This window comes from Protobothrops mucrosquamatus, unplaced genomic scaffold, assembly GCF_001527695.2.
Source record: "Protobothrops mucrosquamatus isolate PMUCROS unplaced genomic scaffold, P.Mucros_1.0 scaffold368, whole genome shotgun sequence".
NCBI classification, from domain to species: domain Eukaryota; kingdom Metazoa; phylum Chordata; class Lepidosauria; order Squamata; family Viperidae; genus Protobothrops; species Protobothrops mucrosquamatus.
The window spans coordinates 54,546-126,634 of NW_015386702.1; the positions used below are offsets into that span (position 1 = coordinate 54,546).

General features: G+C 36.1%; 2 protein-coding genes across 2 annotated transcripts; one reads left to right on the forward strand and one right to left on the reverse strand.

Moving 5' to 3' along the window:
- Positions 1-4,186: 4,186 nt before the first annotated feature.
- Positions 4,187-32,454, forward strand: ASB2 (ankyrin repeat and SOCS box containing 2). Its single transcript, XM_015815698.2, has 10 exons — positions 4,187-4,369; positions 10,926-11,186; positions 16,205-16,297; positions 17,706-17,872; positions 18,822-18,977; positions 19,378-19,623; positions 22,962-23,133; positions 24,307-24,721; positions 28,393-28,546; positions 29,228-32,454. The coding sequence occupies exons 2-10, from the start codon at positions 10,969-10,971 to the stop codon at positions 29,362-29,364; spliced, it is 1,758 nt and encodes a 585-aa protein (XP_015671184.1). The 5' UTR covers positions 4,187-4,369; positions 10,926-10,968; the 3' UTR covers positions 29,365-32,454.
- A 3,800-nt stretch (positions 32,455-36,254) lies between these two features.
- Positions 36,255-37,184, reverse strand: FAM181A (family with sequence similarity 181 member A). Its single transcript, XM_029284089.1, has one exon. It carries the CDS (start codon positions 37,182-37,184, stop codon positions 36,255-36,257), a length of 930 nt encoding a protein of 309 aa, XP_029139922.1.
- Positions 37,185-72,089: the final 34,905 nt, after the last annotated feature.

Here is a 72,089-nt window from a genome sequence, read left to right on the forward strand (position 1 = left end):
TATAAGGGTTTCTCCCAGACTGCTGTTTTAACGCCCTGATGATGTCAGACGGGTTCTGACGAAAGCTTGGCTCAGTAAATTTTTAAACTTTTATACTTTACTTCTCTTGGTGCTCGGTTTTATTTGTTTAATATATATATATATATATATATATATATATATATATATATATATATATATATATATATATATATATATATATATATATATATATATATATATATATATATATATATATATATATATATATATATATATATATATATATATATATATATATATATATATATATATGAAATAATGTTTAACTTCATGTTCTGAAATAAGCATGCAGTTCTATAATTGCTTATATGAGAGTGAGTGTCAAACCTAATGGGATTTATTGTAAATAGATATAAATAGATTAACATTGTGAGATTTTCAATAAAAGTACAAGCACATTTACTTTAAAGGCAAATTTATCAACTGATTGGTGAATTTTAGATGATTAATAATTAAGTTATAATTGATTTACTAATTCCATAACTTTGCTTATTGCTAAAGCCTCAAGGTTTTCAGTAATGGTGAAAGAACTGTTTGATTATTTAAAAAACAAACGCTACCCTAGTGTTGGAAAAGAAAGTCATATTTAATATTTTCCTAGACTTGCATCTAGTCAAGTTGTAAACTCAAGCAACAGAGATCAAGGGATGAAATTTTTCAGATCAAGAGGAAAATCACCCCCATTCTGCAATTATAAAATGGACAATGATAAACTGCTTGGTCACAGAAATAAATGGAATGCCCTCTCAATTCTTGGTCTAGGGGTGTGAATAGGTACAAGCACGTGTACTACCTTCATGGTGTGAAGGGATTCATCTTCTCAGTAAAATTTCTTAATGACTATTCAAACTGGCCACTGACCACTCATGGACAGAAAAGTGTATAAGAGGGTTTGTGTTTCTGCGTCCTTTTTCTCATCCATATGAACTTTTGGCTTGTTTCTGAGTGCCACTTCCTGTTTTGTCTTTTGTTTTCAGTTCTGCTTTGCTTTTGGCTCACCTCAGACTGTTGTCTGTTGTGCAGCCTTGAGGCGCAGGAACCAAGGGCAGATTTTTTTAATGCTTAGTGATCTAGTACAATCTTAAGAATGTCCTTTATCGTTTTTGGAAGGTCTTGCCTTAGCACAAATAAATACTTCCCATAGTCTGACGTTTCACCACTGATGGTCAGCTGGATTTGATATATCCAAGGAAAATAATGCCTCTGAGTTCCCCTATACAACCAATGATGTCTGCGCAGCCAGCAGATTTCAAAGACTAGCAGATGCATTCCTTGATAGATGCATGCCTTGAATTCAGGAATGATGGCCTACATTTTGTTCTAGTAACAGTATGAAATATCATATCTAAGACATTGCATTGCACAAGGTTTTCAGAAAACAAACAAGAAAGAATGTTAATTCAAAGAAGAATATTAATAAAGTCTATGTTTCCATCATTAACATACTCCAAATGTTACTGAATTCTGTTAACAAAACAGAATAACTTTGTAGAGCTTTTTTTTATCAAGCTGAATTTTAAGAAAATAGGAATAAATATAGATGATTGAGACAGAGAAAAAGCAAAGCAAAGAAATATTAGCGTAGGATTTATACTGTAATACAGAAAATTCTTAAAGTGATGAGATAGATTTGTTGTTATAGAAATGGCTAGTTTATACTATTATGTTAAAGTGAAAATTTGAGGTTTGATGCTACTGTTTTATTCTATTGTACTCGAGGGATTCGGGAGTCAATGCCTTTTTTTCCCTCTTCTCCCTTCTTTTCTACACTTCTCCTTTCCCCTTTCCCTCCCTTATTTTTCCTACTATTTGATTTTGCATTTTTGTATTTTATATTATAAATTAATAAAACTATAAAATTTGAGACAGAGAAGCTGTCTATTTAAAGGAAAGCCATATTGTTTGATCAGGCTTATTCTGAAGAAACGTCAAAATCTTGTGGCACCAGGTAAAGAACATATTACATACAATATCTCTCCCAGGGCCCAGTGATTAATATTTATATGTTACTTATATGTAAGAGTGTAGGTCTATACATATGTTGTATATAGTATGTTTACATGTGTGTTATGTATGTATACACTTTGAGAGCAAGCAACTAAATTTCATTTTTAATCTGTGCCATTGTGCCCACAGTAAAAAAATGACAATAAAGGTTATCTATCTATCTCATTTCGTCATGGCATTATTTTTTTTATTAATTTTATTATATATTTTTTGTTGCTTGTTCTGAGACACCCAGAATACTAGTAGTAGTAATTTTTAAGCTGGAATATGGTGGTGTCAGTTTTGTTACATCAAAATAACACGATTATCCCTCTAAAGATGTATTTTATTTATTTATTAAAGTAAAGCCCTCTTTTCATTAAAATAATCCTATAGAGCAGGGCTTTTCAACCAGTGGTACAGGTACCACCTGTGGTACATTGGCACCTGGCAGGTGGTACGCGACCATCCTAGAAAAGTGGTAGCGGGGGAGGGGAATGAGCTGAACCGGTGGCGGCACCACACAAGCCTGAGTGAGAGATGGCTGGAGCTGCAGGGCTGTCAGGGCTCAGTGGAAGCACCAGGATCAGTGCCGCTTTCCAGCTGATCGGCGCTTCTTCGGGACTGTCAGGGCTCAGCGGAAGCATCAGGATCAATGACAGGCTCCAGCTGGAGCTCAGCGCTGATCCTGGCGCTTCTGCTGAGCCCAGAAGACGCACCAATCAGCTGGAATGTTGCAGCATCTCCAGGGTCTTTTGATTTACATTCAGATGCTTGGCAACTGATTCATATTTATGATGGTCACAGTGTCCCTGAGTTATCTGAAGTGACCAAAACCTGCTGCAACCACCCAGCAGATGGGGGGAATAAAAACCAAATACCCCACCCCACCCCCGCTGCCAATCCTCAACAGAAATGCTCACAACAATGAAAACCTCGGACAGGAGGAAGAGCATGGCCGGGCAGGCAGGCAGGTGTCTTGGGGGGCACTTTTTTCAGTGCCACTGTAACTTCGAACAGTCACTAAGTGAACTGTTGTAAGTTGAAGACTACCTGTACTTTATCACTTTTTCCCTTTTTTTTTTGTCATCAAGTTTTTGACACTTTGTTAGGCGACTGGTGGTACTCGGATGTTGCCATATCCTAAAAGTGGTACAATGGATGAAAAGGTTGAAAAGTCCTGCTATAGAGCAGGGGTCTTCAAACTTGGCCCTTTTATGACTTGTGGACTTCAACTCCCAGAATTCTTCAGCCAGCATGCCTGTTTTAGAGGATTGTTACAACTGAGTCCCTGGGAATTGGGTAGATGATAACAGCTTTTACCTACAATCTTTTCCTATTTTCATTTTAAGTCTGTGATTTTTTTAAAAACAACGGTTGGTTTACACATCAAACTAAACTGTATTTTGTTTATTTTTAGCTTGGGGCATTGTGAATTAAAGACCATGGTTGTGCCTTAACTAATTGTGGATAACTAATAAATCTTGCTTAGCCCAACATGTGAACAAAATCTTCAACACTATCCATTTTTTATATCCAATTGGATTAAAAGTCTTACCTAAAATGCAAACACTTAAATATTTTTTAAAATTTGAAGAGTTCAAATGCAAAATTGCTAATTTTCTAGGTACTTTGCTCTTACGATGAAAAATGGTGAGTAACACCTGTTGTTGTTATAGAATTCAGAGTTTGTTCATTCAGATGTAGGGATCTGTCCTACATCTTATCTAGTGAACTGTCCCAAGCTGAGACAGCATTTTTTTTCCATTCTTTAAAACCTTTCAGCCAATTTTTAGTCCTCCCATTATCTATTACCTCTTTGCTCTCATTGATGGAATTTGGAGTCTTAAAAATATCAGGAAACAATCTTAGAGAAAGCCAGGGATATAAATGAAACAGATGAGAATCACAGGCAATTTTTCCTCCTTTCACCATCAGCAGCATGGCCATATATGGCCTACTTGTCCGGGATAGCAAATAAATAATGACATAATAAAAAGGCTGGCTTTGTAGGATTTAGTGAAAGGAAGTTGGGCAAAGTGAAGTTCCACAAATTATAATGCTACAGAAAGAAGTCTAAAGAGAAGTAACAAGTCATTTTGTTTCAAACTTCAGACAGGAAATTTGATATGCAGAACAACTTACATTTTGGCTTGCAAATGTTGATCATGGGGTGATCCAGAAATAAACTCCAGACTTCAAAGCAGGAGAAAGTTCAAAGCTGCTCTGCATTTTATCAACACAGAGAGACAGGAGAGCAATGCTTCCAAAAGGGAATATTCTGATTTAATAGTCCATGAAAAAACAAGTCTGCAGTAAACAATTTTCTACAAATTACAAGGTAATCATGCATGGTTTAAGATTATTATTTAAGTCCAGGATTAATATTGTATGCAATATGCCTAATTTTTCTTCTCTCCAAATGCTGAAGTGTAATGAATTAGCTAGAAGAAAGAATTTACATATGCAGTAGCAGGACAAATGTCATACTTTTGAAATATATATTATTTTGAATTTAGATTACTTTCCATAATGTACATATCTATGTGCATTTCTCTAGGAGCTACTTCTGTAATATATTATGGGGAATATGAACGTCTTCCAGTTACTAAATCCATTTCGCAGACAAGAGGAAAAGTCATTTTAAGTTGCAATTTATTTTATTCAGATAGTTTTAGCTCTTTACATCAATGGTGTAGGTGAATGGATGTAGTGATAAGTGGTATAATAGAGCAAAAAACCTGTTGCACCAAGTGATGTGCCAACTTTACTTCATAAACAGCTGTTTAGGCAGCTGAGGATGGATGGAGTTTATTTACTCAGAAATGTTTCATCATCAGGAACTGCCCTACTTGTGCTGACCCAACTTGTAAATATATTTGGCAGTTCTTGATCTACAAGTTATTCAGTTCATCTGAAGACATTGGATTGAGAAATCTGCAAATTAATATCTGTGTTTGGAAATCAAATGCTTGGAAAATTATGGCTTATGCAGTGTGTAGTCTTGGACAATAAACAACAGCTTACATACTGTTGTATGTCCATGCTTCATATAGTACACTAAATCAAATTTGGTTTATTCGGTTTGGTTTAGTATATGTAATCCCAAACATTGTGGTTTACAAACCTCTGCTGTGTCTTTATATATCATGAAAACCTAGTCAATTATAAATTAGAGTTAAGTAATGCATGGCTTTGCGCCATGTATAAAGCAAAGCTATACCAGCAACAACAATAAGCTGGCTCAGGGGGAATGTAAGAAAAGATAGGAAAACAGAATTGAGGGCCAATTTTACTATGCTGATTTTAGAGCAATATAAGAAATTACATCTAAGTAAAGAAATGAGTGAGATAGAAATGCACAAATCTTATGCTTATGGAATGATTTCCAATCCTTCCTTGTCCAATCTGCAGTCAAAAAGTAATGCATTTCATTCTGATGTACATGCAGTCACAGTGAATCCCTCTAAAATAGACACAGAAGTTAATTCAATGGTTGTAGCTCTTTGGGTGCATTACAGTTCCCACCACATAAAGAAATTGTTCAGTATATATCAAGGTGGAATCCTATATTCAAGTGAGCAGAAGAAGTTCCATTGTTATTAAAGAGAGATGTGAGTATTTCATAGAAAGCAGGATTGCAAGTTAAGCTGTTGCAGAAAAAGAGAAAGGGGAGAAGGATATTAAATGCACAGCATGCTGGCTGGAGAATTCTAGGAGTTGAAGTCCACACATCTTAAAGTAGTTTCATACCAGCTGTGAAACTTTAAGGTCGTAGTATCATTGTTGTCCTGAAGGCAGGACAAAAGCAATGGGTGGAAACTAATCAAAGAAAGAACCAACCTAGAACTAAGGAGAAATTTCCTGACAGAATAATTAATCAGTGGAACGATTTGCCTTCAGCAGTTGTGGGTGCTCCAAAACTGGAGGTTTTAAGAAGAAATTGGATGACCATTTGTCTGAAATAGTATAGGGTTTCCTGCTTGGGCAAGGGATTGGACTAGAAGACCTCCAAGGTCCCTTCCAACTCTATTATTTCATTATTCTTTATTCTGTAATATTTTGCTATCTCAAAAGGTAGATGACTTCACCGTCATTGAAAAATATGTATCAAAGAATTCTAAGAACAATGTCAGCCCATTTCTGTTGGCTGAAGCTGAAGTGTTAAGCGGGCCATGCAGCAAGTCAACATACAAGCAAGTCTACAAGAGAATAGAGGAAGAAGAAAGAATTCAGGATTTTTGAAGGACCTTGTCAAAGTTTAGATCTAAACCCCATAGACATCTTTGTCCAAAACAGAAACAGTTATTGAGTTGATGGAGCTTGCCACAAAGGGATGAGTCAAAATTCTAACATAATGATATGACAGCTCCCATTATCCTTTTTTGCAGCTTCCATTACCCTTTTTTTACTAGCAAAATCAGCTATGGATGCTGGGAATTTTAGTTCAGTGGCATCTAGGGGCTATGCTACTCCTCCAAAGTTTAGTTTTTATGCCAAACTCAGCTTTGTCTCCAAATCATGTTATTTGGATTTGGATACATTTAAAGCCACTATGCTGTTTAGTGTGCAACTTTTCCAGGGTATCCAGATAATTGTTTTATTGCTGTTACAAAACAGCAAGCAACACTGTACCTACTAAAAGGAAAGTTTTGCTATGCAATGCTTTTCACACAGTGACCTGCTGCAAGCTGTTTATTTTGTTTTGTGTGTCATATGAAATACTTGGCAAATGCCAGTTGCAACCTGACCCAAGCAGAATATTTTTAAAAGTGACACAACCCTAGAGACGATGAGTGGGAAGGAAAGAGGGAAAGTTGATTTGTGATAGCACTAATAAGAGGCCCCTTCTGATTCTGTAGAAAGCATACAATCCTCTGAAAATATCAACTAATGGGAATAATCTGTTTTTATATTTTATTTTTTAAAAAAATCTGCCAATCTTTTAATATTTATTTCTTCATCAAAGTGCATTTTCCTAAGTTTATAGTAGTCATTTTTCTCTCTATTTCTGTGCCTTGGGAAGAAAGCTTGTGTGATGACATCAGTGGTGGGATTCAAATATGTGAACAACCAGTTCTCTGTGTGGATGCCGCTTCCGGAGGTCCATTCTGGGCCTGGGCAACAAAAAATTAGCTACCAGTTCTGCCCAAGTGGTGCGAACTGGCTGAATCCCACCACTGGATGACATCCTCCAAGAATCTTCCTTTCAGGTTCCCAGAAACTTTTCAACATTTGAGAGAAACATCCATCTAATTTACAGAGTTTATAACAAAACATGTATGATGGTAAAACTGACCGTATGCCTGTGCCCTTTGCATAAAAAGCAGTGAATGATGAAAGAAAATAGATAAATCCCTTCCCTGATTTACTTTTTACATACTGAAACAGGGTTGTGAATGCAGAAAATAGTGCAAAGCATCAGAATCCAGTGCAAGGGAGCAGGGGATTATTCTCCCTAGTAATATACACACGGTCATACACAAACACTCTGAATAGGAAAACTGTGTTATATGTAACTGGGACAATGAATGCATAAAATACATATGGCTATCATGTTGCTTCTAATTTGGCACTATGGGTTTATCCTTGCTGATTTATTTATTTAACAAATTTATCTGATTGCCCATCTATCAAAGTACTATCCAACAGTCTAGAAAATCATACCAGTGCAATATTTGCTACTTCCATTGCCAATCCTTGTCTTGCTTCTGCAGCCACTAGTGACATCATATATATATTTCAAAATTTGGATTGCTAACCAAGAATTAAGGGAGTACTGGGATAGCTATTTCGAACTTTATTTAGTTCTCATCAGCCAGACATACCCTTCTGAGATTCGAACCTGGGCTGTCTGCATGTTAAGCAGATGTGTTAGCCCCTATGCCACAGGCTCTTTCTCACTTTGTTAGCTACAAGACACAGGGGAAGAGGATGAATGCTTTTTCTTTAGTGCACCCTGTCGGCCCCAAAATATGGGAGAGAGAAGTCTTTTGCCTGTATCAGCTCAACCTAGAGCCATCCACAGGCAGCAGTCGCTTAACTGCGACATCATATGTGTTTTTCAAAATTTGGATTGCTAACAAAGAATTAAGGGAGTACTGGGATAGCTATTTCGAACTTTATTTAGTTCTCATCAGCCAGACATACCCTTCTGAGATTCGAACCTGGGCTGTCTGCATGTTAAGCAGATGTGTTAGCCCCTAGGCCACAGGCTCTTTCTCACTTTGTTAGCTACAAGACACAGGGGAAGAGGATGAATGCTTTTTCTTTAGTGCACCCTGTCGGCCCCCAAAGACTTCTCTCTCCCATATTTGGGGGCCAACAGGGTGCACTAAAGAAAAAGCATTCATATATATATATATATCTCTCAAAACCAAAAACCAATATATACACATATTGTTCAGAGTAGATTCTCCTGATTTTGTTTCACTTCCTTCCCAGCAAATGCCACCATCAACCATTTCTATAATATGAAATGGGAGGTGGGCCAGTGAGGAGGCAAGTTTTGATAGTTAGCTAGATTAGCAAAATGTGTTCCCAGTTTGTATGAATAGGTTAAAAAAACACCTGCCTAACAGCTGGCTAGAAACAGAGTGGCTGTGCAGCAAATCAGAATGGCAAAGAAAGACAGCTAAGCCCACATGCAAAAGAAACCCATCTAATAGCTGACTGGTGTAGTGCCAGCCATCTTGACCTGATTAGAAAATAGCAATTCTACCCCTTCACTTGCAACTTTTCCCTGCCTGGGAAACAGCTGCCAGTGTTGAGAAAGGAGGCAGTTGAAGAAAGGGAACCAACTTCTACTGTCTGGGCTCCAATCCTATGGACATCTGGGTGCTTTAAAGATCTGGCTTTCCTCCCTTACCTTCCACCTCTTCCAGCAGGAGAATCAGTTGCCTGGGTTGGGGGGAAAGGCAAGTAAATGGGGAGAGTCAGTTTTTAATCCAGAAACTGGCTGATTTATGAGTTACGAGAAACATAACTGGTTTGAAAACACCTGAATTTCCCTTTGCCCAAACCAGAAATGTCCTGAAGGGTTAGGGTTAGGGCTAGGGTTGTAGTACCAGAAGTAGGGAGAATGGTATGCATATCAGATTATACCCACAATAAAATTGCCATGGGGAAAAACATTGCTTTAGCACTGGAACAGTTAAGGACAATTCAGAAGGGTCCCAGATATAGGATGGGGCTAAGATGAAGGCATAGATAAATGAGGTTTCCAGGACATATTTGGGGAAAGCCCTCAATCAAGAATGAACTTGCCCCAAATCTCAAATGCTAGTTTCATATCGATCAGGCCCCCAAATCCAAGAACAATATATAGTGATTCTCCCAAGCAGATTTCTTTATTATTCCATACCTATAGACAGAATCTTGCCAAATTACTCTATTTACACAAGACTATACTTTAGGACAGTAGGGCCTGTCTTTAGCCTCTTTGTCTCACACAAACTATCTGAACTGAGCTGTCTCTTAGTCTGAAAAGCATCCTCTCCCTCTTGGAAAACCAGACCAATACAATTCACCACAGGCACACTCATTATGAACAGGAAGACTACCAATCTGATTTGAGACTCAGCATTCTGTTTCTAGTTATTTCCAGTCAGACCATATGCATGAAAAACTCAGAAGAAACTGCTCTGAATACATTGCTTCCATTAAGAATACTTCCATATCCTCAAGACATATTGGGGTAAATTTTGAACTGGAAATGTAGAGTAGAATTATCACTTACTATATGACTCATCTAGGCAACAGAGTCATTTATTTGGTCTAACCCAATGATTTTCGTCCACACGCCTTCTGTTTTTCCTCAGGTTAAGTTCAGGCATTCAAAACACAAGAGCTTGAGAATGCAAAAGTATCTGCCAGAGAAAGATATCATTTGAGTGATGTCAGTGGGGATTAACGTTTTACCAGAACCATCACATGGCTTGAATGCCTGAACAACAATTTGGACAACAACAAAACTGATATGAAGGCACTGGGAGAACAAACTAAATAATAGTCCAAGTTTTGAAAATACATTTATTCATGTTACTTTTTAATTATTCCAAGAAATGTTTTGATAAACCCAGTCATTTAATGAATTTTTATGGCCAATTATAGAGTTGAAACAGGGTTTCCCCTAACATAATCAAACATTCTATCTGTTAGATCAGACTAACGAGAAGCTTTTAGATCAGTAATGTAATTATCCCAATAACATCCTTTTTTAGACTTGAAATTAGAAGCAGATAATATATATTGCATTGAGCTGAAAAAAGGTGGGCTATAAATCAAATGAATAAGAAAATTAACAACAGCAATAATAATAAAAAAAAACCATGAATCAATCAGATAGTCATTTCAACTACTTATAAGTTGTACAAGTTTAATTTAAAAATTAAAAGAATAAAAGAGAAAACCATATTTATTCCAAAGAAGATAATTGTAAATTTAAGATGATCCATGAGGAGCATATAGAAAAATCCTGTGTCACTTGTTTTTTAAATGATATGTCAAGAAACCATTTCCACAAGTAAAAATGTTTGATCACGATAAAAGATGGGAAGAAGATTGAAATTAAATGCATTTAAATTACATTAAATTGTCTTTAAACTAATTAAATATAATTACTATGATGAGATAAAGTTTTAAATCATGTAATAATTTCTCCCCTTTTTTATATCAAAAGTTACCATTCAGTGGTAATTATTTTTTTTGGGGGGAAGGGTCACAGATGATGTTCTCCCTGAGATGCCCACAAGTTTTAGGTTCAAAATCAGGCGTGAAGTCAGCCTTCATCTGTTATCACATTTTCAGTGCCTGGAAACTGGGGAGTGAAGTATTGCTTGTGAGTCCATGTAATTCACCATGATAAGATATGTGACTTGTATTTATATGCATTGCAGGGTTATTTTTAACCAGCCCTTCTGACTGACAAGAAAGTGGAAAATGACAACGCAAGTTACCGTAGCAAGAGCAGGTACGATTGGACATGAGGAATATAGCCTGTACAGCAGCATGAGTGAGGATGAACTTATTCAGATGGCCATTGAACAGAGTTTGACAGAGGATCATGCTGAGCAAATAGCTGCACAGAAGACAGTTACTGCAGCTCCACCTCCCAGTGAACCTTACTGTCAGAATTTCTACCTTTATCCTTGGGAAAGGTAAGCAAGCCAGGGAGAAAGCAGAAATGACAGAAAACTCAGAACAGAATGCTGCACTGTGTCTACACCTCAGTGTTACATCTTTTTCTGATACTGTTTTCTTGAAGCTTTGTGGAACTTCCCCAATAAATATTAAGCCGAATAAAGCAATTGCTCCAGGCAACAGTTATGGAGGGGGTGGCAGCAAGATAGAGGAAAAACTTGTGTGCCATGCTTCTTCTAAAATGGCCATTTTCTGGTATGATGGAGGCCACTGGTCCTTTGTGACACTTGCTCATTCTGCTTTAAGGCATGTCTTCCTGCGCCACCTTTGATTTCAAATATAAAATTTTCTCCAGCCAGTTCTATACAGGTAGTCCTCGGCTTACAACAGTTCGTTTAGAGACCGTTCAAGGTTACAATGGCACTGAAAAAAATGGCATGCCTGTTTTTCACACTTATGACCATTGTAGCATCCCCAAAGTCACTTGAACAAAATTCAGACCCTTAGCAACTGACTCATATTTATGACGGTTGCAGTGTCCCAGGATCATGTGATCCCATTTTGCAACTTTCTGACAAGCAAAGTCAATGGGGAAGCCAGATTCACTTAACAACCGTGTTACTAACTTAACAACTGCAGTGATTAACTTAACAACTGTGGCAAGAAAGATTGTAAAATGGGGCAAAATTCACTTAACAAATGTTTCACTTCGCAGCACAAACTTTAGGCTCAATTGTGGTCATAAGTTGAGGACTACCTGTACTGACCGGAACATTTTCAGAGATGTTCCAAGGATGTTCAATATAATGTGCAGCTTGGCCCTGAGTTAGGTTCCAGATGACAAAAGGCATGGCTCTTTCTCATGCAAGTATTCTCCCTCACTCCCCTAATTATAATCTGGGGATTCTTCCATAGTCACTCTATCTGAATCTGGATTTCCTTTGTAATAAGAAAAGCTAAATTATTCTTCTTCTCACTCAGGTATGAGGGCTTACAACCTTCCAAGTTCTGTTGAATTACAACACCCAGTATACCCCCTATTAGTCATACCGACTGGAACTGCTGATAGGTATACATCAGCACATATTATGGATCACACTTTCCTTATCTCTAAAACCTTTACTTGCCAGGTTTGCATTCATAATTAATCTTAAATCATCCATTTTCAGTATAATTCTTCCATATTCTGTCTTCCCCCCAAACATCATACTATAGATTTCTAGAAATAAAAAAGTATGATCTTGCATTCAAATACAACTAAAACACAACTTTAAAAAAAAACAAAAACAAAACCCTAAGCCATCAGTTTAAATCTAATTCAGCAGCAAATGAGTAGCCTTCTTTCTATTAGTTGATGGAGGAAGAGATAAGATTAATTTAGTCTCTCTTGACCAGACATGTCAAACTCGCGACGTCACGTGATGTCACGCAACGAATCAGAACAGTTTTGCCATTGCCGGCAATGGGGTGGGTGCGGCTTCCGGATGACGCATCTGGCCCGCGGGCTGGCAGTTTGATACCCCTGCTCTTGACAAACAATTCTGAAGTTTAGGGAGCAGCTATCAAAAAGTCTTTCATATTCACAGTAAAGATGCTTCTCACACTGAGAGACAGAGAGAGAATCTGAATACCCAAAGATAATATAGTTTTCCAAATTGCCTGTTCTGAGATATAGTCACATATGGGCAAGACTCCAATGCTCCCCATAACTGTCCTGGTCTAATCTGATCCCTCAACATTTGGGATCAGCTAAGTCTTAAGTAACAATGTCATTTAAAATGGTAAACACACATGTAGATCTAATTTATGATCTTCTGAGGGGTCCTCAACCTTGGCAACTTTAAGATTTGTGGACTTCAATTCCCAGAATTCCTCAGCCAGCTTTGCTGGCTGAGGAATTCTGGGAGTTGAAGTCCACAAGTCTTAAAGTTGCCAAGGTTGAGGACCCCTGGATTAGATGAATGCAGGACTATTGACTGTAAAGTGTCATCCAGCATACCTGAAGCAGTAGGCTAGTTTATAGACTGAGAGCAAAGTGTGTGGCTTAGACAGTTCTATCTTTAAATAAAGGGAACAGTTGGGTTTCTCAAGGTGATCCAGAGGTAATATTGACTCCACTCACAAGTTGTTTACTCTGACAGAATTTATATTTGACTCAACTCTAGCAGCCTTTATCCAGCTGTCTTGGATCATCATAACAAACAGGCCAATACAGCACCATTAATCTTTACATTTTTCTTGTATGCTTTGCAATGAGAAAATTAGGTGTATGTATCCTGTACTATGGGAAAGGGATATCAATTGTCCCTAATCCCTTGCCCAAAGGGATATTTTTGCAGATGAGAAGATAAACATTCTACACCTACCTTAAGAACTCTGTATGGGTAAAATAGGTCAATCCCAGACAAAGTCTCTACTTTAGTGGTCCTGAAAGGCATATTTTAGAAACTACAATTTGCCATAAAGATACCTGTATTTTTAACCTTATTTTAAAAATATTGATCTCCTGCGTTTCTATTTGTACAAGCAATGAAGGTAGTCAACAGTAATAAATATAAAATAAAAAAGGGTAGTTAGGCACCAGGCTAGAAATCAGGAGACTGTGAATTCTATTCCCGCCTTAGGCTGAAAGCTGGCTGGGTGACTTTGAGCCAGTCACATTCTCTCTCTGCCCAACTCACCTAACAGGTTGTCGTTAGGGGAAAATAGGAGTAGGAAGGTGTATTAGATATGTTTGCTGCCTTCAGTGATTTATAAAAATAATAAAGGCAGGATATAGAAACATAGAAATGTGGGAGAAAAAGACCTAGTGGTCTATCGAGTCTGCCCTTTGAGTTTTTTGTTTTCATTTTAATTTATTTATTATTTTTAATTATTTTTATTTTTTATTTTCTTTTTTACATTTTTGTCGGATGATGGACATGTGTTTATCCCAAACGTGTTTAAATTCAGTTTCTGATGACTGACTCACTACCTCCGCTGGAAGTTGGTTCCAAGCTTTCACTGCTCTTTCTGTGAAGTAATACTTTCTAGCAGTCCTTTTGAATTTCCCTCCTGTCAGTTTGAAGTTATGCCCCTGTGTTCTTGATTTTTTTTTGCTTACTATTAAGATATAAATACATAAAAATATAATTACAATAAAAATTGTTTAAATGAATTAATTTTGGGCAGAAGTTGCAGTTTGCCACTTTCTGAAATATTAGGAAAACAGGGTCAAACATAGTAGTACTTTCTGTAGGCCTCACCATAAAACAAGTTAAATTAAAACACATGAAATAATTGATTAGTTAAGAAACATGTAGGCAGTTAAGTGAATAGCACTGTCAGGTAACACTTAAGGAACAAAAGCCAGATTCACTTAACAACCATGTTATTAACTTAACAATCAAAGTGATTCACTTAACAACTGCGGCAAGAATGGTTGTAAAATGGGACAAAACTCACTTAACAACTATCTTGCTTAGCAACAGCAATGTTGGGATCAATTGTGGTCCTAAGTTGAGGACTACCAGTATTCCAGGGTTCAGACAATGGAGAAAGCTTCTTTTCCCTTCCCCCACCTCACTTTTTGTGCTGCAGGATGACACTCAAAAGCCAGTTGGGCTACTCAGCCCTAGATAAACTGTGTGCCTCCATGCTGAAGGGTGTGAAGAAAGAGGGGCAAGAAAGATGTAAAAAATGAAGCTGCCTCCAGTTAATGTGCTGGTGAGCCAGGCATCCTTAGTTTAGATGGATGAGTCCCCCTTCTCTGACTTGCCTAAATTGATGGCCTTTCACAATTCAGTTGTATTACTCATTTGGTTCTCCCTTTAAAAAGACTTTTAAGAGAAAATGGAAATCTTTGTGTCGTAAGGAGAGGGGAACAAAATCACTCATATCTGTATTGATTGTGTTTACCTTTCAAAATATTTTTTTTAAAAAAATAATCAATTAAAATACTTGCTAAAGCTCATACCTAAAGAGTGCTTCCATGTATGCTTCGACTCATCATTGCAAACCTCTGATGACCGGAAAAGCTGCATCTGATATAATTCTATCTTAAGGGCAACTTGAAAAGATATTGGAAGCTTATGAAATTTAGACCCAACTTAGCAATCTCCTCCTGGCCTGGTTTAGTTAGTTGTGCAAAGCATTCTTCTTCAAAGCACTAAAGCAACCACATCTTTTGCAAGACATACATAGCTACTTCCAAAGCTTCTCTAGATCTCTATCCATATGCATACACACCCCATTCTGTCCCTGGCACTGACGCAAAATAGTCCTGCTTACGTTCAAGGACTAGACAGTGCTTAAGATGGAAACAGACAAGCTGCTTTGGAGTGTTTGTGTGGAAGACAAAACCTAATACATGCATGCAACTTTTTAAAGAAGCTGCACGTTTTCCTGTGATTGTGTGTGCCTCCCATATCTATACATGATATTGGGAAAAGTTGTGTTGTGTTCATAGAGTTCCAGGCCAGTTTATGAGTCTTGGACCTTGAAGCACTTTCTGTCTACAGATCTGAAATCCTGCATACATACATGCAGATAGCAGAAGCAACATTCAGAGTGGTTACACAAGCATTGCCAAAGATGTGGCTGTTTGAGGCTTGAAGAGACAAGCTCTGAAACAGCTCTTTCAGATGTTTTGCACAGCCTTGTCACTGAGAACCAACCTTGGAATTCTCTTCTTTTTTTTCATTTCTGAACAAGACTCTCAGGCCTTTCTTCTCTCTGAAGTGAAAATGCCTTCAAGCCCTTTCTCGGCCCGCTGTGTGGTAGTGGGATTAATCTCACTGCAGTCATATATGGTCATTTAAATCCCATGACACTTCCTCCGAGGGCCAAAAATAATCTAGGAGTGAAAGAGCAGCTGAGACCAAGGCCTGAAAAAGCTGAGACCATCTGCTTTTGTTTAAGCCTCAGAAAGTCTACAGGTTCTCTTTGTCTCTCTTCTTCGGTCTCATTTTTCTGACTTCTTTACAAGACCAGATATGATTTGCTTTTCTTATTCACGGTATTTTTCGCTATTTTATTCATGCTGTCATCACTTCAGGCATGCTGCTCAGTCCGGAGGCCAGACTTCAGCATCCGGTTCAGGAGTCAGGCGGAGGTACGATGGCAGCTTCTTCATCTTACCCCAGGCTGAGTAAGTTCTTCCTCTCCCCTTCCTGTTAAAAATGTTGTTTTTATGAGGTAGGTTTGTTTAGGCAGCTGGAACGACATATTAAGCAGTTCATGAAGAATTTACAAAACTAACTGAAGGAAACTTTACTCTCTTGGATTGCTTGTCCTCCTTCTCTGTTTCTACCTTGGCTTGAGCTTCTCTCTCTTGAAAGCCTAATAGTTAACTCCATTTGGTTTTGGTGTTATTGTAGGATTTTCTGGTGCACTTAGCTGAGTCAGAAAAAGTAAGAATGAGTGGCTTCTCTAGTGATTAATTTTGACTGCCACTTAGCCAAATATTTTTTCCTTAGCTGCATTGCCACAATGCATTTTACTCCAAAATAGAATAATTAGAAGTAATTAATTTTTTGTAGTCCTTGAAGGAAGTATAATGTATATATTACAGCATGTTGCGCAAGATGTCAGCTCTCTGATTAGGGTCCTACTATGGCCATAATAAATGCAAGTTGTCTAGTAGTTGAATTAACTACAGTGCCTCAGTATGGTTAGTATACAGGTAATATATAGGCCCTCGATGTATGACTACAATTGAGACAAAAATTATATTGCTAGGTGAAAAATTTGTTAAGTGAGTTTTGTCCCATTTTACAACTTTTCTTGCCACATCTTGCCACTGCAGTTGTTAAGTTAGTAACAGGGTTGTTAAGTAAATCTGGCTTCCCCATTGACTTTGTCAGAAAGTTGCAAAAGGGGATCACATGACCCCGGGACATTGCAACCGTCATAAATATGAACCAGTTGCCAAGCATCCAAATGTAAATCACATGACCATGGGAATGCTGCAACGGTCATAAGTGTGAAAAACTGTCATAAGTCCCTTTTTTCAGTGCTGTTGTAACTTCAAAGAGTCACTAAATGAACTGTTGTAAGTTGAGGACTATCTGTATTTACAAAACAGGTTTGACAGCTGCAGTTTTCTCCTGGCCAGTCTTGCCTAAGCCGGATCTGGTCTAGTTAGTGGGATGGGAGACCATCAGGGAATGCCAGAGGTGCAGACTAGACTGGGAAGACAAAACAATCCTAAAAGAATGTAATGGCAACCCATTTTTGTACTGTTGCCAAGAAAACTATGAGGACATATCACTGAAGTTATTAAATTAACTGAATTTGAATTAAAGGTGTCTTTATTTTTACAGATATGTTTGGCACTAGTAACATTTCATTTTATATTTTCATCTACATAATATTTTGTTTCAGTTTGCTTCCTGAATCACTTTTCCTTTTACACTTATTGTGCCGTTTTGTCAATCCTTGTGGATTGTGGTGACATCAAATGGTACTTGATAAATAAATAAGCAAACAGGCATTTGCAAATACTATATCAGAAATAATTCTAGAGAAAGTGATCGTTTCTCCCTTTTGTTTTAAAGAGTGCTGGATCCTGTAGTGTTGGTGATCAAGGAAGGAGATGAAACAGCACTGCAGAACATGATACAGACAGGAAAAAACCTTGCACAGCCTAACAAAGATGGATGGTTGCCACTCCATGAAGCTGCTTATTATGGACAAGAGGGCTGCTTGAAACTGCTGCATAGATGCAAGTATCAGGAAAGGGGCTGATTGCAGAGAGGATGAAAGACAAAGTCATTTTATTATATAAAGTAACCAATTAGGTTGCATTATGACATAGAAGAGTAGCTTGTATGTGCAACCTGTTTTTACACATGCAAATTTTATTTAAACGGTTCCCCCAAATTTGAACATAATGAGTTTGTTATCTGCAAATAACAATGAAAACAAGTTTTCATAGTTTCATTATTTATTTTTTACTTAGAAACCCATATGGTTACTTATCTTATACAACATAATCCTGGGTAGTTCACAATAATGTTAAATAAAAACAGAACAAATAAATGACTATCCCATGACAGTCATCTGTCTGTCTGACTGTCTTTAAAATAACTATAATTTCTTCCATGTTTTCATGGCATTTATTGAAGGATTTGTGTGCAAGCATCTTTGATTCAAACCCAGCTTAGTTAATAATTTTAAAAGTCTGTAATACTTTTTCATAAGAAAGCTGTGGACTTAGTACATGAAAATCTTATCTGTTATACCATTATACTGATATAAGACAGGATGATGACAATGATGATGATGATGATGATGATGATGAACTCAGGCAGCGGGACTTTCCAAAGCTATTCTACAATGATAATATCTTCCTACAAAAGCAAATCAATACAACACATAACAATTAAGTCCCAAAGATGTTAAAGTATCAGTATATGCTATCTATTAAAGTAGTTTACTATCTCATACAGGTTCTAATAGTAATTGCCATGGGTGAGCTTTTAGCCTTGATCAGTCAGGTGTATTAGATTACAACATTATTTATCTGCTTGGCTATGCTGCCAAGAACAGAGCTGTAGTTCAATATATCTGGAGTACATCAGTTTGGAGAAGGCTAAATAATACTCACTATTAATATTATATCTAGATGCACCGTATGCTTTGTTTAATGTGGTTCCATGTTTTCTCAATAGCTTTCCCTGGGACAATTGATCAACGTACACTTCAGGAAGAAACAGCACTCTATTTAGCAACAAACAGAGGGAATATTGATTGCATGCATTCATTGCTCCAGGCTGGAGCAGAACCTGATATTGCAAACAAAGCTAGGGAAACCCCACTTTATAAAGGTATGTAACTTCATTCATGTTCGGTTTTGAGCTAGAATGTCCTGGTGTCTTTAGGCTTGGAAATGTTCATAAAATGTTCATGAAGTGTCTTGAAAGCAGGATATGCCAGAGAAATAAAGCGATTCCCATCCTTCGTCCCTCCAATATTCCCCCAACATGCTCTTGAAATTTCAATTTCTGGTTCTTACCTTTCTGGTTATAAAATTGTTTTCGGCCTAAGAAATACATTTGTTCCATTTTAAAAAAACAAATTCATGGATTTCAAATTATCTTTTTCCCTAAATCTCCCCAGAGAAATAAATGGAAGGTATGTTTGTATGTACAGCCCGTGCTGTAGCTGTGTATAATTAATCAAATAAATGCTCTCAACATGCAGATTTTCTTTCTTTTGACATGACAGCCTGTGAACGGAAAAATCCTGAAGCTGTGCAGATGCTATTGCAGTACAATGCTGATGTGAACCATCGCTGCAATCGTGGATGGACGGCTCTTCATGAAGCTGTTGCTCGAAATGATTTAGAAATAATAGAACTTTTAATTCAAGGAGGTGCCAAGATTGAATCTGCAAACTGTTATGGAATTACCTCTTTATTTGTAGCAGCTGAAAGTGGCCACTTAGAAGCCTTGAGATACCTGGCGAAATGTGGTAAGTACCAAATGCAGGAAGCCACAATCGAACCGTTGAGGGAATGGTTGTGGTCTGCACATGATTCATTCATTTTTCATTTGTGCTTTTCTTTAATTGCCTATGCTTTGTTATTGGTTTTGTTTGAACATTCTTTCAGTAAAAGCTTGTTGAAATGCTTACCTCAGAATATTTATGTTTATCTTTATTAATAAACTGTATTTCCACAAATAAGAGTATTTATTTAAAACATTCATATCTTATAATCAACTCTGGATAGTCCCACTCAGTCATCTAGCAAAGAAAGACTCCTGGGCATTTGTTTTGCCAAGAAAATACTTTACTGAAGCTTAAATGGTTACAGAAGTAGTGTAAGCTGAATCTGAGGTTTTCCCATGCAAACAACACAAAGGAAACTTCCCTCTACCCCCCCCCCCATCCCCGGCCATCCTCCAGTTATCTGCAAGTATCCAATCAGGTGCTTGTATATTGTTCAGGAAACAGGTGCTTAGTTTGCAGTTCTGCATATTGGTACTTGACTGTGGCTGGCTGGAGTTTCTCACATGACTCAGCTGGGCTTCCATCCCCTCCTTTCCTTACATTCCAATCTTTCCCTTCCCTTCCCCCCACCCCCCATTGCTAATGTCAGGCTGTCAGTTCATGAAACTTGGATAGGTGAGATGCAGCCATGACAATAGCTCCCAATCAAATATTTTGCAAAAAAAATTGCAAACCAGATTAGTCACATTTCATTTTTTTATTAGTTTATCAAAATGTAAAATACAAAGAAAAATGAAAGTAAGGGGAAAGTAAGGGAGGAAAAAGGGAAGAGGAAAAAGTGTAGGGGAAAAGCAGAAAAAGAAAGAAAAGCATTGACTTCTGATTCTTTTTAGCACAGTAGAATAAGTCAATAACATACAGGTTTTGCTTTTACATAATAATATATACTGGCCATTTCTATAACAACAAATCTAGTTAATCAGCAAAAACGAAAGTCTAAGTTTCATTTTTTTCCCACCTCAAGCATGAAGTCCCACCTCAAGCATGAAGTTCCAAGTAGAAACAAAACTGTATTTTTTTCCTTAATTAAAGCAGCCAGTTTAGCCATCTCTGATAACTCCAGCAGGTTTTGCAGTTCAGTCATCCATTGTGGGAATTAAAATATATTTCCATTTTTTGCATAGAGCATACTTGCTGCTGTCAACAAACCAGATTAATCATTTTGACTCTGTGTTATCTCAGTTTATAAAGAACTGGGAAATGTTAAGGCTCAGAGTCACCTCCAGATTTTGAGTGTATAATATTGATTCCTATCATCAATTTTGCCAAGAATTTAAAAATGAATGTGGGTTTTTTTACCCACAGAATAGTAAGGAAATGAATTGCCATTCTAAATCATTGTATATATTTTAAATATATGTGAAAGAACTATATTGCATTCCTTAATAATTTTTGCAAGTTTTCATTTACTTATTTATATTTATTATTTTTACAAATAACTCAAGGTGATGAAGTTATCCTTCCTTCTATTTTACCCACAACGACAACCCTATGAGGTAGGCTGAGAGAAGTGATTGGCCCTAGATCACCCAGCTGCCTTTCATGCCTAAGGCAGGACTAAAACTCACAGTCTCCAGCTTTCTAGTCAGGTGCCTTAACCATTAGATCAAACTGGCTCTTTCAGAAAATGTTGAGACTTTGCCACTTTGTTTCAGTATTTAATTATATAGGGTTTTTTTTTCCAAAAATTTTTATTATTTTTTCATCATAAAAAACAATCATAATCCAATAAACAAAATAAAAGATAAAATCCCCCACCCCACCCCGGACTTCCCAAACCTAGTCCCAGGATAATATTCATATATGAGTAAACAAATACTAATATCTCTAACTCCACAAAATATTAATTATATAGTTTTACATTCAATTTTTTTAGTTTTATTAAATTCAGATTTTAAAATGTAAAATGTATAGTGTACACTTAAATATTTATATTTACTATTATTTCATTTATAAATAGGAACAGAAACAACAATAGAAATATCAAGAAATATCATTACACCTGTGTAGTATTCCAAGTTTTAAAGGCTCTCTGAGAATCCTAAAATAATTTTATTCACCTTGTAAATGTGCAACATTTGCATAAATTGAATATTCATTTTTTTTCTTATTGAAAAATCTAGTGTTGGGCTTTGTAATTGAGTTTCTAGTTACAGGTTTGTTAAGTCTGCCAAATATAACAGAGTTTTCTGTTGTTTGCTTGGCAGAGATTTGTGCAGCTGAATTTTAGGCATGTTTATTTAAATGAAACCACCACCCTATTCAAATAGGTTTATTCTCAAAGTGTGTATGTTTCTCTCTCTCTCTCTCTCTCTCTCTCTCTCTCTCTCTCTCTCTCTCTCTCTCTCTCTCTCTCTCTGTTTTTGTGTGTGTGTGTGTGAAAGAGAGAGAGAGAAAGATTTCAAGGCATTGAGATCAAACAGCAGACTAACATATTCATTTCTTTAGAGTATTTTGTTGTCACCTTTGCAAAAATGATTAAGCTGGTACCAAAGCATTCAAAAGTAATAATTTGTGAGATGAAACATCAAAAAAGTGAAATCCATTAAAATAGCATCCCAACTACTATATAACTTTAAAAAGTAGAGTTTAAAACATGACAATTGTTTTAAGTATTCAGAGTCAAAGGGCATGTTTTTCAATAAAAATCTTATTACTATCTTTTTAGTAAGAAATAGTAACATCCTAGTTTCAATGAAGCATTAATTATTTCTTTTAATTATGGGATTAGGAAGTTATGGGCTTAATTAAAAAGAGTAGCATTCGGCCCAAGAGTTCCTTTCAATCTACTAGCTAGAAAAAAAACTGGACAGTTTCCAGGACTACATCCTCTTTATCTAATCTAATATTAACCAAATTAAGTCTCAACCAAGTAACTTTATCTGCAAAGAACAAAACTGTCCCAGTCATTTTTTGTCTCCATCTCCCCCACACTTGGCCCAGTCATTCCATTGGCCTCATGGGGATACTCCTAGAAAAAGGACTTCTTGAAACCCTACTCAAAAGAGATCATGCAACCACACCATCTCTTTTGTCGTAACTGATTTTTCTGCTAAGTTGAAAAAAGAAGATAAACAGCTGGAAAATACAAGTAGATTATGCTTTACAGTGTGAATTTATTTATTCTGTGTGCATTGAATCAAATTATTGCATGATTTCCACCACTTCACAAGCATAAAGCAGTTGATGGAAATCTTTATGTTTTCATTGGACTAGAAAAGGGATACTGGTAAAGAACTATGTGCTGTTATAAATTCCAGCTCTGTTGAGATTATGCTTTACACCTCTTTCATTCCCAGGTGCTGATATCAATACCCAAGCTAGTGATAAAGCTTCAGCTCTCTATGAAGCTTCTAAAAATGGACATGAGAAGATTGTGGAATTTCTCTTGACTCAAGGTGCTGATGCTAACAAAACCAATAAGGATGGGTTCTTACCAATTCACATGGCCTCCAAAAAAGGCTATTATGAGTAAGTTGCTTCTTTATTTTTCAGTATGGTGATCAGTTTAAACATATGAAGATTCATTGTGCATAAACTGTAGGTTAAAATAAAAAATCCAGTTATCTTCACCTCAGCAGCTGACACAAAAAAAATCATCTAAATAAAAATTAATTAGGATGTCACAGATCATATACAATTTAGAATGCCCAAAGATATTCAAGTTTATATTTTGAATATATATATATATATATATATATATATATATATATATATATATATATATATATATATATATATATATATATATATATATATATATATATATATATATATATATATATATATATCTTTCTCTATCCCATATATGCACTTTTATGAATGAAATTGTGGCTGAAGAGTTATTATGGTTATTTATTGTGAATTAGTAATATAAAAAATAAAGGCAAGAAAAGCTTCTGTTTCCAAGGTTTTTAAAAGCTAAAGTTTCCTTGTGAAGGTACAAGACAAGGAACAGAAAGAAGTCATACTAACAAAAGATGAACCAGTGTAATTGCCTTGACTTTCTAACCATTCATAATATCTTCCTATCTTTTCAATTAATGCACTCCGCATACCAGTAAATCTGATGTTCTTGAAGAACAACACTGATTTTTGCAGTTCACATACTGAAAACATCTACTCACACCTACTCTTCACCACAGTCATGTTCATGCAATCCAAGGAGAATGAACAGGGAGAAAATCTATTTTTTCCCTAATACCCTACATAAGTGGGGAGATGTACTTGTACTTTTCACATATCAACAAACCACTCCCATCATTCCTAAGTACTGACTATGCTGCGGACAGAAATTCACATCCACAGGTAATGTACCCCTGCCAGAGGAGAATTGTTTAAAAATCCTGTTGTCTCTTTAAGAAAAGCAAGTGCAAGATGCAAGGGCTGGGAAACTAAAGAGCAGGGACTTGGAAATGAGGCTGGAACTGTGTTCTGTACTTTTATTCAACAAAATGATGTTACTATTTGAAGCAACTAAAGTCTGTGCAATTCTTTGCAGGCTACTGTATAAACACTGAATAAACCCTAATATATTTTGTCAATAACTTGTGTATGAAAATATGATGTGTGTGTGTGTGTGTATGTGTGTGTGAGAGAGAGAGAGAGAGGGAGAGAGGGAGGGAGGGAGGGAGGGAGGGANTCTTTTGAGCGCTCCCGACTCTATGAGGACAGGCGCACCAGTATCCTGTATTTTGCAGTCTTCAACAACAACGTATATGCCACTGAGCTGCTGCTTGAGGCTGGAGCTGATCCCAATGTTGACCTTATCAATCCATTGCTCATCTCCATCCGCCATGGCTGTTTGAAGACAATGAAACTGCTTCTTGATTATGGAGCTAACATTAATGCCTACGTTGCCTCTCACCCTACAACTTTCCCTGCTACTGTAATGTTTTCAATGAAGTATCTTGCTCTGCTGAAATTTGTGATGGATATGGGCTGTGATGCCGACTCTTGCTTTACGTGTTGTTATGGGTGTGGCCCACATCCTCCTATTGATATTAGGAGGGACAGGTATAGTGATCCTGCAGTGAATAACAATAACAAAATTGTACAGGTAAATTTATTTTTATTATCTCAACTTTTCTATGACATTTAGAGAAATACATGGGAAAGCTAGCTCATAGGTAAGCAACGTATTTTTTCTTAGAATACTTACAAATTTAAATTCTGGTTTCTCCAGTTTAAACAACATCAACCCATCTTATTATCTAGCCCATAGAAATTCAGGGTACTTTGCCTTTGGCAATGTCATCCAGCCTCCAGAAATCAAATTTCTTATTAGCTGCTGGACAGCTGAATTAATCACAACTTTAATATTAAGTTACTTTATGTGAGATGGGCAGCTATATACATACATACATACATACATACATACATACATACATACATACATACATACAGACAGACAGACAGACAGACAGACAGACAGACAGACAGACAGACAGACAGACAGACAGACAGACAGACAGACAGACACATAGATGAGGACAACAGGAAGAATAGCATTTGCGTAATAAAGGTTTGAGGTCTTCTGTATTTTGTGTTTCCACGTTTCTCTTTATGCATATCCCATCTCCTACAAACAAGGTTTTGTTTAGCAGAGAAAATAGCAGTTGCTATTCATCCCAGATACTCTAGTCCAGAAGATTATGATTAAAAAAAAATTAGAGGGTTACTCTCCATTTTCATGTGGCAGATAGATAAACTTAATATAGTCTCCATAATAAAAATTATCAACTTAACTCAGTAATATCTGTGTGTATTTCACACAGAGCAAAATCAGTAAAAAAAACCCAGTCAATTATCACTGCTAGGTACCCAGCATATTAATAACATTTTGTTAGTTTAGAAATAGGTATTTTTGTATTGACACATAGTTAGTTGTTTTATTATTTTTCATCTTTAAGTCTTGTTTTTTCCCCCTGTAAATTCTGGGATTCCTCTAAGTCTTATGATACCTAATGTCTAATTTGGTAGAAATTTTGATACAAAAAGTTAAAGAATAAACATGTTTGTACACTATATTTAGTAAATAGGATGTGACTTTTACTGATATTTTATTTGCCACTAGAGGGCATTTAAATTACTTTATAGAAAGTAACAATTTTTTTCAGTAACATGTTTTTGCATTATTGTTCTCCTTTAAGCTAATAATATTCGACACATCTACAAAATATTTATTTTCCTTTCAGTACAAACTGGTTGAATTATTAATATGGAAACAATAGTTTCTTTCTCTGGGTGATGCTGGCATGTTGGAAAGCATATCATATTGATATATGAACAGTCATATTGAACAAAAAATGATCCTTTATAGTCTTGCATTAGATGCTGTTATGCACGCATATAATACATAGCTAAAATAATATACAATTCAGCAAAAAATAAATACTGCTTAATATTTTGGCAGTGATTTACTTTCCAAACTTGTTTCAATTTAGTTTCTGAATGTTTCATTACCAGACTAAGTGACATCATCAGCATGATTTTCTTGTCCCATTTTCCTTAACTTAAAAATGTCTTGTGTGCCAATGTGGTCAGTTGGTCATCTGATTGGTTTTTTGTTTGGAGCTATATTTAAATTCTGAGCAGCTGGTTGGTTCTCTTGTTGATTGGTAGTTCGAATGGTCTAGTTTATTACACATTCATATGCTGGATCTAGATCAATATGTTTGTTAACTGCTCCTTTGGTAGAATACCAGACTTCAATAAATTCATGTGTAGAAAAAGAACTGTAACCATCTGCAAGAGCCCAATAAGGACTATATCTTAATTATGATCTATAGTGCTCCAGAGCAAGATAGCAGAATTCCCGAATGGGACAACCATTGCGCCAACTTACCATGGGAGCCCTAGGACAACTTGCTGCAGAACAATTGCACATGGGACAACTCAACACGATAAATAGTATCTGCCACTGTTTTTTCAATATTATTTCCGTTGACAAAAATGGAAATAACATAGAACAGGGGTCTTCAAACTTGGCTCTTTTATGACTTGTAGACTTCAACTCCCAGAATTCCTTAGCCAGCATGCCTGGCTGAGGAATTCTGGGAGTTGAAGTCCACAAGTCATAAAAGGGCCAAGTTTGAAGACCCTTGACATAGAAGAAACAATGGTGGATAATATTTATCACACTGAGTTATCCCATGTGGATTGTCCCATAGTAAGTTGGCCATGGCGAGATGACCGTGGAGAATTGGCCTAGACTGACAGAATTTTGTATTAAATAGCTTCCAGATTGCAGGCAGTCTTATTTTTGAATGCCAAGTATAAACTTTCCTTCCCATATATAATAAACAATAGATGGATTTTTATGCAGAAAAGAATCCAAAACACACTTTCCAATCCTAAATGGTAACATTAAATATTCTGTTTTTTCCATTTCCTTTTGTGTATCTATCTTGGTGTTCCTATGTTGATTTATATAGGAATCAATAGATTTTAGCTTTTCCTGCAGAATGGTCATCTATGCTGTAGCATTTCCTCTTCTGAATTTTTTTTAAAAATCTCCCACCTTTCTGTTGTGATGAAATAAATCATTAATTAATGCTATTTTTTCCAAAATAATAATAAAGAAATTACTTTCAAGGACAATAAACAGGCTATAAATATGAATTCAGACACATACTGTATCATATTAATAAAGATAAACACTTCTTTGATTCATCTTGATTTAGTTACAAATATATTTCATTCCAATTTCTTTTTAAAAAAGGTATAAATATATTAAGGAATACACATAGCCTGAAATTCTTTCATTTGGAATGTCAATCCAAAAAACATATTTTTCACTGGATCCATTCAACTAAACCATTCTGAACATTTTGGAGAAAAACAAAAGTGTGTATCTAGATTTAGACACAATTAGTGCACATTTACACTGAGGTTAGAAGAGCCTAGTATTATCATGCCCCTGAGACCCATCTGGCCCTGATTCAGTCAGCAGTCTAGAAAGTCTTACAAACATGGCTGTTTCTGGGCATGAGGATTAGGAAGTTTAAGGTGGCCAGTGAGATGGAAATTGTTATAGTGCTCATTGTTGCCATTGGTGCCATTCTGTGTATATATTCTCTGTATTTTTATATTTATCATTATTGGCTTCTGGGGGTATTGTTCTTGTTTTGTTTCTATTGGGTTTTAGTTTGATTAGCTACCCAAAGTTGCTCTTGCAAGATGGGCAGCCATAGAAATTGATTAAATAAATAAATGTTTACATTTTTAAACTTTTTTAAATGTGTAACATAGTAGAAATGAGGTAATCCCTCATTTGACATAAGACAACAAATGCTAATACAAATTCCCTTCTCACCCCTATGAGTGATATATGTCTTTCTCAATCTCTGTCCTTCAACTGAGACTGTCAGTTTGAGGATTGTGTGCAGCTTCGTAGCTGGTCCTAACACTACTGGGATCTGTTGGAGCCACTCTCCCAGCTTAGGAGGCACAGCCTGAGAGGTCCAACAACCATTGAAATCGCTTTGGCCTTTACTTTCCACATCCTCTCTAGTTCCTCCTTTAGCCCCTTCTCCTAGGAGTATATAAATTCTACATTAGAATTTAATTCATTGAAGCTACTAGCATATATCTTGAGAAAATAAATTGTATCTGTGAAATAATTACACTTGAAACTGTTCTATACTGTTATGTCTTGTATTTTCTTAAGCCTTTTGGATTATTTACAGCATTGATTTTATATAATTTATTCTTCCCCACCCACCCCAGTTTTGTGAAATGGTTTCAGCCCCAGAGATGAGTCGTTGGGCAGGCCCTATTATAGATGTTCTTTTGGATTATGTGGGCAATGTGCAACTTTGTTCCCGGTTGAAGGAACACATTGACAGTTATGAAGATTGGTCCAACATTAAAATCAAAGCAGGTTAGTTACGATATGAGCTTGCACTTCTATTATTCAAGAATCAAATACACCAGTAATATTTTGTAATGCAACTGTTACTACTAAATGCAATGACACTCTTACATGCGAATAAGGGCCAACTTATGAAAGTTTCTATATAGGAAAAAAATATTCAAGCAATGTTGAGTGTTAGCTCAATGACTCACAAGAACACCATTATATAAGTTATAGTCTGATTGTCAGAAGATACCACCTAATGATTACTTGTTCAAATTACTTTATTAAAATATGTGTATGGGTGTTTCATCAGTGGATGTTTTTAAGAAAAGATTGGACAACCATTTGTCTGAAATGGTGCACGGTCTTCTGCTTGAGCATGGAGTTGGACCAGAAGACCTCCAAGGTCCCTTCCAACTCTGCTATTCTGTTAATCTGTTGTTCTGTTAAGTCCTGAATATTATCTTACTAAATTGAGATATGCACACATTTTAACCATTCATATTTAGTTATTTTATTTAAAAAGTCCCTAGTTTTTTAAAGTATGTTTGTGGTACAGTACCTTTGAAATATATACTCAAGTTTTTATGAAAAAAATGTTAGCTCGTAGAGAACTATTTTAGGCCAAAAGTAGTATAAATATAACATGCTACTTGCTTGCTTACTTGTTTACTTATATACCTGACAATATTGTTTCATTTCCAGAGCCACCAAGGCCACTTGCACACCTTTGTCGAATCAAAATTCGAATTGTGATTGGAAAAAACCGTCTTTCACTTATTGAGACTCTACCTCTGCCAAGAAGACTAATTCGTTATTTACAATATGATTTTACCCAGTGATCTCAGGTGAACCTGACATTCAAATATTATATGGAGTGATAATCATGTGTATTATAGGGCGAGCTGTCATGATGGAAACAGATTGTTATGATGGAACAGAAAACTTGTTTTGGTATGTAAGAAGAAAAAATAAGGATTCCTGCAAGTTAAATCTCGGAACAAATGCAACAGCATTTAGAGTATGGGAAAGAGCTGAAAAAAATGAGAATAAAGCAGTCAGCAAATAGTGAAGGGGATATTATGCTATCTTGCAAGGAAAAACACTCTCAGTAGCTCAACATTTAGTACAACCCTTTACAAAATGCAGGCAGAGTAAAATGTAGATTGTATTCTACCAATAAATATCCAGGTGATCTGCATGTCACCAAGAACTTCCAATTCTCACTGGTTTAACAATGATGACAGAAAACCTTTTTCCTCCTTAATTAAACTGTTAAATAAATGTTTAAAAGCTTGGAAGAAAATAGGAGGTTCTTATGATGTGAAAGAACATATGCACAACCTCCAGTTCTACTACCAAAAAGAAATTCCTGATCTGGGCATGTGTCCAGTAGTTCTAAATCTGCCTTCTTGAGCTGTTACTTTGTACTTGATTCTGGTTGACGGACCTCACAGTTCTAGTGAAAAATAAACATGCATATTGTAAGCCTAAATTATTCATAACAAGATATAAGGAGGAGGTAGCAAAAGTTATCTCTCTCCATATAGGTAAATGCAATGAATTATGCAGACGATCACACTATAATCATTCATAGTGACATCAATCAGGTTTTTTTTCGTTTGCAGCAATTATAAATCTTGCTGCCAACTGTATAATATGCTGGATTTTGTGTCTGTTGACATATCTGATCATTGTGTTAACAGGCATTAGCAGGTTTACTCATTCATATGGATAACAAATGTATTTTGTCAATAGTCATGTAGCAAAACCATCTTGATTCAATGCAAAGATTAAAAGAAGCCCAATAATTGTTAAATCAGAATAACATTTCAGTTTTGGGGTTGTATTTTATTTTACTTCAGTTTGCTGAATTTACCCAATGTTTGGCTGTTCTATTCTACATCACTATAGTTTCATGTTTTCCCATATAGTTTAACATTTAGCCTTTTATTCTTATTTAGAAAAACATTTAACATTACTTTCTTGTTCCTGGTTAAGCAATTTTGCAAATACTGGACTTGAAGAAATGAAAGATATCGAAGAATTTAACTTACAGGAAATAAGAACACAACATTTAACTCAGATGTATAGATCTGTATAATATTTTATAGATATATGTACATACATTAGTTATGAGGATTAATGTCACTGAAACCCATGGTATTTAACACTGTTTTAACAGCTTTGAAGGGGAGAATAGATTCAAATCCTGTGTTGCTTCAGAAAGACTTCAGAAGAAAATTCTTGATCTGCTATTGATGAAAAACAATAATAGTGAATTGCATCATTGCAAAACCACTAGGTTAATTTCAGAATAAATAATTTAGCTTAACAGGGTTATGAATTGAGAACCCTATTGCTTAATTAGATTATGTCTAATTGGCTTTCATTAGAATAGTTGTAATGACCAATATGTAAGCAATGACTTAGCAGCACTATGGTGTTTTTTTAAATGAAACTCTGATTTGGTGTCATTGTATACTTTTAGGGAAATAATTTAGTGGCATTAAGTTATTAGAAGAAAAATTTATCCTCATGGATGTTATATTGTAGATATCTTAACTTACATCCTCTTAACAATTAATACTTCCATGAGAAAGGATTCATCTTTCTAATTCAGATCATCTATATGGGTCCCTGAAGTATATATAAAAAGTGCTTCAATTGGTATAATTCATGTTTGCTTCATAAATATGATAACTAAGAAGCTTAATGATACTGCATCTAAATTAATTCAAACAGATTTAAGCTAAGTTCATTATATGCATTTCAAGAGTGCTTTGCAGAAATATCTGAAATAAACTGTAGGACATCATGGAGATATAACTGGCTTAATATTCACAATATTGCAGTTCCATGATTAACTTTTACATATATATATATTGAATCACTTTAATATGACATTTTTGAGGATAGCACCAATTCATAAAAATATACAAGCTGAAAAATCTAGTTGATTCATTCTTTTTAGGGATATGTTCACATATTACATATCCAAGAAGCATTAAAAAGGCTTCCTAGTTTTTCTCATTATACATACAGAGATAAATTGTCAATTTGAATTCCTCACTCTCATAACCAGAATTAACTCCAATGGATGCCATAAAATGAGGAGGAAATTATCATTAAAAGTCCCTTTGAGAGTTGTCCTTTCACTTCATTATTTCTTGCTATTTAAAAAAAAATACTTTACATTTATTTGCACATTCTGCATGCTACCTCTCTTAATCACTCTTAATCCAGCAATACATAATTGCACAAAAAGATTTTCAAGAAATCTGCTGGGCTGGGTTTACAAAGGTGTATTAGCTGAGTAATGCCTTAACACTGGTTTAACATATGTAAAATAATATGAATTCTCTGCTCAATTTTCTATATACTGGCCTGCTCCAGGGCAATACAAGTATAATGGTGGATAAGCTTTCTACTGCTCCAGTGATTTTGTGATTTTTTTAAAAAGAATTCACCAATTTTATCAAATCTGTTCAAATTATATTGTTTTATACAAATACAAAATATTATTGTAAATCTTAAAGTTAAGAATATTTAGAACTTTAAAATAAGCTTCACAGTTCCATGCTTTATCTAACCGTGTTGAAGACAGAAAGAACCTGTTATTATGCTCTATATCATATACAAAGAACATTTTAAGATTTTTGTAAACTATTCTATTAACACGAGGGATAGCTATGACTTGGATGACTGAGAATCTCCATAGACATTTATTCTATTAACATTACCCTGTTTGATCTATTATTTTATAAATGTGTGTCTAAACTATATTACAATGTATTTTTGAGATTTTTGTTATGTTAACAATAGTTTTTTTTAATAAACTGGAGATCAGTCTGGGAGGGATCAGTGTGCCGATATTTTAAAAGCACTGTGTTTTAGGTGTTGTTGTTTGCATTAAATTTGACTAAAATTAATTGCACTGCATTTTTACTTTTAAGACATTTCTGAAAGGAGTATACACACTACATATATGTTAAATGAAATAAATATAGAAGGAGAGGGAGGGTCTAGATAATTCTGGCCTGTAAAATGTTTTAACACAATATAATCTATCAGACCCTTGCAATGGAAACTGCATTTCCAGGTACATTTGGCTACCATGTTTCTCTAACTCTAATTTATAAATATAAGTTCAATTTATTTGATATTGTGTAAATGTTATGTGTTCATAAAGTGTGACATGGGTTGTCTTCTCTAGTGATCTTATAAAACATTGTGCTCGCAGAACTGATTCTTCTATCACCGCGAGTAGGAAAGTTCCTTGAGTAAACAGGGACGTTGAAATAAGAACAGGTTTATATACATTCCTCTGCTCACTAATACTTGATGGACCAAATAATATTTCAGATGATGTAATAAATTTAAGCAGACATCAGATGCCAGAATCCCAACCAATGACATAGTATGGAACATGTCTCCTGAGATATCTCTTCCATTTTCCACACCCAACACAGAACATGGCACTGAAATATAAGCCTTCATAAGTTCTGTTTTTACCAGTATATATGCCCACGTTAAAAGCCTGAAAAAAGTGATCTTTTCCCCAGTTAATTAAAATGTCATTGTCTAGTGCCATAGTGTTATTTTCACTTATCACAAATGACCAAGAGAGACCGTTTAAACCATACATTTGCACAAAGGGCACAAAGAAAAATTTAAGAAATTAGTATCTTGACAATTGTTTTCATTTTAAATTTTTTTGAAGGCATATTATTTGATACATGTGCAGTCATAGAGGGAGACCATTGAAAGTATAAGTCTTTGCAAATAGAACAGCACAAACCTATGTAGGGGAGAATTTCTTGCAAACAGAACATCTAATGATGAAATGACTTGTTAAAACCATACCACAGCTGTTCTTATTCTATATAGTAAGTACAGCACATGGAGTATAATTTTTTTATACTTAGGTTTGAACTCATGAAATACACATGCACACTACAGCACTCCTCATTTAGTGACTGCCTCATATAGTGACTGTGGTTACAACAGTGATAAAAAGTAATTTTGCAATCAGTCCCCACGTTTATGAGCATCCTAGATCTATAAAGCACAGGAAGCTGAAGTAAAATCTTAAGGACAGTCACAATTTCAGTTAGCAATCTCTTTGCATACAGCCAAATTGCTAGTCCCTATTGTACTTGCTAAACAAGGACTAGTGGTGATGGCACAGTGGTTAGAATGCAGTACTGTAATTCGGCTGACTGCCAGCATTTTGACAGTTCGATTCTCACCGGCTCGATTCTCAGCCTTCCATCCTTCCAAGGTCAGTAAAATGAGGACCCAGGTTGTTGGGGGCAATATGCTGACTCTGTAAATCACAGGACTGGTCCTGTGGAGAGAGGTTTTTCTGCGGACCAGCAGGAGCGTGGTTTCATATGCTGCCTGCATCCCCCAGATGAGGCTTCGCTTTTTTGCATGGCCTGGTTTCTGTAATGCCACGGACCAGTAAAGCACTGTGAAGCACTATATAAGTCCAAGTGCTATTGCTACTGCTACCTATATATGCTCTGATTTATACTTGGTTTGCCGCAATCTGCAAAATGTAATAAACTAAAGTGTAGTTATTCTTAAATAGTTCCTTGAAAGAGTAAGAATAATTTCTTACGGATAAATCTAAACTTTTCAATTGCAACATCATATGGCATTATTCCAATGGGAAAACTCTGGAGTGTAGCAAATATACACAAGCATTAAAGAAATTAATCCTGACATAATCAAGTTGCTAAAAAAGAGAATTTTGAAAAGTTGAAACATTGGAAATTTATGCTGAGAAATAAACATGAAAAATAGGGATACTATATAAATGGTAGCTATTTTCCCTAAAAGTTATTCCATATTCATGAAATGAACAACTCAATTGGGGAAATAATCAGAATACAGATCACGCAGTGGTGGGATTCAGCCGGTTCGCACCACTTCAGCAGAACCGGTAGCTAATTTTTTGTTGCCCAGGCTCAGAATGGACTTCTGGAAGTGGCATTCACACAGAGAACCGGTTGCTCACATATTTGAATCCCACCACTGATATCAAGGTATTACATGCCTGCAACTCTTGTGCAATGGGGCTATTAAAATTACAAAAAAATGCTAGATCAAACCATAGGACATGTCTTTTTTATACTGAAGGCAACTGGGAGCCTCTGGGAAGGCCACCAGACATTGTACTAATGCCTATCAAAACAGTATTCAAATGCATCTTTTAACAAAATTATATAGATTCCCTTTAAAAATACCCTTTCAAAAAAAACAAAACCTCACTTTTGTAAGATATTTGTATTTCATCTGCTTCCAATATTCCCCAATCCAGTCCAATTTTAGTCAAGATCTGTTTCATATCATTGGATTTGCAGCTTAAACAAAGCTGTAACATGTAGTTGGAAATTCATTTATTAGTAGCTTAGTGTATTGGTCTCTTGCCAGTTCATGCAAATGCTATTTTCAAAAGAATGAGAATTATAATAGCAGCTGAATCACAAGTGAAATATCTGAAGTGTAAAGTAGCTTTCATAATAGCATTTATTCTGCTGCTTCCCTACTTCTCAAAGGTTAATTGTATGGCACAGTTTTATTGGTTCATCTAAAACTGCTTACTGTAACTGGTCTAGGAGTTCAGTCAGTACATTTCTAATATCTGCGTCTAAAGCACTTTGATTTAGAAATTAAGGAAATGAACCTGTTTTTTAAACATACAAATATTTTTTCATATTGACAGGAGTATCCATGTCGTAGAAAAAAAATCCCATATTGTTTATTCTGTACCACTAAAATGTATAAATAATAAAGTCGTGATCATCAGCCTTACTATAAATGATTGTTTCAAATACATGGGTTGAGAGTAGTGCAAGGCTTCTTGGTTTTAAATGACGAAATTTCAGAGAATCATTCAGTTAAAAAAAAACCAAGGACATTTTTGCTAACAGAACCTCCTATCCACAATTAACAACTGATGGGCTATAGATTAAAAACAATTGATGCATTTGAATGGGAATAAAACAATTCTCTCCTTTCTTCCTAAAAAGATGACATTTTTCCACCTGAAGACATTTAACAGTAGAGACTCAAAGGAAAAATTGTATGGGATTTATTTTTGTTTGTTGTAACAGTCTTAGTATTTACATGTCAAGGGGGAAAAACCACAGCATCCTTATTTACAGAAGTGTGTATTACATTTTCTTACATGACCTTTTTTAGCAATGCAGACAAGGCAAACCCCCTGCCCCTTGAATAATTTCATTACTCACAATTTGTTATTAATTCTTTCTTGCTAACTCAGGCAGGGAGATTCAATCACCAGACTAAAGTGTAGTTTATTTTTAATTTTATTAGTAGTATGCCACCCTTTTTATCCCGCCCTTCTTTCAAACAACTCAAGTGGTATACATTTCAAATCCCACACATGCATATTTTGCCTTCACAACATCTTTGCCAGGTAAATCAAGTTTGGAGATCATTGGCCCAAGGTCACCAAGAGAACATAGAAGGAGACCTGATAAATCAACACTGGGTTGATTCCAACACCCTTTCACGCTTTCCTTGCTTTTTGTATTCCCTGATGTATTTCCAGAGCAGGGGGACCTGAGATTAAAGAGCAGATCAGCTGTTTTTTTTTTCAAGCTCTGGAAGTAGCCTAAGGCACTGTTTCAAAATCAGCACTGTGAGTAACCTGATGATTGAGAAGTGATGCCCTTGCAAGTTGAAGGGAGCTGCTAAGCTAAAGATAACTGAAGACGCTAAAGATGAGGGGTGGCGCGGCGGCGGGCTTGGTGGGGATGGGCTTCCACACTACAGGCCGATACACTTTCTGCCCTGGCTGGCAGAAGGCCTCGCCCTCCGTCGGGGAAGGCGCATCTTTCCGCCACAAACCCAGAGCCGAGAAGGGGGCCGCGGGGGGTAGGGCGGCAGGCAGCGGGGGCGGGTAGAGGCCGGGGGAGGCCTGCGGACCGTGGTACTGAAATGGACAGCAGCCCCAGGTCCTCAGTCCTTTGGTGGCCTCGGCCTCTGGCCTGCGCGGGGGGCTCTCGAGAGCCGTGCCAGTGCCGCCGCCGCCGCCGTCGAGGCCTATTTTATTTTTCTTTCCCTCGTAAGGAGGCAGGTCTTTGGAGGATGACGAGGAAGAAGAGGGCGAGGAGCACACTCCCATTGGAAAGATCACGCCACCTACAACACCGGGGGAGCCCGGAGCAGGCCGGGGTTCTTCCCAAAAAGAAGCGGGCAGTTGCCTTTTCCTCATGGGCACTTGGTCGGGCCTGGCCCCTGCCTCCGAGGCTCCCGGCTGTTGTTGCTGCTGCTGCTCCTCCTCACCGCCGAGGCGCTCTGGGGCCTGGGAGGCCTTGTCGCCCTTGGCCGCCCCGGAGGCAGCGTGGCCTCGGCCTACCGAACTCTCGGGGCTCAGGCCCCGTGCCCTCCCTTCCGGCGGTCTCCGCTCCCGAGCGGGAGGCAACTGCGGCTGCAGGTGGTGGTGGTGGCAGCGGGGCAGGCGGGAATATTTCTGGGAAAAGCGCTTGAGCTGCTTCTGCAGGTATTTTCTGTGGTCTACGGAGCGGCGGCAGGGGGCCGACTTGTCCAGGGCGGCCTTGATGTCGCTCGAGGCCAAGTTGACGAAGTTGAGGAGGGTTTTCACCTCGCTGTCTGTCGAAGCCATCGCTCACACCGGCCGCGGATACGAAGAGGCGAGGAAGAAGGGCCCGTCCATGAAAGGGTTGGCTCCCGGAGAGCCGGCGCGCTCCTGGGACGACGGCCTAATCCGAGGCGACGGTCGGTTGGCTTAGGCTAAGTGGGATGGCGGGGGAATGTTTATTAGCCTTGGCAGGAACATCGTGCCGCTTTTCCCAGGTGGAAGAGGGGTGGTAACACAGAAAGGTAGGTAGGTCCGCACGTGCATTTCGCTCAGATTGTACTTTCACGCCATACTGGAGGCTCCCAAAAAGACCGCTCCAAGAGTTATTGGTCAAAATGCGTTGCGGCTTCCCCTTGATTTTTTTCTGGTAACGGGAAAAAAAAGGGGGAGGGAATCATTGGGAAGATACAGCTTAAAAATAGTCATGGGTGGACCTCTCATGGAATTAAAGGATGAGGCGGAGTGAATGCCTGATTAAAAACTTAGTCTCGAAGTCTCTATTGTTAGGGATGCAAATGCATTTTTGAATGCTTTCAGTGATATACTTGCCTCCCACAATACTGAAGTGGCTAATTATATTTTTCATCTTATAAAAGTTATATTGTATATTTTAAAGTCCTTAAAAAGTTTTTTTCATTGTTCACACACTGTTGCATTCAGTTTAAACATAGTATTAAAAAGCCCCCTCCACCTTCTGTCCTCTCATTGACATTCCACATATCTACACAAATAGGGTAACAAAGACTAAAATGCACTTTTATTTTCACACGTGACAATTCCTGAAGAAATAATTCACATTCCTTTTCACATATCTGTAATGATCATCTTCATACTATACTCAGCTTTGCACAAAACCCCCTAGTTTTAATACTATTACAGCTTCACATATACCTCCAAAACTCTTTCAACTTAATAATGCAATTGTATAAACTGTGATGTATTCAGTGGAACCAGATAAACATATTTAAGATTTCAGTCTTTAAATGCCTAAATATTCTTACTCTCTTATTCTCTACCACACACAATACACACACACTAAAATATGCTGGGCACAAAGGCAGACCTGCAGAAGTGAGACAAACATTTGTTTCAAATAATTCATTCATTCAGTATATACATTGTTTCAATGCTTTCCTCTCTTGCAGGATCATGATCTCCACAAAGGTCTTGCAGTATTGTATACATATTTGTTTATAATGATCCTACACATTTACAGCTTAATAATACAACTATATCATATGTACAAACATTACTATATACCTCAATATATTCTGTTTCCCTTATTCCAGTCTTATACTTGCTATGACTGTGGCCCTACTACTTAATCTTACTAGACAGGTAATATTTAACTTTTGAATAGATATCTGTGCATCATTTTCATGGCCTTCCAAGTTAAATTACACCCTTCCCAGCAAGATTCTCTCTTAAACATTGAGTGTTACTGTAACTCTGTGATAGAGAAGAAGCAGCTCACCAGCTAATCTTGTTACATAGGTTAGATACTACCAACCTTTAGAGAAGCAGCCGGACCCTGTGAGTGTTTTGCAGCACTTGAGTAAGCTGAATGAATATCAATCCCTTCTAGTTAGGAGGCTTTCTCAGGCCAATCAGAAGCCACTTTGCCAAATACAAAGCATCCCAATCAGGCATTAGGCTCCCTGTTCTCACATTCTTTGCCATCACAAATTGTCACCATGGGGACAGCCACAGAAAGACAGCTAATAAATACGATCATTTCCCTGTGATTCCTACCATTCTTTCTGTTCCAACCCCCTCCTCCCCTTTTTTAAACACAATCAAACATGATATGCTGAGGATGAGTAAAGAAAGCTTGTTGAGGCGCTTTTCTCTAAACTACTCCAAAGCTGTCTGAAGACTGGCAGTAACCATGCTTGAGTAACACTGGACAATGCTAGTTTGGAAGACCTGGCTAGCCTACTTTTTAAACTGTTCTTGATCAGGCCTTTCCCCCCACTTAAAGGGAGGGTGATGTCAGAAAAAGGTAAGAAAAGAACAAATCTCAAAAGAGATGTGCAGATATCCATGGAAAAGAAGCTTGAGCGCTCAAGAATCTTGTCTTTATGTTTGCCCCCTCAATTGAGCCACACAAAAGCTGAATTACCCATTCAAACTATCCGGACAAAAGGATGGAGTTGGATAGTACTCTTGCATCTGTAGTCAAACAGTTAGAGACTTAAATCGAGTCGTCATGATGGAGAAAGAGTTAGACAAAGCCCATAGAATTGCCATCAGCAAACATTTTCCTGTGTCATATTAGTGGGTCTCCATGACTCCCCCTGGCCTGGGGACAATAGCACAAGTTTGCACACTCGACTACTGTCACCCTGCCAACGCTGGCAACGAGCAGAAACAGGACAATCCTTTAAGGGGAAAGCATGCCCACTGCAGGGAAGGTAAGAAGAGAGGGAAGAAAAGCATGTGAAATGCTAATTGAGCTGCTTCCTTTATTGATTCAGAGTTATGTGAGTCCTCATCCTCCTTGCAGAGTTGTCCTTAGGGGTGGCAATAACTTAATAGCATGCTAAAGCATTGAGTCTCACACTGTGGGTTATCCCTACAGAGAGAGGTCTTTAAGAATAGGAAAGGGGAGAGAGAGAGAGAGAGTTGCCCTGAGTGAATTTCAGAAATGCTAGACATTCAGGAATAAAGCCAACTAGCAATGCAGTATATCCAGCCACAACCAATGCTAGAGCAGACACAAATCAAACTGTTTCTAATTTTAGCACAAACACAGCATAAATATAGTTAAATTCTACTTCTTGAAAGGGTTTTTAGGCAATCACTTAGTTCATATTTCTATAGGAAAAAACTAAATTACTGAATATTGAAGTGATACTTGAGAAGAACACTGGTACAACAGCAACAATAATAGCAGTAAGATCCTGCCCTTATTTGTTGATAAGTGAATGAATATCACTGACATATGTGGGACTTATTTCTAAAGAATCAGACACTCAATTGCAAGGTTAGATTTTGTAAATGACTAAGCAAATAAAGTGACTCTTAGGTAAGTATAATTTTTGATGTTTAAAATCTGTTGTAATCCTATAGGTACAAGTATTTCACTCATTTATATTTTCTCCTTATAAGATTGTCTTACTATAAAAAGCTTGCAATTTCAATAGTCTAAAATAAATTAACAATTAACACACAGAATAATATTGAAATAATTCAACAAATAATGTTGAAATTGTGTGCTAACTTGCTGATCCAAGATTGGCACTAAAGTACATTTAATTTCTCTGCTTACCAACTTGAATAATTTCAAACAACTTCAGCTCTTATTTGAATGTTTTAAATTTTATGTCAGATTCTTTTGTGTAAAAACATAAAATAATAACAGTTACATATTTTTTGTGTAAATGCTGCTTCAATTAGTTGTTTTATAAGAAAAAAAAATCAAAGTTCTTACATTTATTTCTAGTCTCCTTTGGAGATAATTGAAATAATACTAGTGATGATGTTCAGATAAGATTTAGTGATTACTGGGTATAAATTCTTTGCAGTAGAATCTTTGTAATAATAAAACTCTATGAGAGCTTTCTATGAAACTCTCAGGAAAATTACACAAAAATAACCAGTTATTTTTTTAGTGCTGATTAAAAGTTGTGTAAAAGCTATGTTATTGGAACATGTCTGCAATTAGGCAGCTACCGCCATAGCAGCTGGTGGAATACATTTTGGAAGTTATGGTAACTTGAGTGAATACACCAAACTGTGTTGGAAATGAGTTGCCAGTAGTGTCATTCATTGCATTGCGAGAACTTCTCTACCTCCTTCTGCAAATTAAGCCAGACATTGGTGGTGGTGGTTGTTAATCTGAATGTGGTAGAAGAAGACTCATAGGTTTTAAAGGACTTTAAGAAAAGATCCATTCTTCAAATCAAATTTTCTGCAATCTTTTCAGCATTTTTCCATCACTAGTGACTCAGAGAGAAGATGTAGTTCAGATAGATGCTGATTTTTTTAGACTTGCTTCAAAACAGTTTTTCTCAAATTTGCCTAGAAGCTCATCTAGCTGCTGCAAAAATGTAAGCAATAGATTTATTGTCCTTTCTCTCCCAGTGAGAACATCATTTTTCCCTGGCAGATGTAGGAAACCTTTTAATACAGGGGAGCCTCTTTTAGTGTTATTGCAAACAAAAACAACAAGCCCTTTGGAAAAAGTGACTGAAATACATAACCATGTGTACATGTGTGTAGAAACAATAAATTACTAAGAATTTTGTTAATTTCTTTGAGGCTAGTTTTAGTCTCAGATCCCTAGTTTTACATCCTTAAATTGTATAAGCTAGTTAAACTTTGTTATATTAAGTTATTTACTATTTACAAATATAAGAAGCACATAAAATGAGTTTTTAAGTATTATGCATATAAAAGTAAATAATTATATAATAGAAAAACCTTAAAATGCAGCAATAATTGAAATATACCCAAAACAAAGAAAACATGAACATTGAGACAACCTATTAAAATATAGTAAAACGAATAATTAAAAAGGATATAGAAAATGTTTGCTTGGTTGTTTATTTTCTTACTTTAATTTCTACATTACTTCAATCTGATCCTTAGTGATTTATTTTAAAAAAAAAATAGATTAAAAATACAAAATATTTAAACAAATTCAGAAACCATGGGAAAACAGAAAACAACTTCATGGAACATGGAAAACAGATAATAAGCCACTTAGAGTCAGCTGATTGACGCATCATAAAAAAACTCATGATAAATAAAATAAATATTTAAATCAACCTTCATTATTGCCTTTATAGCTTCCTTTGGAAAACCTTCAACTTGGAAACCATGAAGGAGCACAGTAGTACTCAGTATTGCTCTGTCCAACATCTCTTGGCTATGCTTTTGTATTCCCATTATTTCAGAGTTTAATTTGCATTTTAAAATCTTGTTTCTCTATTTCTGAACTGAATTAATTTGGGTGTACATAGTAATTCATATTTCCTAAGGGATTTTATAGAAATAAAAAAATACAAACTTGAAATATCTGATGAGCAGAAATTGTCTTTAAAGAATAACTCATTTACTAAATTTATGATTGAAAAAACCCAATAGTAATCAGGGCTATGATGAAAAAAAAACCCTATAGATGCCATATCTTTATTAGACCAACTTAAGATTTAGAGTAATCGCAAATTTTATGATTTATCAAGTTATCTTAATTAGAAAGTTGATAAGAACTGAATGTTTTAATTTTAATATATATCAAGAGTAATGTACAATATGAGTGCATGAGAATTGAGAAATAAAGTAAATATCAACTAGGCACAGTAGGCAACTTGTGATATTCCAAATATTGAATGAACTACAGCTCTTATAGCATTGCTAAGAAACATGCGGTTGTGAGGATTGTGAAGGATACTGCAAGTTGTAGCTGAACATCTTTTGGAGTGCCATATTTGAAGTCATCATGTGAATGATGTCTAACAATTCTGACTTAAAAGTCAACCCCAAATTCAACTCCTCCACAAGATTGAATTAAATAAAACAATTTTAATTATATAAAGCAATTATATACAAAGCAATACGAAAATATACAAGGATAATTCCTGGTGCCCTTTTTTGATTGACACCGAGGATGAGGTTACACTTAGGCTGATAGAAGACATAGTACCAGGACATTAGAATGAATGTTTTTCCATTTATTTCTAATTCATGACTGCTCTGCTTTTATATTCAGTGGAGGCTTAGCTGGTCATTTCAAACAGGAAAAAAAAAGATTTACCATTAAAAATTGGCCTTAATAGCAATTTTCCCTCCCCCCCCCCACATATTCTGCAATAAATAAAAGGGAGAACAATTCATTTTGTTCAATTGTCTTGCTGCTATTTAGCTACTACCCTAAACTGATAATTGCAAATGATTTTTCCGTATTAAGTTCTTGAGCTAGCATTAGGAATGTGTACTTCCTAATTTAATGAAAACAAAATAAACATATTCTAATCCTAATGTGTTTTTTAAACTAGGATTTAATTAATTTATAATTATAAGGCCCCCTCCCAGCCTATTCCATTAAAGTATGCCACAGTGCTACAGAGAGCCATTTTGTATCTTTTTCCTCAACATTTCTTCCTTTAGAGTTCCAGTTTCCCCGTAGTTGATTGATAATAAGGCACTGAAGTCAAGAGCACCATATTCTGAATAAAGGAAACTCTTTCAAGGTCAGACTCAGGTTGAGCTGCACGGGGTCTTCCCAAAGAGGCCACTGGAACCCCTTTGTTCCTCTCTGTTTTGGCCATGTTCATCTCAATGTACATCTGAAAGGAACAATTAACAATAGGGCACTCCACTTGGAGTGTCTAGTGCACTTTGAAGCATCCACTGAGGAAAGCCATAAGAATGATACATCATTTTAACTGTGAGACTGTCAAAGTCATACAGCAGTTGAAAAAATGTCTCCACATGCCTTCCCAGCATGCAGACAGGGACCAGCTGTAGAGTCATTTCATATCTGACATGTCATTCCTCTGAAAATTGGCCTGCTGGGCATTTTGGTATACAAAGATAGGAAGACGAAATATATATATATTACAAAACTTAGCATTTTTAAAAGTGTGGCAAACATTTCAATCATTCATTTGCATCAAAGGAAGAAGTCCTAGGCTTTAATGTTAATGAATCTGTTTTAAAATAATTAAATTCTTCATCACATTGAGCAATCTCTGCAAAAAATAGATTCATACATTTAACTTATATTAAAAATCATAGTTTTGTGTATGTGTGTGTATGTGTGTGTATGTATGTATGTATTATTACACATATTATTATATGTATATATGTATATATGTATATGTATATAAGTATATATATGTGTATATATATATAACACAGCTGCTTAACATGCAGGCAGCCCAGGTTCGAATCTCAGAAGGGTATGTTTGGCTGATGAGAGCTAAAAAGTTCGAAATAGCAATTCCATTCTCTCTTAATTCTTTGTTAGCAATCCAAATTTTAAAAAAGATATATATACATACATACATACATACATACATACACACATACATACATACATACATACATACATCCTTAATAACTGCAAAAATGCGAATCCCGGGCATATCTGTTAAAAAAAAAAAAGAACTCCCCACCCCCTAAGCTTCACTCTGAGGATGCTGGCAGTGGACCAGCGAAAGCTAAGTTGTTTTTTTAATATTGTAAATAGTTGTTTTTATTGTTTTAAATTTTTTTTAACAATAAACAGCTTGTTTATACCTCTCCCGGAGATCGAGGATTGTGTTATTGAATATATATGTATGTATATATATCAATGTTTTATCTGAAGTTAAACATAACTTTAAAAAAACCATTACAACTTATATCACAAAATTGATTGTTTAATAATAGTTTCAGTCTAATCAATAATAAAATCTCCATTGTACTGTTACTTTATTTACTTCCCACCTTTATTATTTTTACAAATAACTCAAGGCAGTGAATATACCTAATACTCCTTCCTCCTTCTATTTCACCCACTACAATAATCCTGTGAATGGTTTGGAGTGGGAGAGTGTGATTAGCTCAAAGCATACAGCTAGTTTTTCATGCCTAAGGCAGGGCTAGAACTCATAGTCTCCTGATTTCTTACCTGATGCCTTAACCACTAGACCAGGGGTCTGCAACGTTGACAACTTTAAGATTTGTGGACTTCAGATCCCAGAATGCTGGCTGAGGAATTCTGGGAGCTGAAGTCCACAAGTCTTAAAGTTGTCAAGGTTGCAGACCCTTGCACTAGACAGAACTGGCTCAGCATATACATATACATGTACATGATAAACCAAGCAAATTTAACAAAAGTTAAAATATCTAAAAAGTAAAAAAGAAAGGAAAATGATAAGAATTTGGTTTCCAGTCAGATACTGTCCTCCCTGTTCTTTAATTCATCTGATTCTTAATGAAATATGAGTAGAATAGATTTTTTTAAAAAAATATTAAGATATTTAACTTTAAGGCAACCATAATGTAGGAAGGAATTATATTAGGTCTACTTTAAAAATGCAATGAGAGCATTTCCCAAATACAATTTTGCAAGTAAGTGGTTCTTACTTTAAAAAATAAATTGTTAGTAAGTTATGGTGACATCTTTCGGTATAATGCATAGTAACTTCTGAGCATTATATAGAATGAGATAATAGAATACTGGAATCCCTTTTTAAAATACATATGTTATATATATTGATCTATAACAAGAACTCTGTAATCTATAGATAATCCCTTTATCATTAGTAAGCATTATGAACAATCTTTTTCAGTACCAAAAATTTGGGAGGGGTGGAAATGGAGGGGGAAGGGCTGATAAAGTAGTAAATAAATTATCATAGGCATCCTTAAAATGGAATATAAGAAGAGGCACAAACAAACTATGTTAGGCTTTATGTAACATAACCATACAGTAACTGCCTTTCAAGGTGGAGAGAGGATTATTGAGATGAAAAATTAGATAATGCTGCTTTCAGATTTTGGGGTATAATGGATTCAGTTCTGTCACAGTTCTCTTGCCATTTTGAGAGAGTCACATAGCTAATTTTTATAAAAAGCAAACTGGAGATCAGTTGTGGGTGATGCACTACATTTTTAAAAAAGCCAATAGAAATCAAATTGGAAAGTATTATCTAATAGCAGAAGGCACAAGAGCAAGATCATGTCTTCAAATGATAGATGTTCATCTTCCTCCATTTATGGAATCTGGCAAAGCCCGAGTCCATGTAAATTTTATCAAAGCATTTAAACCTTTGTGGAAATTCTTTACCTAACCTCTTTTATTTCAATACTTTCCTCGTGGCTATTTACTTCTTTCCGTTCTTTTTTTTTTCATTTTTTTTGTTATAGTCAGAGACCATCCCTTGACCAAGAAACAGAGATGAGCACCATGCCCTAGAGTTGGACACAACTGACAGGGAAAGCTTTACCTTTTTACCTTTAGTCAGAGGTAAGGAAAAGGAAGGAAAAATCTATTTAGGAAGAAAATACTTTTTTGAAGATTTATAAAATGTTTTGAGTGAACACACATGGCCTTCTATTTGCTCTTATTTGTTAAGAGGTTATCAGTGTTCTGTGTAATGTGTGATTACTCTGGATATTTTTAGCTGCTGCTCTCCCACCCACCAATATGGTAGCTATGTACATTTTCATCTTTGAACTTTTTTGCATTGTATATCTTTGATTTTCAGAATACTAGACTGCTCTCTGAAACAGGTTTCCCTGAGATCTGAATTATTCCAATTCTACTGTTGTTTTGAAGGGCCACGAAGGAAAGAGTGAGATTTCCCCATTTCATTTTGTTTTCAATCTTTTATATTTATCTTTTTATTTTATTATTATTTTTTTGTTTGATTGTTGTGAGTTTCCCAGACTTGAGAGCTGGATGGCATACAAATCATCATCATCATCATCATGAATCAAGATGCCCCATGAAAATAACATTAAGAATCTGGATGAGGAAGATTACTACAAATACTTGGGTATCCTTCAGCTGACAACATCAAGCACACTATCAAGAAAAAGATTAGAGGTGAATACATCAAGAGAATGAAGAGTGAAGTCCAAACTCAGTGGAGGAAATACCGTGAAGGCAATTAACACCTGGGCAATTCCAGTCATTAGATACACAGCTGGAATAGTGGACTGGACTCAAGCAGAACTAAAAGCAATGGATAGGAAGACCAGAAAAATAATGACAATGAATCATGCCCTTCATCCACGCAGTGACACTGACAGACTCTATCTACCAAGGCAAATAAGTGGACGTGGAATGCTGCAAGTACATCAGATGGTTGAAGAAGAAAAAATGGCTTTGGAAAAATATCTGAAGGACAATGATGAAGATGCACTGAAATTAGTATATCAGGAAGGCTTACTGACTACTGGAGAGACCAAACTGGCCTACAAGAAAGACCAAATGAAGAACAGAATAGAGGCATGGGAAGGCAAACCACTACATGGCAGTACATTAAAAAAATAGCTGGGAAAGCAGATAATAACAAGACTTGGCAATGGCTAAGAGCAGGAAAGTTGAAGAAAGAGACCGAGGGACTAATTCTGGCTGCACAAGACCAAGCCTTAAGGACAAATGCATACAAAGTCAAAATTGAGAAGACAGCAATAGACAGTAAGTGCCACCTATGCAAAGAAGCTGAAGAAACAGTGGACCACCTGGTAAGCTGCTGCAAGAAGATCGCACAGATTGACTACAAGCAGCAGCATGACAAAATAGCAACAATGGTGCATTGGAAGATCTGCAAGAAATATCATTTGCCTGTAAGCAAGAACTGGTGGGATCATAAAATAGAGAAAGTCATAGAAAATGATAAAGTTAAACTGCTCTGGGACTTCAGAATTCAAACAGACAAGCACCTGCAACATAACACCCCGGATTTAACAATTGTCGATAAGAAAGACAAAAAAGTCTGGATAGTGGACGTGGCAGTGCCTGGAGACAGCAGAATAGACAAGAAAGAACTGGAGAAGATAACAAAATACAAAGACCTACAAATAGAAATAAAAAGACTATGGCAAAGGCAAGCAAGGGTAGTACCAATAGTAATAGGCACCTTGGGTACAATCCCAAAACAACTGGAGCACCACTTGAACACCATTGGCATTGACAAATTCGCCATTAGTCAATTGCAAAAGGCGGCCTTACTAGGAGCTGCTTCCATCTTGCAACGATATCTGTAATACCATCAAACATCCACATCTGTTTATCCCAGGTCCTTGGTAAGGATTCGATAGGTAGACAAAATGCCAAATCCAGTCTAAACATCTGGCTGACTGTGCGATGATCAATAATAATAATAATAATAATAATAATAATAATAATAATAATAATAATAATAATAATAATAATTGGCTGTGGTAGAAGAAAGCAAAACTAGTACCAATAGAAATAGGCACCTTGGATGCAATTCCAAAACATCTGGAGCACTACTTGAACATTGTAGGCATTACATCATGTGATGATACCTGTAATGTTAAACAATATCTGTCTAATCCAGGTCCTTGGGAAGGACTCAACAGGTAAACAAAAATGCCAAATCTAGTCTAAACATTTGGCTGGATGGCAACTAACCATAATAAATCATTTTAGTGTTATTTTCTAAATCTGTCACTACTCCCCTCATGGCTCATTGGTTACACCAGCAATCAAACTTTTTTTTGAATCCAGGGTCAGTTATGGCCTGGAAATCTTAGATGAGCCTGAAGAGCTCTTGCAAAAGTTGTAGCCAAATTGTAATATTATAAATGATAAAAAGCAAATGTATTAAATGTGTAAGAATTAATTATACCAACTATAAATTTAAATCATTTAAAGATGCATTTGGACCTTATTTCAGTAGCCAGGGTGGTAAACATCCCATTGTTTTTAACTGAATGGCTATCAAATTTGACAGAATTTGGAATCATCAATTTGGGGGATTGGAAACAATCTTGGAGATCATCTAAGTCAATCCTCTGCAAATATCCATTATATATAAATCTAAAAATGTAAGAGTTGGAAGGAATTCTCTCTACTTCCAGGCTGTCTCACTATTAACACAACTGTAAATCTTCTCTATTGCATGCTGCCTCCTGCTTACTTCTTTTCCTCCAATGGCAGCTGTTTTAATACAGTCTAAATTGGCTGTTATTGGTATAACCTGCAGTAGTAAATCCCATACTTTAGCTATTCATTTTTGCTTCTTCTGAATTTCCCCACTACTTTGGATTTTTGACTCTCTCTTATATAACCTCTCTCTCTCTCTCTCTCTCTCTCTCTCTCTCTCTCTCTCTCTCTCTCTCTCTCTCTCTCTCTCTCTCTCTCTGTCTCTCTCTCTCTCACATGGAGACACAGAGATGAGCATACACACACAGGAACATACACATACAGTTTATATTATAACTTTGGGCATGTAATCTACATTCTAATCTTGTGATGTTTTCATACCAGTATGATACCATGATTCCGCAAGAATTCTGGAAATAGTAATTTTGTGTGGATTCTTTTATTCTCTCTAATGTTACAGTTGTAAAAGAACTCCATTCTATGGAACAAAATGTCATTAAACATAGTTCTAAATCTGGAATTGATATGACAGTAAAGCAGCATGTAAAACACAAGAAAACATATATCTACAGCCACCAGGAGGAGCTTTCTCCTTTATTTTTGATTTTTCAGCACCATCTTGTAAGGATTTAGAAAATATTTAGAAAATATTCCAAAATTATGCTTAATTCTAAATCCAAGACCTATGGATAATAAAGAAACCTAATTTACATTCATTTCAAATTCAGAGGAATAATGAATGGAAACTTTTGGAATGAGGTGGGTATACTTTTCTTGAATTTAGTTTGTCCTTAAATAAAGATATCTAAGTACAATATAGATATATTACCCTGTAATTAAAAGGATGCACATCAATACTTTTCATTGTATCCTATTTTATAAACACTTGGCTCAAATTGCATTGTTGTTCATATAGAAAATAGAATGAAAATAATATCTGCACTATTGATCTGTAAGCTCAATCAATAATGAAATAAAGAAAAGCAACATTTTTATAAGACAGGGATGGGATGGTGAAAAAATTAAAATTTCCCTGTTTTCCTGCAAACTTATTCATACCCACCGTGGATCATTACCCAGTTGACTAATCTTGCATACCGTAGCTCTGACTTCTTTCACAGGAACACCAACTCAAAGAGCAAAGTAGGATTCTACACAAGCACTTTTTTTTAGATTACTGGAGTTTTTGTCAATACTGACTATATTTAAATTGGGCATGTACTCAGAATCTTAGCATTACAAGGCATCTACCTCCTAGTTAAGTGAACTGGAGGCAGACAACAGTATATTAGTTTACAAGGTGGTCTCTAGAAATCCTAATTCACATACAGACGTATGAACATACTTGGAGAAGAACTCATATTTTATTGCACTTGTGGCAGGCATGAAAATTGATCAGTATCATCTCTTTACTATTAGTGGAGAATACCACATGACACATGAGTATGATTAAAATTAAGAATCTAGTTTACATGTTAATAAAAAAATGCAACATGAAAGCTTCACTCAATAATGCTCATAATGGGCCGTGGAGGTCAATGTCCATGGCCTAATCTGGTAAAATCATGGTATATAGAAGATGGTACACTGCATATAAAATGAGCAACTGGTAAAATGCATAAATTAATGAAGGAAATCAAAGAAAAATAGATATGGTGCAGCTTTGTGAAACTGAACAAAAAGGAAGGATGTAATATATTTGTATGAAAGTGGTCTGATTTTATGCAGTAGAATTGATGAGTACAAGCATAGAAATGAAGGTATATATTTAATTATGAATTAAAAGGGTATAAAGTATGTGTCATAAAATATAAATTGAGGTTATATAGTTTATTGTGCATGAATATAAAATTAGACATTCAGAGGTCAGTGATAGTTATGCTCCAATGTGTGGGGATAATGAAAGATCTGGGCTTCAAAGGAAAACTCTGCAATATTCAGAATGAATTAGGATCTGGGGATGGGGAATATTTTGTTGGGTAACATGAATTGATGGGTGAAAATAAGATGAGACTATAGTAAAGCACATGGAGACGTAAGAATGAATGAGAATAGTCATAGGTGAGTACCTGCTTGAAACCCCCCCCCCCAGTTTTAAATATATATTAATTAAGTAGATTAGATTAAGTATAAGATTATTTATTTATTTAAATATAAATTTATTTTATTTTTTTACTTTTAAAGGTTTCTTTATTTAGATGGTATAATCCAAGTTTGGCTTCAATGAGTTAATTCTGTAAATGCTGCTTGTCTATCAAATTGCTATACAAAAGAAATCATAATTTATACAATGTATTTTAATGAGTTTACTCTATACAGTAAATTTAATATATTTTTTAAAAGCAAAGAATTGATTAGCTGGCAAATAACATCTTTTTAAATGTTTGATCTCGCAAAAAGGCACTCCAAAAGTAGTTTTTAAAATCTTTCATCTTGAGACAATTAAACTCTGTAATTCTTCAAAAATCAAAAGGTTCAGTATCTAAGTACGTACATGCTGAGGAAAAGAGGATTAATTGCTTTGTTAAAAGTTGGACTTAAGATCTGTTGATGTTGGCAGTTGATTGAAATAGTTGAAATATATCTCGGATTGTTACTGATTGCTCTATGCAATCTTCTTTTTGAATTTGAAGTCACACAACAGGGAGCCAGATTCAAAACGATTCACTCCCAGGCTAAAAGTTTCCTCCGCCCTATGAGGACTGTCAGACACAAACACAAAGAAATATAGAATTTCAGATGCAATCCAGTCACAGAATTCCCTCTACCTCATTCAGTTTTTCAAAGAGATACACTATGTGCATACAATGGACAACTAAAATAATAGAAATTTTAGCAAAATTTGTAGTTAAGCAGCTATACATGTTAACTTTGCCTATAGCTTTTCAGATGCCAAATGAGTACATAAATTAAGGTGCAAACCAGTTTTAAATGTGTCCCAAACCCTTAACTCTTAATTTAGTGGAGTTATGAAAGTGAAGACGCTGTTGATGAGAATAATTCTTTTCTCCTTCTATTCAATCATGTCCAATTCTTAATCAATACAATAAAAAGGGCAATACAAATAATTATAGCAAAAAAAACTTGGGAAAGAGGATGGAAGATGGTCTACAAGAAGAACTGTTCATCTCCCATAGACATTTTCTAAGAACTACTTAGCAATAAAATTGGCCCCAAATGCGCCTTTTTAAAAAAAATTGCAGCTTTTCTTACACCAATAACTCACAGACTATCAAGGATCTTTCTGCATCAGTGTAAGCTTCAAGGCTTTAAAAATCACCTCTTTCTGCAATTGGATATTTACAAACAAGGATGATGTTGAAAATATGTTTGCGGTATGACAATCTTTTCTTAAATGTGGAGAAGATGTTTAAGTGAACAAAAGACATGTACTAACAAATAGATGCTGACAGTATCTAATTTAGGTGTTTAATGTATTTAAAAATTGTGTTCACCTCTTAAAGCCAGTGTACAAGAGGTGGGGCTCTCACCCACTTGCTATGCCTTTCCACTGATTAAAAAAGTCAAAATGGAAATGGCTGAAGTAATTCCTCTGTTGCCACCTGCTGGCCATGGAGGATAGAATCATGGTGATTAGTTGATTCTGCTCTTCCTCCCCTCTACAGTATGTCCTGCCCAAAATAGGTGATAAATCAAGGTCACAGAAGATAAATAAAATCAAACTTGATTAAAGAGATATATAACATCTCTTTCTCAGTTGCCTAAAACTGGGAGTGATTCTTTTCCAAAATTCTCAGGAAGAATTATTGGGGTAAATTGGAGGAAATACAAGAATTCTGGTGCCTGATATATATATATATATTTAATCTTAGGACCAATGCATCCCTGCATAAATAAGAATAGAGAGAGCTGCCTTCTTATCTTCCAGTGAGAAGGTGGGTCTCTTCACTCATAATGGGGAAGTTGCTCCGGCTGCTTACGTAGTAGCCTCTTGAATCTTCATCAGTCTGGAAAGCCTTTTTATGTATACTAATATACATATTCAATGTGAAAGAAGACACTGTACTTGAATGGTTTACTAGATGATGGTAATACATGAATACACTGAACATACAACTTGAAAATCAATTTAGGAAAAGAAAAAAACCAGATCAGGAGTATTCAATGTTCCATTCAAATCAGGCTTTACACGAATAACTTTATGTTGAAAATATTGCAAATGATATGAAGATTCTAAAGAAAAATTAAATCTTCTTGTATATATCCTGAAATAAGGATGGATGCCGAAATGAAATAACCTGTTTCATAGCTTGTATATAGAGATAAAAATTATGACCACAGCAAACAGAAAGAAAAAGCTAACATAAATTCCTATCTACCTAATCATCTATATAATATCTATATATAAATAAAAATGTAAATGTTCGTTTGTTCAAAATCTTAAATCTCCGAAAGTTCTTCACCGATTGCTTTGAAATTTTGCACAACGTTGCATTCAAATATGCGCGTGTTTTTATATACCTACTATTATATAGATGTCACACCTGTGACAGGTAAAAACATGCTTTTTGAAAAACAGTGCCATCTGTTGGACGTATAATATGTTTACATATTACAAACGTGCGCTTTCTCTTTTCTTTCTTTTCCATTTAACCAGACTGAGCCACAGCAACACGTGGCTGGGTACAGCTATTTAGAAATAGAAGGTTCCTGAAGTAAATGCTTTGATAATCAGGGCTTCTCTAGCTTCTTTGAGATTCCAACCATTCATTAGATGTGATTGGAAGGTGAACATTTTGCCTATTCTCTTTCCATAGATTTGTTTTAAAAAGGTCAAATATTTTCTGTATTTAGCAGAGGGAAGGGTTGGAGTTGGACTCTATGCAACTGTCAAGCATGCACATTGTTGATTCTGTAGTCTAGTCTGGTATGCAGTCTACATCTCACCCCCCCCCCCAAGTTGAAATATTTGGACACTTAACATTAATGCAAGTTTCATTAGAAAAGACTTTGGGGCTTGAAAAGTTGCAAGTACATCAGATGGTTGAAGAAGAAAAAGGGCTTTGGAAGAATATCTGAAAGACAGTGAAGAAGATGCACTGAAGCTAGTATAGCAGGAAGGCATACTGAGTACTGGAGAGACCAAAATGGCCTACAAGAAATATCAAAGGAAGAAGAGAAAGGAGGCATGGAAGACAAAGCATTACATGGCTAGTACATTAAAAAATTACAGGGAAAGCAGATAATAGCAGGACCCGGCAATGGCTAAGAGCAGGAAAGTTGAAGAAAGGGACAGAGGGGCTAATTCTGGCTGCACAAGATCAAGCCTTAAGAACAAATGCATACAAAGCCGGAATTGAGAAAACAGCAATAGACAGTAAGTGCCACTAGGCAAAAAAGATGAAAAAACAGAGCACCTGGTTACCTGCTGCAAGAAGATTGCAAAGACTGACTACAAGCAGTGGCATGACAAAGTAGCAACAATGGTGCATTGGAAGATCTGCAAGAAATACCATTTGCCTGCAAGCAAGAACTGGTGGGACTATAAAATAGGGAAAGTCATAGAAAATGAAGAAGCTAAATTGCTTTGGGCCTTTAGAATTCAAACAGACAACTACCTGCCACATAACACCCCAGATATTATAACTATTGATAAGAAAGACAGTAAAATCTGGCTCTCGCCACATTCTGGTGAGAGAGAAATTCCCAGAGGATGGGCTCCAGCATGAGTCCAAAAGCTCAGAAGACTAAACCTCTGGTCCCGGTGACCGAAGCAGATTGGATCCTGCAACATTATCCTAGGACACGTATATTTGCCTTCATTCATTAATAGAAACCCAATCATACTCTGAACTCTAGAAAATGGAATAAATCATTCAGCAAAAGCTGCGATGAGAAATCTCCAGCCATTGTAGCACATGTTACAATGGAGTGACAGTGTGTGAGTTGGGCAACTATATCAAATCGTTTAATTAATAAATGTATACATATGTCCTTGATCTAATTATAATAGTAATCAGTTCACTCTTGTAGGAAGAATCATGTATTCTTGGATAGGATGGAGAAAGAGAGAGAAAGACCAGAACCAGAAAACGGAAAGAGTGTGAGTGTCATAGAAAGCTAAAAGGGCAGGCTTTTTTCATATCTATAACCAGCATGTTACAAAGGTTCCTGGCACATTGTGTCCCCAAAAGGAAGACAACTTAAAAACATATCCACCTAAAAAAAAACTGTGAAGCTTGTTAGCATTCCCCATTACAGAGTGAAAGCAGCATTAAAGTACTGTTAAACATGAAAGTGTTGTTTGTGTATGCACATGCATATGCAGACAACCAAGGATCAATTTTGAAGTAGTAAGCAACAATGTGCATCTTCCAAAGCACATTGTTGTTTTAATGCTTCAGGTAGGGTGCTCCTCTTGTCCCATGTGTGAAACACATCCTTCATGTGCTTTGCAAAAACCTATTAATTTTCAAGTTCTATATGAAGAAGATGAAAAGTATTGCTTTCTAATAAGAAACACCGCATGAGTAATTGTAACAGATTCTCTAAAGGTTTTTACAAGCCTCTTCTTTCTGTGTTATTACAAATAAAGATTTCTGAATCAGCCATCTCCGTGGCTTTATAAGTGTTAGACTGCAATTCTTGTAATTCCCAGTCAGCACAAACAATCTAGAGGCTTCAAGCAGTGACTGCTAAATAAGATTGTTTATTGTTTATATAATCTCAGCTTGGACATTTCTCTAAGGTCCCTTTCAATTTCTGTTCATTGTTCCCAATATAGCAGCACATAGCATTACAGTATTTTACAGTTTATGGAATCATTTATAAGGAGTGAAAGTAGGAATCTCCACTCATTTGTTTATGCTATTAATGGAATTAGCTGAATGGAAGATAGGCCCAAACAAAATCTATTTGCTAAGGGAGGAAAACAGGCTGGAAGCAAAGAGAGGCCATGAATGAATATATCTTGCTAATGGCTGACTAATTAATATAGATATAATTATGTTAAGCTTCTCTATTAAATGAGCAGACTTGGAGTATTAGTTACATTTCATTTCTTAAAAACAGATCCATTTTTCAGTTATATCTTAATCTGCAGAGCCTTTACTAGCCTGAATAGAAGTAAGGAGGACAAACAGCAGAAGATTAGCAGAGCACATCCATGAACACCAACAAGCAGTCAGAAGACATGATAAAAACTCCTTAATTTCACAATACATCGGGTGTCAAACTGCCGGCCCGCGGGCCAGATGTGTCATCCAAAAGCTGCGTCCACCCCATTGCCGGCAATGGCAAAACCGGCCCGATATGTTGCGCGACATCACATGACGTTGCGGGTTTGACATGTCTGCAATACATGGACAGACTTAACCATAGTTTCAACTGGGAAACTGTGAGCATCCTAGACCAAGCCAAGTCCAAAAATGCTAGGGAATTCCTGGAAGCCTGGCACTCTGACAAATCAGTTATCAACAGCACATAGAGATAAATGACATCTACATGTCATTCAAAAAAGACAATCAAAAAGCCAAAAAGGAATAAAAAAGTCCAAAATACCTTTTCACTAGCAATCAACACCCAGATGAGCAGAGATTAACACCAAGATTAACACAATACCAACAATCAAGAAGTAAACAATAACCCAATCAAAGAAATACCAACTCAGACAAGCTAACAGTAAGCAAAAGCCTAATCAAGAAACTACCAAGACCACTCCCACCAATACTGACAGCCACTAGTAAAATGAGACCAAATTCCACTCCCTACTGGCACTACTGATGTTACCAAGTTTGGTAATGAAACATCTGCAAGAAAACAACCAAGCTCAGAGAGCACCAAGGACCCCACAATATAAATTAAAATCACATAAACTTTTACAATTGAAAAGCAAACAGCAACCTAAAAATAAATTATAAAGCAGAATAAAAATTTAACAACAACAACAATAATTTCTTCTTTTAATCTTCAATAGCCTGAATATATGCAGCTATTTCAACTAAAAAGATGGTGGGATATCCATGTTTAAATTGTACAGATGTGCGAATGCTGTTAAATATTAAATGAGCCTTTTACATGAGTCTCAAGGGACAGTAGAAAATTGTTCTTCTTATGCTTTCTTCCAATCCAGTTCCTACACCAACTGCTATTATTCAACTTGAATGGAAAACATCTTTGGAATAGAGGCAGTTCCTATCAGGCATATTATACAAAAAGTTAACTATTTGAATTCATTATGGAGACCTTGGTTTCAGGCATATTAGAAATACCAGTACTGATAGAGGTTATTTTCTCCTCTTTCTCCTTCTCTTTCACCCTCACAGAGACACACAAGGATGCATGCACACACAGAGAAAAACACCTGTCTTCTTTAAATCTCTAGAAAATTTCTTCTGCAGTCTTATCTATTTGCGGACACAGAAAAAATAGTGATGAATATATATGGAAAATAAGATAGGGAATGCTACAGGCAACATCCTCGCTACAGTAAACTTCTGGCTGTAAAAGCCTGTACTTCCAGTTGATGGCAACAAAGAATTAGAGGTTTTTACAATGTTTCTTGCCATCTAATGTCATCTAAATTTTGCAGCCCAGATATGGTATCAATATCAAATGTCCAATGCTTAAAAACCCATTAGCAGTTAAATGAAATTCTGTCATGCAGTTTAAAACCAAGGGAAGTCCATAAATAAGAACTCTGCCTTCAATAAACAAGAAAATATTAAATACCTTTATCTTGTCATTCTACTACAGTGGTGGCGAACCTATGGCATGGGTGCCAGAGGCGGCACTCAGAGCCCTCTCTATGGGCATGCGCGCTGTCGCCCCAGTCCTAGGCCTTCAGCTGGGTTTTATAAAACCTTTTTGCTTTAGGCCTCCATCGCCATGTGCAAAAAAAAAAAAAAAGGTTCAATGAGTCAATTTCAACTTCTTGAGGAAAAAAAAAAGATCTTGCAAAGTTGGAATTGATTGATTGAACTTTTTAGTCCCACCCAGTCTGCCGTTACCACCGCAACCTCGCCCAGCCAATGGGCCACACCCAGCCAATGGGCCACACCCACCCAGCACTCAATGATGCATAAGTGGGTTTTGGGTTGCAGTTTGGGCACTCAGTCTCTAAAAGGTTCGCCATCGTTCTACTATATAGTAATCTTTCAGAGCAAAAACTCTTTTTTGGCAAATCAGGATGAAATATATAGCATTATATTGTCAGAATTATTTTTTAAACAACAGTACATATTTTATATTATGCAAGATATTACTATCATTAAGAATAAATGACTACCTTGCACCATTTTTGTTGCCCATCTCTGGACTTGCTCAATCTTATCAGTATCTTTTTTTAAGTAAGTTCTCTAGAACTGGACACAATATTCCAAATGGGGGTCTGATTAGAGCCCTATATAGTGGGACTAGGACCTCTTTTTTCCTGCTGTTGATCCCTCTAGTGATACATCCCAGAATTTTGTTTGCCTTCACAGCTGTCTGGCCACACTGTTTACTCATTTTGCAGTCATCTGCTATGAGCACCCCTAAAACATTTTATTCTGTTGTTCTGTCTAGCAATGTACCCTCGATACTGTACCTTGCCAGAGGATTCTTTTACATTTAGAAACATTGAATTGCAGTTTCCACATTTTTGACCAATTTTCCAGCAATGCCAAATTGTTTTCCATGTTACAAATATCCCAGGAATGTCAACTCTATTACATTATATATATTACATTATTTTCACTTACAAACATATTGAAAAGAACAGGACCCAGGACTTAGCCTTGTGATACACCACTTGTGACTGGTCTCTGTTCAGTGCCCCATTAAAAATCACACACTGGGTTTTACCCCTGAGCCAGCTTCCTATCCACTGAATTCCCCAACTCATTATGGGGAACTGTATCAAACACTTTGCTAAAATCCAGATAGGCTATGTCCACAGCCTTACCTTCATCCAAAACATTTGTGACATACTTAAGAAAGTCAGATTTGTTTGACATGATCTACCCTCAGTAAAGCCATGGGTCCATCAAGTTGTGCACTTTCAAATGTTTGTTAATCCTTTTTTTCAGGAGTGATTCTATTAACTTCACTACTGCAGAAGTTAAGCTCACTGGCCTATAGTTGCCAGTTTCTTTCCCAGCACCCTTCCTGTGGATGGGTACAATATTAGCTGTTCGCCAGTCCTGGGGAACTTCACCTGTTAGAAGAGACTGGTTAAACAGATTAGTTAATGGTCCAGCAAGCACACCTAGAAGTTCCCTCAGAACTCTGGGATGGATACCATCCAGACCCATTAGTTAAAAATAAGTCTTTGGTCATCAACACTTCAAGATGCAACCAGCAACTTTTAAAATATGAAATCCAGTGTCCTTTATCCCATCCCTCCAAAACAAGGTATACTACATTTTTCTTCAATAAAGAACAGAAATGTTACTCTGTTCATCTGATATATACACATCCCAAAGTGCCCAATTAAATATAGCTTATTTACACATATTCCTTAAGTTTAATATATAGAATATTTAAACATATTGAGATATTTAGATCTGCCTCACACTTGCCTGTCTGAAAGTTTAGAGACTGGTTTTTGCTGCTTTTCTCTGGCCTTGATAGATAAGTGGTCGCACCCATAGAGACGAGATAAGGAGTAAGTTCCAAGGATGACTTTTTCCAAGAAAGACTGTTTAACTTTTGATCAGGCACCCTAGTGAGGTAAAGGAACAAAACACTTTATATGGAATAATACTGAGAGAGGATTTGGATGAAGGATGGCATTCTATAGGAGGGGCTGAATGAAACGTACATAGGGTTTTGTAAAACACACGGCCCACCTACCTAACAGCTTGCTGTCATCGCTCTTGGGTGAAGAATACTTAGCTTCATGCAATCGCCTGCTTCATTCACCTGGTAAGGAACAAAATTCTAAGACCCCTTTCATAAAATTATTCACAAGAGAAAATTAATCCACTTTCTTTTAGCAGAGAATATTGCAGTTTCCAGATAACAGTTATAGATCAAGGACCATCTTCAATGTTATTTATATTATAAAGTATTATGTTTTTAATAATTGTATTAATTTTCTTAAATAGTTCCAATGTTGCTCTCCCACTCCAACTCTAATAGTAATCTATACATGTTTAGATTGTTCCTTTGGGTAGGGAAAAGTAATTTTCAAAACAAGATGCTGACTTCTTTATATCCTTTTTATTTAAAAAAAAACCCATTGGAATAAAACCACCACTCAATGTTTTTGTTTGTATTTACACTTTGCGTGTAAATCTCTGCAAGGCTTCAATTGTGTTGACCCATCTTAATTACTGTACAGTATAGAATCCTGGGAATATTAGTAAAGAGGGAAGATGCTCTCTATCAAAACTGCCTATTTTTTTTTCAAAACTGAAATGTAGCTTTCATTAGCATAATTATTTATATTACATATTTTTATAAAGTCTATTTGAAGGGAAAAAATCTAGTCTATGGATTTATTTACCTATTGTATATTTTCTAGCTGTATCTGTTGTTTGCAGATTCTTATAATATGAAAGGTGTGATATGTCCCAAATGAAACTCCTCACGCTATTTATTTCTAAGGTCTGTATATGGTAATTCTATTAACGCTTATTTTTTTAGTATTGAAACTAAAGTTTAAATTTTCTCATTCATAATGTTAATATTTTATCTGGCACTTCTATTGAAAGACTTTGAAATAAAACAGAATTTTGAAAGAGACATCATTTTAAATGCCACAATTCAACTCAGAATACTTAAATATTTCTTATTTCAGATTTTTGCTTCTTTTTTATTTTTTCTGTATTGGAATAAAATTATTATTAAAATTGTTAATGTCTTTGAAAGCCTTGTTTTTCATCACTATTTACAATATTAACTATCCCCATTTGTATTTTATGGAAGGTTTTTTTAAAAAAGCAAATGTAAAAATGTTTTTGTTATCTCTATACTTCTGCAGATTCTAACAATTCCATTCTAATGCATATTTAAATTGCTTAATCAGATTTCCTATTGAGTCAAGTTTTTTTCAAGGGGCCTTCACCTGTCATACCTCCTGATGGGGCATTTTCTTCCTTCATCACTTCTTCTCTCCAGGATGCTGTCCCAGCCATCCTTTACTCATCCTCTGGCATTTTGGGAATTGTCCTTAGACATTTGTTTTGCTATTTATCATGCCAATTGGTTAGTTATTAATTAACTAACTATAAATTAGTGCAAAAAATAAAAAAAACTAAATTGGGTCAACACACCATTTTCTCCAATGGCTGACCACGCCCTTCGCTAGTTGTAGCTTTCTCAGCACTGAGAGAGGACTCTTTCCCAGGCCCAAATAGAAATAGGCTCAGTTAACTTTCTAGCCCCCATGATTGGAAGAACAGACATGTTTTAAGGGCCTTCTAAAATACCAGCAAGGTCAGGGCCAATCTTACGATGATTATGATGATGATCTTATCCATTCAGTCGTGTCTGACTCTTGGTGATTCTATGGGCCAAGTCCCTCCCATTTTCTGATCTTGCACTGCTTCTTTGAGTTTTTCTATGCTGTGGATGGTGTCAATCTAATCTTGGAGAAATGTTGTTCCAAACGGTAGGCACGGTGATAGAAATGAAGATCCTGTTGGGCTGCTGAATTTAAAAAAAAGGTTAAAAAATTTGGAGAGATTGATTTGATACATTCACAAAATATCTATCGTTTATCAGTTTAGCTCCTGCATGATGTATTTTTCAGATCTAATTTTCAAATGATACGTTTGCCATGCTTTTATATATATGTATTTACACTGAAAAAACCTATTATACTCTTAAGTCCATAAATGTTCACAGTATTATCATATTTTCTTGTATCAATAGTAAATCATTCTAAATTAATTGTGATATTTTAGATATATAATTGGTGAAATCAAATTATTCCCCTCCTTGGGGTAGGAATTTAAACTTCTCTTTCCACTTGCCACCAAATGCCATGTCAATACACTATTGATTTGTGGAAACAGTGGGAAAAAAGTGTACAGGTATGAACCACTATGGATATGAGAATCATTTACACTTTCTCACTGGCATTGGACAACCAACTGCTTTGTATTGATACATTCTTGTGGACAGTCAGGATTTGCATCTAGCTGGGCTCTGCTTATGAAATTTTTGCCAAGGCTAGCTAGGACCTAAGCATAGTGTCTAAGTATCAGGACATCTGTGTTTTTCATTCAGTCCTGAGTAGGCCTGAAGACTGATGCTACTCAGAATGGATAGACAGTGCTGGGTTTCTGATATAAGGCACATTCTTAAGCTAACCAGGAAATGTCAAGAATTGCAGGAGGGAGAAGGAGGACTAAACTGGGAAGTTGAAAAACATCTCAGAAGAAGGCAAGAATCTGTAAATAACTTTGATACTGTTGCTAAGGAAAGCACATATGTACATGAAAGTCCAGGAAGCTCAACTCAAAAAGGCCTTGAATTTAGCCCAGTGAGTGGGAGCCTTTAGACATCTTTGTTTTAAAAAAACAATAACTAAAGGTCAGAACTAGTTTGTGTTTATATGGGAAACCACCAGGAAACACCAAACCTGAAAAAGCCAAATCAAGTCATGCTTATATTAGCCATAGGCTCTAATTGCAGTATAACAGTATTGCTTTTATCTTCACATAGAATACTGTATAATTAACATGTTTATAAGACTATGCAACAAACAGTAAAGTACTGCATATAATACAAACTCAAATATAATGTTTATCAAAGGTTTTTTAAAAATTCAGTGTGAACAAAAAAATACAATCACTGTTTAATAATTTTAGGAAATTCACTGAATGAAATTTGTAGCTCAGAGTTGACATGAGGGGTCATTGGTGCTCTCTGAGCTTGCTTGTTTTCTTGCAGACATTTCATTATCCAAACTAGGTAATATCATCAGTGCTAGTGCGAACGTCTGCAAGAAAACAAGCAAGTTCAGAGAGCACTAAGGACTCCTCAAAATGTATACAAATTTTCTAGAGTATAAACCAATTTATACAGGGATTGAGACTATGTTTGATTTTGAGTATCTGGACAATAAATTAGAGAGAAACCTTCCAAGTGGTTAATATTACAATGACAAAGGTATAAGGAAAAACTGACTAGCCATTGTAAAGACTTCATATATTTCTGTGTGTCACTGGCGACTCCCTTGACATGTCCCTGCAGTTTACGTGGCAAGATTTCAGAAGTGGCTTGCCCTTACCTTCTTCCTGGTGGGGGGGGGGAGAATGAGGGAGAGAGGAGCAAGCCCTAGGTCACCCAGTTGGTTTTGTGCCTAAAGTGGGACTAGAACTCAGTCTCTGTTTTTTGGGTTCCGCCTGGTCAAACGTCAAAATAACTGATCCAAGGCCCAAAGGACTGTGTTTTAGCATCTTATTTGACTTGTGAAGCATATTTCTGCACCAGTGTTTGATTAAGTGAAGAATATGAATTAGTATTTTTATAGTTTAATTTTATTAATATCATTTTCTATGAGATTTGTAGTGAACTATAAGCTTCTTTTGTCATCTGAAGTAAAAAAATAAGACATTTCAGGAAGATAAGTGAGACAGGGAAAATGGAGCAGTAGCTTTAAATTTTAACAAAAGATAGCTAGGGGTCCTGACAGGTCACTAAACCCCAATGAATCCACTTAGTTACTTTGATGCGCATGAGTCATAGGTCCATATAAGATTGATGTATCTGAGTTATGCTTGCTTTATCTTTGTGAAGTCAGCCTTTGGGAGAATTACATTATTTAAGTCTTCTATAAATAACCAACACTAAATTCCTTTTGTTGGGTAAGAAGTCAATAATGTTTTTGTCAAGCAGAATTTTCAACTTAGCTTTAATAACCAGCAACATAAAGAAACAACATTGGACTAAATTTAAATCTGGATTTTTGTTTTTAGTTCTGCAATCCTGAAATAATCACAATAATTTAATTCAAAAACACGTAAAGCCAAAACTTTATGCAAAAGTAGAAGGAATGGGAAGCAAGTCAGTCTAATAAATATAGCAATATTGAAGAAATGACATTTTTTGAATATTTATTAATATAGTATTGGTTATAATTTATTTATTTCATATTTTATTATGGCTCGCAGATCTGGGTTTTAACTATCTGCATGACTACTACCGTGTTTCCCCGAAAGTAAGGCTTATCCCGAAAATAAGCCCTAGCTTGATTTTTGGGAGTGGGCCCAATATAAGCCCTACCCCAAAAATAAGCCCTCATTTTGGGGCAAGGCACAAACCTAAAAATCAAGCTAGGGCTGGGCTGGGGGTGTGGAGCTGCCCCACGTGCCCCGCACCCACTTACCTTGCTCTCAGGCCTTTCATCGCTGGCCCACTTCTTCTGCAGCGTCCTCTGCAGCTAAGCCTACATTTCTCAGTCACAGGCCTTTCCAGAAGGCCACTGCAGCCGAGAACCGAGCTATGGATTGAATCCATAGCTTGGTTCTGTAAGACCTCTGCAGCTGAGAACCGAGCTATGGATTGAATCCATAGCTCGGTGCTCGGCTGCAGTGGCCTTCTGGAAAGGCCTGACTGCAAAATACAGGCCGGAGCTCCATTCCCACCTACTGAATGAAGCTGCTCCTTCAGCCACAGAAGAAGTGGGCCAGCTGGGCAGGGCTGTCAGTGCTGGAGATGAGTATAAAAGACACCCCCCCAAAAAAAATTAAGACCTGGTGCCTCTTTTGGAGGCAAAAATAATAATAAGACCCAGTCTTATTTTCAGGAAAACATGATATTACGAGAATTTGCAACCATTCTCCTTTGGATTTCTGTGAATAATGAAATAGAAATAGCACTTAGACTTATATACCACTTCATAGTGCTTTACAGCCCTCTCTAAGTGGTTTACAAAGTCAGCATATTACCCCCAACAATCTGGGTCCTCATTTTACCGATCTCAGAATGATGGAAGACTGAGTCAACCTTGAGCCAGTCAGGATCGAACTGCTGGCAGTCGGCAGAATTAGGCTGCAATACTGCATTCTAACCACTGCACCTCCACGGCTCTTATAACTTGTAAAATCTTCCAGGTTGACAATTTTGTAAAATGAAAGGTATTTCATTTGAAAAAAATTGGGGGAGGTAGAGGTTCCTATGCCACTGAGAAATTTAGCATGATCTCATGTGGTATCTAAAGACTGTCAGCCTCAGCCTATTGTCTCAAGTAACCAAAGTTTTCACTGCAATTACTATGCATGAATTCTACATTTGCCTCCTAGAACGTCAAAACTGAAGGACAAACAAATATGCCACAGATAAAACAGTTGGGCATATTCAGCTGTAGCCACAAATTAGATGGTAATATCTGAAAGCACTTTTGCTTACTAATGGCAAATGCATAGAAACATTTCTCCATTTTCTCCAGTTGCCTCAGACACGCTGATATTAGTAACCTTGACAAATTGTCACCACAGCAAGTTTAGTTATGGTAAAAGGTTTACATTTTTAACTGAGGACACTGAGAAGAAATATTATATGATTATTATTAAGAGCTACACCAAAAAAAGCACAAACTGAAATTTTAAACTTGATTGTTTGCAATGATTTTCATCTAATGGTACTTTGCAAGTACAAAATACTTATCTTCAGAAACCTATAAAATGTGTAGGAAATTCTTGACACATTTCAGGGGTCTTCAAACTTGGCCCTTTTACGAGTTGTGGACTTCAACTCCCAGAATTCCTCAGCCTGAGGAATTCTGGGAGTTGAAGTCCACAACTCGTAAAAGGGCCAAGTTTGAAGACCCCTGCTCTAATTGAAGCTAGCAGAATTATTACCGGATGCCTTAAACCAGGGATCCCCAATCCCTGGTTTGCGGTCCAGTGCCGGTCCGCAGCCCATTCGGAATCGGGCTGTGGAACTGGGGGGGTGAGTACATGAGCATGCAAAGCTAGTGTATGAAAGCGGTGCACACACACAACCATTCCCTCTCCCCCCTATCTCGCCCACCACCACCGCCAGTCCGTCAAGCTGGAAAGGTTGAGGACTCCTGCTTTAAACTTACCCCTCTAGATCATAAAATGTTGAAGTTCTAAGGTAGTGTTCTTTTGCTATTAACTTCAATTTACAAGTATTTCATATTCAGTTTTAAACATGCAGCTTAAAAATAATGAATTTAGGGATCAGATAGGTACTATCTGAATGTACGTTGACATCAAGGAATAATTGTCATTCAGAGTCTTTTTTTAAAAATAATGCTCTTTTTAAAGAAAATATGTAACAAACTTTATGATAGTTCTATTTCTGGGATCTCTGCAATTTATTTGGAAAAGGAGAACCCTAAATGCAATCTTCCCAGACCTGTAATTCTCTGATGTACTAGGATTACAACTCCTATAATGCTAAGTCAGGTATTATGCTGTCTGGGAATCAGGGCTCTAGTAGCAGAAGCATATGTCAGGAAATGGTATAATGAGATCACAGGCAATAGTTTTAAAAGATTTACAGTCCTCCTAGGAAGACATGTTAATCTTCTTTGAGTTGAGCTATTGACTTCATAGAATCATCCATGTAGCTTTTTTTAGCAAGAGTCCAGAAAAGGGACCTTTCATGCAGGAAGTTTTTCCCATTTCTCAATCTAGCCTAAAACCATGGGATTTCCTGGTAGCCTTCCATTCAAATATTTGTCATGCATATAACCTGTTGAGCTTTTCAAAATTATCCAAGGCTGGCTAGGTCCTTCCGGTTAGCTAAACATTTGCAATAGATATGTACTGAGGAAAATGCCCGTTTTAATTAAAATGTGGAAACCTGTCTCGGTGATTTGAGGACAAACACATTCTGTGAAATAAACTCTTATTTTCTTAATTTTTTCTGGTTCTTTGGGGATTCATTTGAAATTATGCTTCAATTAATGATTAACATGATTAATCACTGACTTTTATAATCCTGCTCATCCTCCAGTGATCTTTTGAGGGGAACAGTCCATTTATTGTGTAAAATGTTCAGTTGTTGGCCATTACATTTTTTTACTCCTTTTTTTTTGTTTGAAACAAAACAACTAGCCAATCAACTATTTTAATTTTCCCAAATTTACAACTATTACACCCACTTTAACTCCCTTATCCAACCCCCTCATTATTATAGCATTCCAATAAATACTCCTCCAATCTGAAGTGATACCAGTTAATGGCTGTGGCAATTCAGCCAGCTATGAGTCTATTTAACAGTATTATGTAGTTCATATTTTATCATTATATGAACAAGTGCCATGAGGGGCTGTTGTTAATGGGTAAAATGCCTATTGAAGTGCTGAAGACCTTGCCCAATATCAATGTTGAGCTGACTTTCTAAAATATAGCCAAATACCCTATTTCACAGTGGCTGAAATGTTGAGAAATGTGCCTTGTCAACTTAAAACATTCATGAAATCCATCAAAAGTTTGGGGAATTTTAGAACTGTCTTGAGGAATATGAAGTTTTTAGAGTCAGATATATTTTATTATTTTTTATTTGAGTTTATATCCTACCTTTCTTCAAAACAGCTCAGCATCAGAATGCATATGATTTTTCAACTCATTCCCAACCCCCATTTATCTTTACAATTACCCTCCAAAATTCATTGAGCAAAGACAATAAGAGTCATTTGTCTAAAGTTAACTTATCTCTGAGTGGAAAAGTGAACCTTGCTCTTCAAAATTCTAATAAATAATCATAATAATACACTTAAGACAAAGAGTGTATGCAGTTTGGTGCACATTAAATAAAAGAGCTACCTATCCTAGTGTTTTCTTTCCTTAATTTTAAAGACAAGCACAAAGACTTTGAGAAAATATACCCTTGAAGTGGTGACCACGGCCAATCAAATTGCAATATACTGTTGTTGTGTCAATTCTGGTATCTTTAAGCATATATCACCCAGCAATTTTGGAAAAATAATATCTTCTAGAGGCATTACTAACAATTCTTCTTTCTGGGCAACAGATAGAACAGTCAAATATTTTCCGAATAAAACAGAAAGGCTTAATAGTCAGTGGCATAATAGCAACAAGGATCATGGTGGAATGCTAAGTCTCAATGCCATTGCTCATCAGGACTTCACAGGACAATTATGAATTTACTTCTTACTCTATGTTTACAACATTACTCTCTTGTAAAAAGTTAGAACATTTTGTACAGTCTGATCTCGTTCTTTTTTTACACTTTTTACACATCTACCAGGCATGATAACTTGTTCACATTTCCAACATAGGTGTCATGCCTCCGTCGGAGCCTGAATCTGCAGAGGAAAATGAACTGGAATGGGACCCTATGGAGGTGGAGGGAGAGGTGTCTGTGGCTTCAGAGGAATGTGGGGAAGAGCAGGCCGAGGCAGGCCAGGGCCCTTCAGGACTGGGACAGGCTGAACAGGAGAGACAGAGTTCAGGCTATGAGCAAGGGCCACTCCCACCTGATCCTAGAGCATGGAGAGTGGAGAGAAGGAGGGAACAATGCAGGCAGGCTCAACTACTCAGGAGGAGAGTGTCCCGCCCCTCTCCACAAGGCACACCTAGAGAATGAGATTTAAGGAGACGCTGTGGGGAGAGGCATTTGTCGGGAACAAATGCTGATTCCTTGGAGTTTTGTGTGTTGCTGATCTCTTATTCTGTGACTTCTGCTTGGAAACCTGGAAACTCTGACCATTGGACTGGCTGACAACGTTGCTTGGATGTTTAAAGAACTCGGAGTGTATTTTGGATTCCCTTGTGAAACTACTTGCAGCCAGAGGTGTGTGTGTCTTCCTTGGTTTGGAGGCTTGCCAGAAACGAGGGAGCATTTGGGGAAAATTTGGAGCAATTAAAGGGTGGTTTGAATTGCCAGCTGACTGCATTGCCTCTGTGCTGTGCCCTGGGTAATCACAATAGGTTTGAAGTGCCTTTATACTGTAACTTCTAGTCAATTTCTCATCTATGAAATGCTTCTTGTGAGCCACAAGTGTTTGTGGGGAAAACTTGGGTTTGTACTCTCAACATGGTTTTGTTAGAGCTCCATTAACAATCTTTGTGCTTTTTCTATGAAATATAAATTGATCTTAGCCATTTTATAAACTTCTGTCTGAAGTACATATCTTTGAAGTCTTTGAGCAAGAAAGGCCAGTTCAAATTGTCAAAGATCGTCTCTACATCTAAGAAAATCAATGTGGCTTGTTTTTCATTTTCATTATGTTACACCAAATATTCCAAAATGTCCAACACATTTCTAAGGTTGTCCTTGAACTGACTTTTAGATAAAAACCCACATTGATCCTCATGAATAAATTATTGCAAAATTATTTTCAGCTAAATATCAGCTAAAATCATTGTAAACAACTTGTAGTCAGTATTCAGTAATTCAATATCAGTTTATAGTTTCTTGTTTAAAGTCAAATCTTGTCCCTCTTTAAGTGTTAGTGGTATGCTGGCCTCTTTCCAGGTCTCTGGCATCTTTCCTCTTTGCAAGACAGAATTCATAGTGTTTTGTTCAGACTGTAACAGTCCATCCTCAAAACCTTTTTTAAATAAAAACTTGATAATCCATCTAGTCTAGGTATCTTTCTTAGTTTAATACTTTTTATAGCTTCAAAACTTTGCTTTATTGTTATAAATCCATGCATAATCTGTTACTGTTTTTTGGTAATCCTCAGTAAATTTTGTTCCTTTAGCTATTCATCTAAAGGAAGATATCACTTCCTTTAAATAAGCTGGAATAATATTGCTGAAATGGTTTTTGTAGGCCTGCATTGTCCATTAATAAAGTATCTCCCTGCTGTAATTTCAATATCATTTTCTTTTCTTTTTCTTTTCATAATTTATATATGCCAGCAAACTTTAAAAAATTGCTCTACATAATTCATTTTTATTTCCATTTCTCTTACTCTTAAGATAACTTGTTATTGTAAAAACTGTAATTTATTGAGAAATATTTATTTTTTCTGGAAATTTATTTACCGTATTCTTCTTTTCTCTTTGTCACATCAAAAATATCTTCTCTTTCTCTTAACTCTTCTTTTTGAGTTCTCAAATATGTTGTATAAAATAATCTCAAATGCAATCTTTACTTGTGTCCCAAACAATTCTTAAGTCAGTAACTTCATCTAAATTATTTTCCAAAAAATCTTTCAATTTTTTTTATAAACCTCAATTATTTATTCTTTCTGTAGCAACATTTTATTTTGTCTCTATCTAAAAGAACTGAATTTCCTGTTTTCACAAAACTCACAGGATGATTCAAAAAATTATTTGATAGTATCTCCACTTTAGACAAATATATTTAAGTAAATTTTATTCTTTGTAGATGAAATATGCTACTGACATCACTTTCTAAATAGACTGTAAAAAGTAACTTTTCTGACTTATGGAGAGACTAATTAATTTTTCTTATGAAAATAGGTACTTGATTAGGGATTACAATGGAGCGATCTCCCCACAAATGTGTAGGACTTCTGATAACAATATTAAAATCACCCACGGCAAATTACCAAAAGGTTTATTTCATTTGATGGCAGGTGAATTTTGTTCATGTAGCTGCAGTGGTGCTGCAACAGGCATAGGTTTGGGTGCAGCTCATAGGTTTGGGTGCAGCTCATAAGTCTCTTCTTTTAGGACTATCATAACCTCAAACAGTTGCTGAATTAATTAGTTAAGTTAGAGATGATGACTTCCTATATATTGTATATTGCAACAAAAGTGACAAAAGATGGCTATGCTAAAAGTCCCATCAATTAGGAATGCATACTGTATGTGGTGAGACCATAAAAAAGGCTTTCTTGGTGGTAGCCCCTTGTCTATGAAACATCATTCCCCACTGAGGTATGAGTGGCCCCCACCCTGTTGCTTTTCCAAAAGCCGTTAAACATGCCTTTGTCACAGGTCTTTGGGTAAGTGAAAATGGAGCTGATCAAATGTTAAATTTGATTGGCTACTGCCATGGGGGCGAGTTTATATTTATGTTGCAATTTTTAATGCAAGCTGCCTGGAGTCACCTATATATGACTAGGGTTGCCAGGTGTCCACTATTTGAGTGGACAGTCCGCTTTTTTCACATTATGTTCACTATTTTTTTTCACAAAATAGTGGACATTTTTTTTATTCAAAAGCTTTATGATGAAATGGTACGTAATCTAAAGCTGTACAGTCTACTTTTTTTACTACTTAACCCCCCCCCCCCCGCTTGTCCNCTATTTTTTGGAAGCAGACCTGGCAACCCTATGTATGACTTGGGCAACCATATCAATTTGTTAAATCAATCAATCAATAAGAAATAAAATTTAAGTTCTAATATCTCAATTTTCAAGGCACAAAATGTATTGACATGAAATTTGTTGGAAAATGGTATGGCATCTGAGCTTATAGCTAAAAGAAATTTCTATCATAAGGCTACCACATTCGAATGATAAAAGGCAATTCTGCCTGAGATGGTTAAATGGGAAGGAAATCACTTTTCCCCAGTACCATCCTAGACATTTTCAAAATTGTTATAACATAGGAAAAATGTTTTTTTTTTCAAAAAACCCCATTAGATTTCTACCACAGATTATAAATCTTTTTCTTTTTAAAGTCTAGAGGAATTATAGTTAATAGACTTGGCAAGTATAAAGCAAATCCCATTTTTCAAATTTCATCCTTCTAATATAGTTGTGCTGGCTGATTTTCTGAATATAGGTGCTACCTCTTTGGTTCCTTGATGTTGCTTTCAAATGCTCAATAATAAAATCAAACATGATCTAGATAACTGCTAAAGGCAGGATGACTCACAGCTCTCTGACACCGAGGTTGCTATTTTATCTCCACTTACTTAGCAGTTCAATGAACCTTGCAATTCAGAGATTTGTGCTCTAAAGTCCTGTAAATGGTGGAAGAAAAATGCGAAAAATGGCTGCTGTAATTTTTGACCTATGCTATGCAAAGCTGTGTTTCTTATTCCGCCAAGAATCAAGAATGATTGCATATAGATAATGCAATTTATTATTATATGCCTTGATCAAATGCAGAAATACCTTTTAAAAAGTCACCAGAAAGCTTGCAAAATTCCTGTCTCTGGATCAGAAAAAGTATAACTAAGTCAAATATTATCTATTCTGCATTAAAGAATACATTTGAGGGAAAGATAGAGTGGAGAGATATATTGTTTCAGTAGTGTTGTGTTGGTCACTACTATGTCTATTTTGTTTTATTTCACAAACATATTTGAATTCCATATTCATTTATCCATAAATCTGTTAATCAATCAAGGGGATACACATTCTTCTTCAATGTTGAAGTGCTTATTAAATGTTCCTTTTATTATCAGGTATGCTTTACTTCCATCATAATTGCTCTTACTCAATTTAAAAGTTGATTTGAGCTCCATATTAATTTCAAGCAATTAACTATTTCCATGCCGGCAATGGATTCTTCTGAAGTCAGCATATCTAACTTATA

Coding starts and splice junctions, on each gene's coding strand:
- FAM181A (XM_029284089.1), bottom strand. CDS start 37,184: ATGGCTTCGACAGACAGCGAGGTGAAAACCCTCCTCAACTTCGTCAAC.
- ASB2 (XM_015815698.2), top strand. CDS start 10,969: ATGACAACGCAAGTTACCGTAGCAAGAGCAGGTACGATTGGACATGAG. Junction 18,978..19,377: donor GGAAACCCCACTTTATAAAG/GTATGTAACTTC, acceptor TTGACATGACAG/CCTGTGAACGGAAAAATCCT. Junction 28,547..29,227: donor CAACATTAAAATCAAAGCAG/GTTAGTTACGAT, acceptor TTTCATTTCCAG/AGCCACCAAGGCCACTTGCA.